The 72,089-nt window shown below is 37.6% G+C and overlaps 1 pseudogene; it reads left to right on the top strand.

The window, feature by feature from the left end:
• The first annotated feature begins 71,412 nt into the window (after positions 1 to 71,412).
• LOC149257904 (putative xyloglucan galactosyltransferase GT19 pseudogene) overlaps positions 71,413 to 72,089 on the top strand; it is a 1,755-nt pseudogene continuing 1,078 nt past the window's right edge.

Below are 72,089 nucleotides of genomic sequence, written 5' to 3'. Positions count from 1 at the left end.
CTTCTCCTATTGTGTCATATTTGTAAATCCTTCAATCCTATCCCAAGTTGTTCTTAAGGGGGGATGTTAGGATATTCCGACACATAGGAAATAGTTAAGTATAACTTGGTCTAGTATAGAGTTAGGTAAAGTGTGTTTATTTACTATGTACAGTTTGTAACTTACAATCCGACGGTCACGATATGTAGTGATCCGACGGTTCATTCTCTCCTCGGTATTATCGATGCTTGATCCATGGCTTAACACTCGATTGGTCCATGATCTCTATTTAAAGAGTATGGAGGGTCATTTGTAGGTTAACCATCCATGAGAGAAGCTTATGTAAATTTTAATTCTTTTATTAATAAATTGCTTGAAGTGGCCGAGTTCGCTCAGGCCATGGACTGTTTCCCTCTTTGAGGGTTTTAACCACGTCAAAAGTACTGGTGTATTGATCTATGATCTGTTTGTGAGCGGTGTCCTTTGGTGTTCTGTCTAAGGAACTTACCCTGTAAATTCCTACAAGATGTGATGTGGGATGTCAGAGCTAAAAGGTTGATGTGAGGAATGAGCTATGCAGTGTCCAGTTGATGAGTTTTGATAACATCGAGGTTGTGATGCACATGCCACGAATCTAGGGGAAGGGACACTTGGTGGAAGGTTTCAGAATGGCTCCTTGCATGTAACCTCCAACTGCTAAACATAGATCCCTGACACAAGGGATGCCTTTGCATGCTGCCTTGGGAGAAATAACCCATTCATGTAAGTATTTTTTTCTCAGTCTTGGAAGGAACTGGTCAACGCAACTGCACATGCAAGAGACTGCTTGACTGTTGGAGAAAAATGCACATTTTTGGCTGGGAGATGGGCTGGCTTCCTAGGAGATTTGTGCACTTTCTGGGTAGAGGAGCTGATTACTGCCCAAATTTGCGCAAATCCTGGGTTGAACAACCTACTATTGGGAAAATTTGTGCAAATCCTGTTGGGAGGGTTGGATGGCAGGATTACGCAATCATGGAGCCCAGCAAGACGTCAGAGAGGATTGTGCAATTTCTGGAGGGAAGGTTGGTTTCCCTCTAGAAATGCGTAATTTTCAAGGAGAACTTGCTCAACCTATAGTTGGACCAAGTCCGGGTGAGCAGCCTGTGAAGGGGAAATATCAAACTATGATTGATAGGCTGCCTTTAAGCAAGAAATACACTGAAGCTTGAGGAGTTGACGAAGCAAGGCAAGTTGCTGTGAAGGTTGGTAGGGAGGCTCCAAAATAGGATATGGAAAAGTTTTGGAGGGTGGTTGTAACCACTACAACACTTGGTGACACATTAGTAGAACTCCAACTCTCTGAATGGAACTTGTTCATGAAAAGAAAGTCTAACATCTTTGGAAGTATTGTTCAGCTCTCAACTCATTTTGTTTTCCCACTAGCTTGATTGTAAGATGTAGCATTTTCCAAACTCTTGGTCCATTGACACATATTCCAAACTAAGGCAACACATTTGTTTCGATTGGGTTGAGGGGTATGATGATGATGATGATGATGATGATGATGATGGTTAACATCCACTGAGACCAAATTGGTCTATCGGACCTACAATTTTCTTAATTTTTACTTGTCTGGCTCCTCGTCTTTCTTGGCGAGATTGGTGTTGTAGCTTTCTTTCTTTTCTCTACGGTCTTCCAACTTCCTTTGTCTTGCATCTCCTTCATCTCTTCTGGTTCTTGGGACATTGGTGTCTTAGCTTCGCGATCTATAGTCGGAGAAGTTTGGTTTAGGAGATCTGCTTTGCTGTTAAATGAAGATTTATTTTCTGCGGTATTCAAATCCTCATAGCTGTTGATTTGTTGGGGCGGGCTTTCTCCTTGCTTGCTTTGAGAGTTGTTTCCTTCTTCCTTGATTTCTTGTGACTCAGAGTTTTCTCTAGAATATTCTTCTTTGATGACAGTGTAGTGTTCTTTTTGTGCTCCTTCCCACCATGTAGATCTGTGATGGTTTTTTCTAGCAAAATTTTTCTCAGAGGCTTTTGGGCAATTTTTGGCTAGATGCCCCGTCTCAAAGCACGATCGACATCTGAAGAGGACACTTTCATAATCAAGCTTCTGGTTCCACACATAGTCTTTACTTGTTAGGTTTATTTCAGCTGGGAATCCGGCGCTGAAATCCATTTCCACACAGATGCGTGCATAGGTGGTTCTGGCATATTCCTCTGTTTCTGGGCACCTGCAGTAAAATTTCCCAATTGCATTTCCGATGGCTTTTAGCGAGGAGAGATTCCAGAGATGCAAGGGTAGGCTTGGCAATCTCACCCAAACTGGTGCTGAGGTTATCACTGCTGTAGAGGGATCGAATGATGGGTTCCATGGCTTCATGAATAGGCCTGATTTTTCCCAAAACCAAGGGCCGGAATCTAGAATACATTGTCTGCTTTCAGGATTTTCAAAATCTACTATAAAGAAACCTCTAGCACAGGGGTAGATATTAATTTCATCAGAAATGATAGGCTTCCATACCTCCGAGATCCAATTGTGGAGTGCTATCAGCCGCGGCCAAAAACCATTGAACCGGCAAATTAGGGCACTTTCGGAGAACTTCAAAGCTTCATCGAGTGAGTCCTGGACCACTTGGATAGTGGGAGCTGGGGCTTCACTTACGATATGGGCAGGAGATTGCCCTCCAGAGGCGGATGAGCCACCAGTTATTTTTGCGAAGATCAGAGCCATATTTTACGCAGATCTGCACCAGATCTATCACACCGCAGATCTATCACACCGCAGAGATCACACCGCAGATCTATACCGCAGAGACGGCAGATCTATCACACCGCAGAGACGACAGATCTATACCGTATATATAATCATCGTTCGTGATCATTCAAGAATTTGAATATTGATAAAAGACGCCTCCAAGAATAATCTTGACCCTTTGGCGCGGATAAGAATGGTCTCTCGACCATAAAACTATAAAATAGGTGCACAAGCAGTATATTCAACAGAGTCTTAGTTTCATCTTTGGTGTTGCTCCGCTGCCAGCAGGCCTGGATAGTACCCCGGCGGAGTGACATAGGAATACAAGCATGGCTCCACTACCAGCAAGCCTCGCCAGTACCCCAACAAAGTTACTTGCATCACCTCCCTACATAGGAATCCTTTCTCTTCTTTCACCTTATTCATTTTTCATTTGATTTTTTTTACTTTTCATTTTTTTCATTTTTCACTATGCACAACACTTATTCATTTCAGAGGCAGAAGAGGGATCCCGACTTATTGAGAGTAGAAGAGGTTGTTCTAGTAGAGAAGTAGTTTATTGTATCTCTGGCATGCTTGTTAAGGTTTCCCCCTCACCTTACTCTACTTGACTGAGCTAACAAGGGTTAACCCAAAAACAACCGACTAGAGAAGGTGACACTAGTTAGCATGCAAGCGTTGTGTTTTCGCCAAGGTTCTCTTCGAACAATACTATTTTCCTTTGACATATCATGAACTAAGAGTAACAAGTTCATCATACAGAGGTAAGATGACTGATAACCAAATAGTTTTAGCTATACAAGCCCTCTTACTTTACCCAGCTCACTTCAAGAGTTAGACATGGTTTCATACTACACTAACCTATGAACGAAACAAGCGAACGAACAAACAATCAACAAAGAAAATCAAGAGAAGAAGAAAAAATGAAAGCAAATCAAGTAAGCAAACAAGAAAGTGGGCAAACACATAACAAAGGAAGTAAGAAAACAACTCGAAAGAAAACACTACTCCTGCTCCTAAGCCAACAATGCATGGGTCATCTCACGTGAAGTGATACATCCAATGTAGCCACCGACGCATTGGTTGACCCATGTTGGTGAAGGCATGGTTCATGAACAAGATAGCTATGTGAACCAACAACCAAGAGACATATAACAATGAAGACAAACACACTCCGAGCTTACAAGCAACCATAGAACAAAGATGAGTGAAAGTGCATGACATGCATTTAGTGGTGCTGCCATGATGTTGTCCTTCACTGTGTGAAGATGTTGAGTGTATGCATTCTCTTGACTGTGACATGCAAGAAAACGTCGGAAAGGTAGACCACTTGTGATGTGCATGTGTGCTTGTTGTGTAAGATTCCTCCAATGCATGAGTGACGAGATCGTGTAGTTCGAGTGGAGGAAGCAAAATTTGGGTGTTTGGTTGATCTTCAATGCAAAGTAGAGAGTGATGAGGAGCCTTGAGTGTTTCAACAATTTCCTAACCGGAAGTGAAACCAACCTCAGGACAGCGAGGGCTTGACATAACCATTAGCTTGGGCTGAAGTGCCTCAACAGTCTGGGGGGTTTCGACCTCATGGACAGATAGATCATCATAGAACAGTGTATTATATAGATTAACAACAATTGAATCAACATCGTGATCGGATGTGGAAGTGAATAGATCACGAAAACCAAGATCAAAAAATTTGAGATGTTCGTCGGCATCCTCATGATTTGATGAATCGGGAAGAGGGGTAGATGAGAAGCAAATATGGCCACCCTCTATGTTTTCAAGAAAGATAGATGACATATTGGATGGATGTTCTAAGGAAGATGTGTCCTCTCCGCATTGTAACGAAAGACTGACATCCAACGTGTCCTATGAATGATTGGAAGTAGAAGCATCTGGAAATGAGTTTTCACATGGGAAATAAGCAGTGGCAGAATCACAAGGGATGTTAGGATGAAGCAGATGAGGTGCATCTGGAAGGGAGTCATCCTTCACTGCAGGCACTTCTTTAGATTCCCGCACAAACTCATCATGAGTTATGGCGCAGGTTGGATGCATAAAACCAATTCCGTCAATAACTTCATCCTTGTTCACAACAAGTGAGGAGTCCAGAAAGGGAGAACACAAGATAGTACAATCCGTAGGATCAACGGAACGTAAGGACGGAGGTTGAGGGGAAGAGTCCACATGACAACCAATAGGATTGCTAGCCAATTCTGCACAAATCTCAAGAGCAAGTGGTGTGGGAGAGTGTGACAGTTCAATAGAGGCATGTGCATGATATCCCACATCACTCCACGGTGGTGGAGCTGTTTGATGAGGTGAAGGCGGACAATCATTTGTGACAGCAATTGTGCCTGCCTGTGATTGAACAACTCCATGTCCGAAGTGTGTTGAGCGGGGTTTGGATATGTGAAGAATATACTCGAATCTTCCATCAAGAAATTCCCAATTGATATCATCTTCCAGGAATTGGTATGCAAGATTACAAAAGCATGTGTGAAATTGTTCAATGGATTCATCGGGTGCTTTTCATAATTTTAGAATTTCTTTGTTGAGTGCTTTACGGTCATTGTGATTGAAAGCACGATCTATCTCTGCGACCAGATGAGCAAGAGAATGAATAGATTTTTTGGGCAGCGTGGCACACCAGTGCATCGGGTGCCCTTGAAGCATGTAGATGAACAATGCGCAGCTCATGTATTCTCCAAAGAATCCATGTCTTTCGCATGAGCCTACAACATTGATCATGTACCTTACCAAGGCTACATAGCCTCCACCATCAAATGTTTTATGAGACAAGTTATTCGCGAGCTGTACCGAGATGACGAAATCATTTCCATAAGACATACATTCCGGAAGATCAGCTCGGTAGTGAACCATGATAGATGTGTAGATATTCAAAACAAATGTGAGGACTCAGCTTGTCATATGGCCCCCCTTCTAGCGCCAGAAATGTTGATGGTGCTGGACTTGCCAACATGTCAAGGGGATCTCCTCGGTAAGAATTCCAAATTAGACCTCAGACCGTTTGGTGTGGGAGTCGTAGCAGTGGGTTATAAGGTAATGCCTTGACTGCAATGTCGCAAGTAAGATAACTCTGTTAGTAGCAAGGGTGTGACTGATGTAGTGAGTCAAGGAAGGTGTATGAGAGATTCTAACACTTCAAAGGGAGAAGAAGGTGAAGGTGAGTTCCAGGTTGAAAAGGATCAGTCCCAACTTGGCTAGGCACACACAACACAAAAGGACATGCACAGCTTCTGGTGGAGCAGTCCACTTAGATGCAAAAGTCACATCATACAAGGTAAGATAACACGTACAAAACTCATGGATCAGTCCGAGATGAGTGCGACAATTATTACATCAAGGTTCATGTGAAAGGTTTGTATGATGTCCAAAGGTTTGTCTGATGTCCAACGGAGAAGTCGACACAGACAGTGACAATATTAAAAACAAGATTCATATAATTGCATGTGAATCAGTTCATACATAAGTACATAAGTTAAAAAACATATATCATTAAGGAAACTGGAACAATCCAACTACAATAATAACATATGCATGAAAATGTGTTGGATTTTATTATATAAAGAAGTATAAGTCTCAATCATACAGTACATCCATGTAAACCTACTAGCCCCAACAATGGAACATTACAACCACATCTTCTTGCTCCTCCAAAGAGATGTACTAGCTTCATGCGTGGAGAAGCCAAGGCACGTTACAATACTTTCCAAGCCTTCTTCAAGGTAGTCTTAGTAGAAGATTGGCTGCCCGAAAGCCTATACAATGAGTTATGAGGGACTATTTATAACAAAGGGTGGGGTAACCCTTGGCATTACCCTTTGTGACCATTCAACTACCCTCATGACTCTTCACCTACTCTATGAATGTTACATCCAACCATTAACACTTGACATGACTCAACATTACAATGCAAATGTACTCATGTGAGACATAATGGCTTGAGCAAGCCTTGCAAGACACCACTAACACTCGGTCCATTGTGATGAGACCAACTCTTTGACATGCTTGTGATGGTGAAGTTGGTGAGCTAATGCCAATCTTGGTCATCTGTGATGGTGTGCATGCACCTCATGGTGACATCTTGCTGAAGCAAACTCTTGCCTCCATTGCAATCGATGCATTGGTTTGGCCCCTTCATCCAACCCGTATGTTAACATGTGCATGGTCTTCTTAGGTATGGTTGAACTGGAAACACACTGATGCATAGTGTCCATGTTGATCTTCAAGTGTGTGTTGGTGGCCATGCGCATAAAATTGCCGAAGTACATGTTCAGCCCCAGTTCAACTTGATTCTTGTCTTCACCTTGGTGAGTGTGTTGAATGGGTTGGATTGCATGTGCATGTTCAACGACATGCATGCTGCCGAATCCCTTGCATGTGATCAACAACACTGCTCACCACGTCTGCTCTATGTCAGCTGCTAGGATGGATCCTTAACTTGTACGGATGTAGTTTCATCCGTGAGTGCATGTTGAACCCATTGTTGTTTCTGTTCCTACTGCAACTCATTCGTCTGTCTGTGCAGCTTCATGTTCTTCCTGAGTTGCTACTTCAACACATGCAACTCCTTCTTTGTTCCATATTATGCCTTCACACGACCTTCAGGTCGCGTCGTCACTTCATAGTTGGAGTCTCCAAATTTGCGTTCATCATCAATGGACCTGCTTGAGCTTGCAACCTTGTTCTGGCTCCGTGTTGTCAACAACCCTCCTCTTGCATTCGTTGCATTTGGTATGATGTCTTCAATTGCTGTTCGTGATGCTTCTTGTTGTGATGTTTCTGCTGTCATATCTTTATTTCCTTGTCTACGAACAACTTGATGTCTTCATGGTAGGCAAGTCCATGGACACTTGATCGACTGCATCCCCAGGCGTGCTCTGAACGGTGTCTTCGATTCTGCTCTCCTAGAAACCATTGTACCTACACTGCTAAGAGGAATATGAACACCTGAGATACCCGGAGACATGGCAACACTCATGGAAAGCAATCTATCAGCTGAAAACCAAAATGAACATGAGAACTGACTTGTAACATACCTCGGTGAATGATCATGAAGATTGCGCAATTTCAGCCAGGAGGTCAGGAGACTGACTGCCAAGACTTCATAAGGCACAGTCTGGGCTGCTGGGAGACTAACTAATTGTTGGAATTGTGCAATGCATAGTCTAGTCTGGCTACTGACTACTGGGATTATGCAATGCACAATTCTCGCTGGAAAGGACTGTTGGTCCAGGAACAAATTTGCCCAATTTCTTGGGCCAAGCAGCCACTGTCCTCCAGAAATGCGTAAAATAGTCTTGGAGGCCAGTGCTGGGTAGGAATGCATAAATCTATAGAGGAAGGTGAACCTTCCTTTCCTAGATTACACAATCCAGCCTTGGTGAAGGAGAGCCCAGGCCAAGGTTGGCCTAACTCGCCAATGGGCAACTGAAAGCAAGTAAGTTAGTGAATGCATGGTGACACTAAGTGATAGTAGAAGTGATCGAAAGTGGATGCAAAACATGAATGAAAGATTCAGCAAATAGATCAATATGCATGTGGGCGAGGCAATTCACCGGTTGGGTGAACATCCGTGCGAAATAGTTTCATGCAAGCGACATCAGTGAGGTAGAAATGAAAACTGAAACAGAGCTAGGAAAAGCTAGTATACATGTAAGCGACAACAAGCGTTCAAAGAAATCAAGTAAACAGTACTCCCACAAACGAAAACAAAAAAAGCGACAGAAATGTAGCACAAGGCATGGGAAGCGAGCTTACCCTAAAAAAACTGAGATGAATGTGTCAACTATGTCATAGCTACAAGGTTGATGTGAGGACTGAGCTCTGCAACATTCAGTTTATGAGTTTTGATAACATCGAGGTTGTGATGCGTATGCCACGAATCTAGAGGAAGCGATACATGGTGGAAGATTTCGGAATAGATCCGTGCATGTAACTCCAACTGCTAAACATAGATCCCTGACACAAGGGATGCCTTTGCATGCTATCTTAGGAGAAACAACCCATGCATGTAAGATTGTTTTTCTCAATCCCGGAGGGAATCGATTAACTCAACTGCACATGCAAGAGACTACTTGACTGTTGGAGAAAAATGTGCATTTCTGGCTATGAGTTGGGTTGGATGCCTAGGAGATTTGAGAAATTTTTGGGTAGAGCAGCTGACTGCTACCCATATTTTCACAAATCCTGGATTTAACAACCTACTACTGGGAAAATTTGTGCAAATCGTGCTTGGAGGGTTGGCTGGAAGGATTGCGCAATCCTGGAGCCTAGCAGGCTATCAGAGTGGATTGTGCAATTTCTGGAGGGAAGGCTAGTTGCCCTCCAAAAATGCACAATTTTCAAGGGGAAATTGCTCAGCCTACAGTTGCACCAATTTAGGGTGAGCAGCCTGTGAAGAGAAAAGATCAAACAGTGATCGTTAGACTGCCTTTGAGCAAGAAAGACATTGAAGCTTTAGGACTTGACGAAGCAAGGCAAGTAGCTATGAAGGTTGGTAGGGAGGCTCCAAAATAGGCTAAGGAAAAATTTTGGAGGGTGGTTGTAGCTACTACAACAGGCTTCAACCTGCCCATTGGTCTGAGGATAATACAGAGATGAATTCTCCTACTGGAAACCCAACTTAAGAGCCAATTTAGACATCATCTAATTTTGGAAATGGCTGCCATGGTCAATGACAATCTCTTTGGGAATACCAAATCGGGAAATAACTTGATTGAAGAGAAACAAGGTTGTTGTTTCACCATCATTCTTGAAAGTAGGCATAGCCTCGGCCCACTTAGTAAAGTAGTCTACAACTACGATGATATAATTGTGATTTCCTGCCAAATCCGGATTGAAAGTAGTAAAATCAAGACCCCACTGTTATAGACATATTTGGGCACTGCAACCCCAATCACATAAGTCCATAAACCAAGGGCTTCTGAACCCCTGAAAGTGTTGTTTCATACCCTAAAGGAACAAGGTCAACTGATTACATCATTTCCCAGAAGTTCTCCCTAAAAAACTGCTCAGAACTGGTCAAAACTGGACCATACAGACTGCTCCATGCTGAGGGTGCGACGCATCTCACCTGTTACACACAGGGGGTGCAATGCATATTGAAAATCCCTTCTGTAGGGTGCGATGAGAAAGAGAAGACAAATGGCAGAAGCAATTTTCTAGGTGGAAACTCAAAGAATTTTCTAGAAACTACGCATATGACACTTGCCTCACTGAATTCGCCCAGGGATGAGTAAGAGATCATGAAATCTCTAAGTGGAACCAAGAACTGTAAGTGAAATGACACTAATCAAAATCCCAGAAGCTGACTCACTCTCCTGCAAACATCTATATATGGATCCCTCATCCTAGAGATCTAGAGGCTAGAATTTTGTATTTTATAAGGAAGTGTTGTTGGTTTCTCTCTAAATACATTGTATTGTTGGGTGATCTTGCTTTGTATGAGGTGAAGAGGGCTTTCGTGCTGGGAGAGTGATGTTGGATTAGACAGCTTCGTTGTAATCCTCTCTTCTACTACTTCTATCAATAAAGCTATTTGAGTTTTCCTCCATATGCTTGTGTATCTCTGAATCTTGTATTTATATATGCATTTATATGGTTAATATACATCTGATCCTATATTGTTTATGGTTATAGATCTCTATGCTTTAATGGTATTTTGCTGCCTTGACTCTACAGGTGTTCTTCGAAGCATGACAAGTGAGAAAAGAGTGGCAAAATCTCTATCAAGGGAGAGAGGAAACAAGAAAGGAGACTAGCGAAAGACTGAGGTTGGTACTCTTTTCTTCTCTCTCATCTATCTCTCATAAAGGAAAACACAAGTAACTTTAGTTTGTTTGTTTCTAAGATAGCTACTCGTCTTAGTGGGACTAGTAGCTCTGAATGGACACTAGTTTTCCCAATAAAAAAATGGCGACCCCACTGGGGAGCGAATAGTTTGTTTGTTTTGTTACTGTTGTTTGCTTTATAAACCACAGACGGAGCATGAAGTTAAGCCAGATAGCCTTTGAACTTCTTTTTCTATGCAACTGCAAAGTAGATCAACGTTGCTTCAGTCAATCTCCGAGTTGGTTTATGAACTGAACATATGACTTGAAAACATCCTAAATGCCCTGGTGGTAGCTCAAATAACCTCATTAGATCAACCCCTATACTTTGTATTTACTAACAATCATTAGCTCAGCTTAAATCCATGAACTTAACAGCAAACTGTGAGTGAAAACCAAGTTTAGTCTCGACGCTAGACCATCGCATTGTCTCTCAATGGAAATCTGGATGCATCGCACCTCCCGTGTGTTGCAGGTGAGATGCATCCCTGTTTCCCTGTGTTACAGGTGCGATGATTGAGTAAGACTGTTTCTGCCTCCAGATTTTGGTTTTTCTTCATTGTCTTCAGCTTTATTTAGTAGTTTTGTTGTTTATGATCAGTATATCACTGTTGAAACCTTCTTCCTTTGCATTATTCAGCCTCCACTGATAAGGAATTGTGAATGTTTTTTATGTATTTTTTATCATTTACAGTTCTCCTTTACAAATATTAGCTTAATCAAACTGTCATCTTTTGATTTGAAAGTGTCGCAAGTTTCGTTTTCAGTCAAGAAAAAGAGTGTCGTAAAGTCTTCCTCTTTTAGATAGTTGATTACACTTTTGCCATTGTATTTGATTTGAATTAATAGTATTTCAAGTGTTGAAAGCAATTTTAAATTCAAAATCACAAAGTGTCATCTTAGTCTTCCTTTCATTTTTTGAATTCGAAATCACACAGTGTCATCTTAGTCTTCCTTTTTTTTTTTTAATTTTGAATCGCAAAGTGTCGTCTTAGCCTTCCTTTCATTTTTTGAAGAGAAAATTATTAGTACTGTTGCTTTGGAAGAAGATAGTTCAGATCTGTACTTAGTTTTCTTTTGTCATTCTCACATTAAGGAAACTGAAAAATAATACATGCATGTGCATTTGCATTTAGACTGCATGCTAAAATTGATTTAGGAAAAGTGCATCTAGTGTGTGCTCTCTTCTCTATGTTGAAAGAATTTCATTTCTCTTTCCTTAGTAGCTAGGATTTTCATTGCAAAAAGAAAGTAAAATGACTGTTTATCAACTTAGATTGCACATTTAGGAATTGTATATCTACATCGCGTGGTGAACCTTAAAGGCAAACTTCTTAAGAAAGATCAACTATAAAATAAACCTTAATGAACATAAAAATGCTTTGGAACCTAACGCACAACATCTAGAAGTCTAGGCTAGAGATGTATTCGAGCGTCGTAAAGCCTGGTAACTATCGATTTCATCGTAGATTGGGTGATTCCTCCTCTTTGAGACGACAAGTGCCAGTACGGATTTGTGCTCCCACATACCGTCAAGTATATATTGGGAGAGCACAATAGGCTACATCCTTTATCCTTACGAAGCCATGTCTGCTGCCCTATTGATCACAATGCACTGAACACAACATTCGAGAAGATTGACTGCCGTACCGTAAAAAGTATTCTACAGTTTTGCAATTGGTTTGGTAATCCCTCTGTCTAGATTTCCAGAGTAATCAATTTAGTTCCTTTTTAGACTCCTTAAAAGAAAAGGTCCATCTAAGCACTTGTCATTTCAGGCTCATTAAAAATCGAAAGCGACTAGAGTCATCCTTATCTTTTTCTCGACTCTTAAAAATTGAAAAATCAAGTTGTGTCAAAGTGTCATAAATTTATTTTAATCAGAATAATGTCACTGTTCCCTCGTTGGTCTTAGGTTGAGAAAATGGAGTCTACCAATCAAGGATTTCCCCTTTGGGGAAATCCTAGTCCCTTCTCCTCTTGGGGAGATGTTGGTACTCCACACATGGCTACATTTTCCCTTCTAGGACTCACAATTGCCCTGCCAGTATGGCTTTTCTCGACGTCTATCATTCAAAACACCGCAATTCCTCAGCAATCAAATCAGCAACTAGATGATACTGAAGTTTCTCCCCCACCTTCTACTTCGTTTGTTTCTTCCTCTCCTTCTTCCTCTTCGCTTGGTGAAGCTAGTAACACTAAAAACCAAGTAACTGAGAAGAAGAAGAAAGGGAAGGAGACGAAGAAGAAGAAGCCAACAGCGAAAGGGGGCAACCATGCATCGTCTAGCGAAAATCCACACACTGCACCATCCAAAACTAAATCTCCATGTGTCATTTTAGGGGGAGACCACTATCATCGAGATTGTCCCTGCATCCCATAGATCTTGAGGGACTGGTCTCCCCGCTTGCACAATCCAGTGTCTTCAACCTCTAACGACCATGTTGAGAGCACACCATCAACTAGTCAAAACGAAGCCAATGGAAAGAAAGGAAGATCTAAATTTCCTTGTAGACTGTGTGAAGGCGATCATGCCCTCTACTATTGTCCTTTCCTGGATGAAGCTAAAAGAGTCTTGGATAACCGTCCTACTTCACCGCAACAACTTCCTCCTGGATACAAGAAACTCTTGTCGAGTCCATTGCTAGTTGAAAATCCAACTGACACACCATTTTTGTCGATTGAAACACCTATCATTGAAGATAGACCCTCTGAGTCCACACCGGACCAAAGTCAATAAGTTGAGACGGAAGTTGACCCAGTCTTGTCTTCAGAAGGTCCACCTTCAGATGATACAGTCACCAAAGAGGATGAGAACGACACCGTTCAAATTCTTTTCATTAACACAGAATCCAATGAACATGGGGGCAATCTACCCGTTCCTTTACCGCAGAAGGAAGTTCGTCAGAGATTTACCCGGTCGTTTATTCGGTCCCTCCTCCAAGAAATCTAGTCGTTTCCTTCGATTAGAATCCACTAGGGAGACCCCGCCTACCATCTAATGTACCATTCTGAATCATAGTACTAGCTCATAGAATGATCATGGTTGGTACTATCATAGATGAAGGGGCTTCTGTGAGTATCCTTTCCTCAACTGCTTGGAAAGCACTTGGTTCGCCATCGCTTTTGCCTGAGATTTGAAATAAGATAGGATTCAACAAAGGAACTAGTCGACTATTAGGGATCATTCCAAATTTTCCTATAACTTTGAAAAGGAAAACCGTTCATCTAAACGTGATGGTAGTCCAAGGGCCTCTAGATTACAATCTACTCCTTGGGCGTGACTACATTTATAGCATGGGAGCTATTGTTTCCTCACTCTTTCGAGTGATGTGTTTTCCACATGAAGGCAGAGTGGTCCACCTAGTTGACCAACTTTCATTCCCTAGTTCAAACACAGCTATTAGTCAAATGTCATCCCTAACTAGTCTTTTTCACAAGGAATGTCTCATCAATCTCCAATCCGTCCACTTGATGAGTGTGAGTGATTCGGTGATTGTAACTGAAAACCAGGGGGCATGTGCCCTGGTCTACTTCAACAGGAAAACCCCAGATATAAGGTATGTTTCTATGTGGGATATATGACTAGTCTGATACCCCTGTCCATTTAGGAAAATGGATTTAGACTAGAAAAGGATTCCCTCGTCAAAGGTTATGTGACTAGCACTGACAACAGTCACCCTTGTCCATTTCGATGGACGAAACCAAGGAAGTGTTTTGTCTACTACATGGATGGAACAATATTGCTAATGCAAGAAATTCAGTATGGTAACCTGGAAACTCTACTTCGTTGTACCTGGGGGCATGCAAACCTTTTGCATGTAAGTGAAAAACGACCTTTTATTTTCTTAGTTTGTAGACTCTCAACCCTTTAACCTCATAGGTTGGTCGTTCCTAGATTGCATACGAAAGGCTCTGGAGAAAAGTTTCAAATGGGGCAAGCTCCCTAAAAATTGAACCTATCGATGAAAGACATCCTTATTATACGACTGGCATGAGCAGTTTTACGCGAAATTCAAGCTCGTTAAAAAATAAACTTAGCAATGAGCAAATGTTTCCCCAGAGTTCAAGCTCATTAAAAAATGAACCCACCTTCTGTAAATAACCATTGCAATCGCATAATTATCAACTTTTGAACCTTGGTCGTGTTCTTGCCATCACCTTCACTCTTTTTTAGCCAATCATACGCCTCCATTTGATTTTTTACCCTTTTGACGAACAGTTGTGACGAGTGATTCTATTAGCCACCTTCTTTACACTGCCATGATTGAAAAGTTCCAAACCTTACCTGGAACCATCTACTACCTGAAAACATCACTCGTTCCTCAAAAAACAAGTCTCCTTTAAGCTATTTTCATCTGACTTGTAAAATATGAAAAGATTGTCGAGCAATTGGCCTCTCCAGATCGTTAAAGCGATTGGAAGTGCCATCCCTCCTCTAGATTTTAATCTTTTTGGACCCGAGGGATCATTACACAAAAATATCAAGCATTTGTCTTGTTTGGCTCGTTAAAACTATCGAAAAGTCATCCCTTTCGTATTATTTTATACTTTTTCGAACTGAAGGGATTATATTACAAAAAAGGACTACTAGAGTTGCCTTTCCCTCTCTTTTTAGACTCTATAAAATTGAAAAGAACCGAGTTATCTTTGTCGTTAAACTCATTAAAACAATAGCGACAAATTTTTCCATGCAGACAAGTGCCAGTTTCATTGTTGCTAGGCTCGTTAAAACATAGTGACAGGTTTGCCCGAAGGGAAAATTATAGAACAAGCATATGTTATCCTCCTCAAGCTTGACAAAAATAAAGAGGTACTGGTCAACAATGACTAGGGAAAAAGGAAAGAAAACTTGAATAACTTCATTGGTAGCAGGTCGCTCTTGAACATGACACTTTCACTCCAGCACCATGATTGAGTCGGGTTGGGTTATTCCGTTCACCGGTCATATCACCATTGGTCTGTTGTACCATCCATTTTGGGGTTAACGCTACCAATCCATTTCAATGTCACTGATACGTTCAATAGAAGTCGCTCAGAGAATTCACCAACCTAGCTAACTCCTCATCTGCTGCAATACCTTAATGCTCCATTCTTTCATGACTACCACCTTGAACCTTGTATCATCAGATCGTTTTCACCTCCACAAAATCATTTTCTCCATTCTGTGTCGTAGATGTGGGATTCATTAAGGCCCTCCTATGATGGGTCACTTCTTGTCGACATCAGCTTATTATCTAAGAAGTTAACTTAGGAACAACCTTTTCAATACTTTGAAGCTTGCATGCCTCAATGGCAAGTTTCTCATTTCTGGTGATAGGTTTACATCAATGACCTTCGACCGAAATATTTTGCATGGTGTTCATCATCAACTCATGTATTCGCACCATGTGAATTGTACTATAGTACCTTGAGGGTCATTATCATTATCGGTGATTCCTCTTGCGCCTGTTAACAGCTTACATCATTAGCTGGTAATCAGGCGATGTCTTTCCATGTTCGACATCAGAACATCTTTTCACATGGATCGACTTGTACTTCGGGCGAAGATTGAATGAGTTTGAAGACCCTGGATCTAGTTTCATCCATCTGGGCTGTGATATATTCAGGAAAATAAAGACATCAAATGTACATCATTGCTGCACAGATAATCATCCAAGCTAAGGGGTGATGGCTCTACTAGAATCATCAGTTTGCCACACAAACGATTGTCTGTCCTATGTACATGAAAATGAATTTATAAAAGTTGAGCATGGGAATGCCCACCTTAGCTAGATCATGAAAATATTATGAAGATAATGTATTTTATTGTATCTTATTACAGGTCACCTTCCAGTTCGAAAAACCTCAGATCCTCATGATTAAGCATTTCACCCAACATCAGAAGATTTACGACCTCATGCTTTAGGGGGAAACTGTTATAGACATATCTGGGCACTACAAACCCAATTACATACGTCCATAAACCAAGGTATTCTAAACCCCTAAAACTGTTGTTTCATACCCTAAAGGAACGAGGTCAACTGATTACATCATTTCCTAGAATTTCTCCTTGAAAAACTGCTCAAAAATGGTCAAAACTAGACCATACAGACTGCTCCATGCTGAGGGTGCGACGCATCTCACTTGTTACACATGGGGGGTGCAATGCATACTGAAAATCCCTTCTGTAGGGTGTGATGAGCAAGAGCAGACAAATGGCAGAAGCAGTTTGCTAGGTGGAAACTCAAAGAATCTTCTAGAAACTGCTCATATGACACTTGCCTCTCTGAATTTGCCTAGGGATGAGTAAGAGATCATGAAATATCCAAGTGGAACCAAGAACTATCAGTGAAATGACACTAATCAAAATCCCAGAAGCTGAATCACTCTCCAGCAAACATCTATATATGGATCCCTCATCCTAGAGATCGAGAGGCTGGAATTTTGTATTTTGTAAGGAAGTGTTGTTGGTTTCTCTCTGAAGACATTGTATTGTTGGGTGATCTTGCTTTGTATGAGGCGAAGAGGGCTTTCATGCTAGGAGGGTGTTGCTGGATCAGACAGCTTGGTTGTAATCCTCTCTTCTACTACTTCTATCAATAAAGCTATTGAGTTTTCCTCCATATGCTTGTATATCTCTGAATCTTGTATTTGTATATGCATTTATATGGTTAATATACATCTAATCCTATATTGTTTATGGTTATAGATCTATATTCTTTGATGGTATTTTGTTGCCTTGACTCTATAGGTGTTCTTCGAAGCAGGACAAGTGAGAAAGGAGTGTCGAAATCTCTATCAAGGGAGAGAGGAAACAAGCAAGGAGACTAGTGAAAGACTGAGGTTGGTACTCTCTGCTTCTCTCTCATCTATCTCTCATAAAGGAAAACACAAGTAACTTTAGTTTGTTTTTTTCTAAGATAGCTACCCACCTTAGTGGGACTAGCAACTCTGAATGGACACTAGTTTTCCCAATAACACTCACTTCGTGAAAGGACCAATGGTGATCACAGGGAAAAGTGGAGTTGGATGCGCGCATTTTTTGAGTATAAACTTAACAAGGGTGGCATCTCTTGACTGCTTCAATACAATCCTTCAATATTGAAGGCCAAAATTAGCCTACACGCAAAAAAAATTGGGCTGTTGCAAGCCCAGATAGATGACCACCACAAGCTCCACTATGGCAATCATTAATCACAGACTCAACTTCTTTTAAGGTTAAACAACATCTAAGGATTGAATCAACCCCACGATGATATAAATTTTCACCTATAATAATATAGTTGTTAGCAAGGTGACGTAATTTTCTATGTTCATCCTTTGAAAAAGTGAGCAGAAACTTCAAAGTCTGGAGATATATAATAATATCTCCATACCAAGGATCTTGTGAGGAAATAAGAAAAATATGTTCATCAGGAAAAGATTCCTCATAAACTATTTCTTCCTCACAAGGAAACTCTGAGATCAATTATGTAAATATTAAGTATTTCTTAGATTTAGTCGACATGAATTCGAGATTGAATTCTTATAAAATGACAATCCATCAATTGTTTTTTCCCCCAATCACTCGCCTACTGAGAAAAAATTGAAATGGATTGACGGCTGCTAAGATGAAAGTTTTTCAAAATAGAATATAATGTCTAAGTTGTTGGAAAACATGGACAACTTCTAAAGCTAATTTCTCAATGGGAGAATAGTGTAGTTCAGGGCCCACTAAGCCTCAGCTTAGATAATAGATTACATGCTCATAGAAAGCATCATCCTCCTGAACCAAAACCATACCAATAGTTGATTCTACTACAACAAGATATAAAAGGAAGTCTCTGCTATAATCAGGTGGACTCAACAAAGGAGAAGAGGTTAATGCTTTTTTCAAAGCATCAAATGAGCATTGTGCAAAATCATCCCATAGAAATGAGACCCCTTTCTTAAGCAATCTCATAAATCCTTTAGTAATCTCAGCATAATTAGCTATAAATCTCCTTAAGAAATTGGCTTTTCCTTGAAGACTCTGAAGTTGACAAATGAGGACGGGGCGGAAACTGAAGTATTGAGGATGGGGGGCAACTGAAGCATTGCCTCAACCTTGAAGGGATCTACACAAATCCCTTTAGTTGACACGATGAATCCGAACAACTGACTGGATGTGATGGAGAAAACACACTTATTCAAATTTAACCAGATTTTATAAAATCAATCGAGAGGTTTAGGATGATCTATTCTCTTTTAAGAACAAGCAGCTAAATCGTCCAAATAAGCTTCAATAACATGCTTGATATCATGAAAAGCATACGACATGGCCCGTTGAAAGGTAGCTCCAGCATTTTTAGGGCCAAAAGGGATCTTTTTATATGCAAACGTACCCGAGGGGAAAACAAAAGATGTCTTATGTTCATCTTTTGGACGAACAGTGATTTGATTATAACCAGAAAATCCATCCATAAATGAGAAAATTTTATTACTCGCACATTCATTAATAATTTGATCAATAAAGGGTATGGGGACTGGATCATTCCTTGCTTCTTGTCTACGGGGACTGGATTTGAGCCCACTCAGTTAAAGGAACGGGGTATATTAAACCCACCCTGAGCAACTTTTCAACCTCATCTTTGATCGCTGCTAATTTTCTAGGGTTTACTGGTCGAAGATTCTGGCGAATAGGTTTTGCATTTCCATATGTATTGATCTCATGTTGGACTATAGATGGATCTATCCTAGGAATTTCCTCATAATACCAAGCGAACACATCTCGAAATTCTTTAAAGATATCGGTATAAGTTTGAATTTCTTAAGGGGAACAGTCAACTCCAATGAATACATTTTCAATAACGTTGGGATTCCTAGGGATGTTCACTGGAACAGTTTTTGAAATGAAAAACATGTTACCCTCGGTCGAAAATTGTGCTGGAGCCAAAGGATTTAAAAATGAATGAAATCACTTGTAGATGAAGAACTAGATAAGATTGATTCTACTTCTCGCAAATGAGGGAGGAAATATGACCAATGATGCAAATCATTGCACGGTCTTTCAAAACCCATCATTTCTTCTAGAATTACTTCTTTAAATGGCAAGACAATATCCAAGCAATCTAGAGCAGATGTCGAATCTAGAGTCCAGGCCGGAGCCACATCCCCATCAAACTCCTCTGGTGAAAAAGGAGTAGGATCAAAGTCTATAGTGTTAACAATAGACCAGTGTCTTATATAGATTAACGACAATTGAATCAACATCGTGATCGGATGTGGAAGTGAATAGATCACGACAACCAAGATCAAACAATTTGAGATGTTCGTCGACATCCTCATGATTTGATGAATTGGGTAGAGGGGTAGATGAGAAGCAAAGATGGTCACCCTCTGTGTTTTCAAGAAAGATAGATGACATATTGGATGGATGTTCCAAGGAAGATGTGTCCTATCTGCATTGTAACGACAGACTGACATCCAACTTGTCCTGTGAATGATCGGAAGTAGAAGCATCTGGAAATGAGTTTTTAGAAGGGAAATGAGCAGTGGCAGAATCAAAAGGGATGTCAGGATGAAGTGGATGAGGTGCGTATGGAAGGGAGTCATCCTTCACTGTGGGCACTTCTTTAGATTCCCACACAAACTCATCATGAGTGATGGCGTAGGTTGGATGCATAACACCAACTTCGTGGCATGTGCATGATATCCCACATCACTTCGCGGTGATGGAGCTGTTTGATGAGGTGAAGGCGGATAGTCACTTGTGACAGCAACTGTGCCTACCTGTGATTGTGCAACTCCATCACCAAAGTGTGTTGAGTGAGGTTCGGATATGTGAAGAATATACTCGAATCTTCCATCAAGAAATTCCAAATTTATATCACCTTCCGAGAATCGGTATGCAAGATTACAAAAGCGTGTGCGAAACTGTTCAATGGATTCATCAGGTTCTTTTCATAATTTCATAATTTCTTTGTTGAGTTCTTTATGGTCATAGTGATTGAAAGCACGGTCTATCTCTGTGACTAGATGAGCAAGAGAATGAATAGATTTTTTGGGCAGTGTGGCACACCAATGTGTCGGGTGTCCTTGAAGCATGTAGATGAACAATGCGCAGCTCATGTATTCTCCAAAGAATCCATGTCTTTCACATGAGCCTACAACACTGACCACGTGCCTTACCAAGGCTACGTAGCCTCCACCATCAAATGTTTTATGAGAAAAGTTATTTGCGAGCTGTATTGACATGATGAAATCATTTCCATATGACATACATTCTGGAAGAGCAGCTCGGTAGTGAACCATGATAAATGTGTAGATATTCAGAACAGATGTGAGGACTCAGCTTGTCATATGACCCTCCTTCTAGTGCCAAAAATGTTGATGATGCTAGACCTACCAACATGTCAAGGGGATCTCCTCGGTAATAAGTCCAAATTAGACCTCAAACCATTTAATGTGGGAGTCCCAGTAATGGGTCGTAAGGTGATGCCTTGACCACGATGTCGTAAGTAAGATAACTTTGTCAGTAGAAAGGGTGTGACTGATGCAGTGAGTCAAGGAAGGTGTATGAGAGATTCTAACACTTCAAAGGGAGAAGAAGGTGAAGGTGAGTTCCAGGTTGAAAAGGATTAGTCCCAACTCGCCTAAGAACACACAACACAAAAGGACATGTATAGCTTCAGGTGGAGCAGTCCACTCGGATACAAAAGTCACATCATACAAGGTAAGATAACACGTACAACACTCATGGATCAGTCTGAGACGAGTGCGATGATTGTTACATCAAGGTTTATGTGAAAGGTTTGTCTGATGTTTGACAGAGCAGTCGACACAGACGATGACAACATTAACAACATATACAACACATTAACAACAAGATTCATATAATTGCATGTGAATCAGTTCATACATAAGTACGTAAGTTAAACAACATATATCACTAAGGAAACTGGAATAGTCCAACTACAATAACAACATATGCATGAAAATGTGTTGGCTCTTATTATAAAAAGAAGTATAAGTCTCAATCATACAATACATCCATGTAAACCTGCTAGCCCCAACAATGGAACATTACAGCCACATCTGCTTGCTCCTCCAAAGAGATGTACTAGCTCCATTCATTGGAGAAGCCAAGGCACGTTGCAATACTATCCAAGCCTTCTTAAAGGTAGTCTTAGTAGAAGCATTGGTTGACCGAAAGCCTATACAATGAGTTATGGGGGAATATTTATAAAAAATGGTGCATTGACCCTTGACATTCCGCTTTGTGACCATTAAACTACCCTCATGACTCTTCACCTACTCTATGAATGTTACATCCAACCATTAACACTTGACATGACTCAACATTACATTGCAAATGTACTCATGTGAGACAACATGGCTTGAGCAAGCCTTGCAAGAAATCACTGACACTTGGCCCGTTGTGATGAGACCAACTCTTTGACATGCTTGTGATGGTGAAGTTGGTGAGCTAATGCCAAGCTTGGTCATCTGTGATGGTGTGCATGCACCTCATGGTGACGTCTTGTTGAAGCAAACTCTTGCCTCCATTGCAACCAGTGCATTGGTTTGGCCCCTTCATCCAACTCGTTTGTTAACATGTGCATGGTCTTCTTGGGTACGGTTGAACTGGAAACACACTGATGCATAATGTCCATGTTGATCTTGAAGTGTGTTGGTGGCCATGTGCATAAAATTTCCAAAGTACATGTTTAGCCCCAGTTGGACTTGATTCTTGTCTTCACCTTGGTGAGTGTGTTGAATGGGTTGGATTGCATGCGTGTGTTCAATGACATGCATGCTACCGAATACCTTGCATGTGATCAACAACACTGCTCACCACATCTACTCTATGTCAGCTGCTGGGATGGATCCTTAACTTGTATGGACACAGTTTCATCAGTGAGTGCATGTTGCACCCACTGTTGTTCCTATTCCTACTACAACTCATTCGTCTTTCTATGCAGCTCCATGTTCTTCCTGAGTTGCTGCTTCAGCACATGCAACTCCTTCTTTGTTCCATCTTATGCCTTCGTGCAATCTTCAGGTCACATTGTCACTTCATATCTGGAGTCTCCAAAGTTGCTTTCATCATCAATGGACCTACTTGATCTTGCAACCTTGTTCTGCCTTCGTATTGTCAACAACCCTCCTCTTGCATTCGTTGCATTTAGTATGCTTTCTTCAGTTGCTGTTCATGATGCTTCTTGTTGTGATGTTGTTGCTGTCATATCTTGATGTCCTTGTCTATGAACAACTTGGTGTCTTCGTGGTAGGCAAGTCCTTGGACACTTGATCGACTGCATCCCCAGGCGTGCTCTGAATGGTGTCTTCGACTCTACTCTCCTGGAAACCATTGTACCTACACTGCTGAGAGGCATATGAACGCTTGAGATACCCGAAGACATGGCAACACTCATGGAAAACAATCTATCAGTTGAAAACCAAAATGAACATGAGAACTGACTTGTAACATACCTTGAAGAATGATCATGAAGATTGCGCAATTTCGGTCGGGAGGTCGGGAGACTGACTGCCAAGACTGCATAAAGCACAGTCTGGGCTGCTGGGAGACTAACTAATTGTTGGAATTGTGTAATGCATAGTCTATTCTGGCTACTGACTACTGAGATTATGCAATGCACAATTCTCGCTGGAAAGGACTGCTAGTCCAGGGACAAATTTGCCCAATTTCTAGGGCCAAGCAGCCACTGTCCCCCAGAAATGCGTAAAATAGTCCTGGAGGCCAGTGCTGGGTAGGAATGTGTAAATATAGAGAGGAAGGTGAACCTTCCTTTCCCAGATTGCATAATCCAGCCTTGGTGAAGGAGAGCTCGGGCCAAGGTTGGCCTAACTCGCCAACGAGCAACTGAAAGCAAGTAAGTCAGTGAATGCATGGCGACACTAAGTGATAGTAGAAGTGTTCGACAGTGCATGAAAAAAATGAATGAAAGATTCAAAAAATAGATCAACATGCATGTGGGTGAGGCAGTTCACTAGTTGGGCGAACATCCGTGCAAAACAGTTTCATGCAAGCAACATCAGTGAGGTAGCAACGAAAACTGAAATAGAGCTAGGACAAGCTAGTATACATGTAAGCGACAACAAGCGTTCAAAGAAATCAAGAAAACAATACTCCCACAAACAAAAACAAAAAAAGCAACAGAAATGCAGCACAAGGCATGGGAAGCGAGCTTACCCTAAAACAACTGAGCTGAATGTGCCGACTTATCCTAGATGTGATGTGGGATGTCACACCTACAAGGTTGATGTGAAGAATGAGCTCTGCAACATTCGGTTTATGAGTTTTGATAACATCGAGGTTGTGAAACGTATGCCATGATTCTAGGGGATGTGATACTTGGTGGAAGGTTTCAGAATGGATCCGTGCATGTAACCTTCAACTGCTAAACATAGATCCCTGACACAAGGGATTCCTTTGCATGCTACCTTGGTAGAAACAACCCATGCATGTAAGATTTTTTTTCTCAGTCCCAGAGGGAACCAATTAACTCAACTGCACATGCAAGAGACTACTTGACTGTTGGAGAAAAATGTGCATTTTTGGCTAGGAGTTGGGTTGGCTGCCCAGGAGATTTGCGCAATTTCTGGGCAGAGCAGCTGACTGCTACCTAGATTTGCACAAATCCTGGGTTAAACAACCTATTGCTGGGAAAATTTGTGAAAATCGTGCTTGGAGGGTTGGCCGGAAGGATTGTGCAATCCTGGAGCCCAGCAGGTTGTCAGAGTGGATTGCGCAATTTCTGGAGGGAAGGTTGGTTTCCCTCTAGAAATGTGCAATTTTCAAGGGGAAGTTACTCAGCCTGCAGTTACACCAAGTTTGGGTGAGCAGCCTGTGAAGAGAAAAGATCAAACTATGATCTTCAGACTGCCTTTGAGCAAGAAAGACACTGAAGCTTGAGGACTTGACAAAGAAAGGCAAGCTGCTGTGAAGGTTGGTAGGAAGGCTCCAAAACAGGCTAAGGAAAAATTTTGGAGGGTGGTTGTAGCTGCTACAATAGGCTTCAACCTGCCCATTGGTTTGAGGATAATATAGAGATGAATTCTCCTACTAGAAACCAAACTTAAGAGCCAATTTATACATCATCTAATTTTGGAAATGGTTTCCATGGTTAGTGACAATCTCTTTGGGAATACCAAATTGAGAAATAACTTGATTGAATAGAAACAAGGTTGTTATTTCACCATCATTCTTGAAAGTAGGCATAGCCTTGGCCCACTTAGTAAAGTAGTCTACAACCACAATGATATATTTGTGATTTCCTGCCGAATGTAGATTGAAAGTACTAAAATCAAGACCCCACTTTGTGAAAGGACCGATGGTGATCATAGGGAAAAGCGGAGCTGGATGCGCACATTTTTTGAGTATAAACTTGACAAGGGTGGCATCTCTTGACTGCTTCAATACAATCCTTGAATATTAAAGGCCAAAAGTAGCCTGCACGCAAAAAAATTTGGGCTATTGCAAGCCCAGATAGATGACCACCACAAGCTCCACTATGGAAATCATTAAGCACAGACTCAACTTCTTCTAAGGTTAAACAACATCTAAGGATTAAATCAACCCCACGATGATATAAATTGTCACCTATAATAATATAGCTTTTAGCGAGGTTGTTAGTGTCGGTATCTTCATCCCTCCATGAGTGATCAAATTTCTCTTTTTGCATGCATATTAGGTGTCCAATCCAATCAGCTGCATTCCATTACATCATGGATCAAATAATGGTAGTGGTTCATTGTCAAATTTCCCTCATGGCATTTACCTGTTGGCCTATTTTCACATGTTTAAGTCATTTACTGTCATTTTATTTCATTCCATTTACCAAAATCATTTTTAGGGTTTTAGGTCTCATTAGGTCTAGGGTTTGCCACCATGGTCATCAAAAACCTAATAAAAGTTCATGCAGGCACATGAGGAGGTATTATAAGTTCACAAGATCAAAATTTTGATGATGATATACTCAATAAATGGTTTTTACCTCAAAACTCTATTTTGAGGTGAAAACAGAGTTTTTATTTCCATGTACAAATTTTTTATGTAATTTCAATATTTTCTATATGCAATTAATTTAAAGTTGCTACCCTTGGTCACCTTGCCAACTCCAGCCACTGCAGACAAAAACACAAGCATCAATGCATTAGTTTACCAAGTGACTAAGAAAAGTCAATTCAAATGAAAAACAGAGCTTATGACTAAAAGTGACTTTGACATTAGAAAAGTGGGTTTGGAATAAGAAAAAATTAAAGGTCATCCATATATAAAGTGAAAGAGGAGCCATTTATCATTTTATTGTGCAAAATACCCTTGGAGAGCAAAAAATCACGATTTGGAGTAAAGGAGATCAAAAACCCTGTTTTTCAAGAAAACTTGCCTGGCGCTGCATGTTAGAGGCAGTGCACTGGCATCAGTGGTTGTCTTGTAGTGTAAATTTGCACGGGCACTGTGCATCAGAAGGGCATTGCACATTGGGCCCAGTGCGCTGCGCATCAGTCCAGAACTTCCTAAATCATTCCAAATTGTCTAATAACCCTCAAAATTGCTACATTTCCATGCTACAAGTAAGTAATCATCATCCTAGAGCTGAATTTGAGGTCATACTTGTGTTCTTCATGAATCTTGCATGTTTAAAGTGAAACCCTAGCTTGCTTCATTATTTTCCATTTCATTGTCAATTTTCACTCCATAATCATAATTCATATCATTAAAACCCTTTTCCCTCTTCCATTACCCTAAATCACTCCATTTATCCCATTTTCCATATCCCACTCCCCTAAAACAAATAATTCCCTTCACCAAACTCTAAATCCCTCACTAAACCCTAGTTTCTCAAAACTAATCCCTTCATCCCCCAACTCCATTTCCAAAGAGTAAAATCTCTTCATACTCATCACCCTTGTCCTCCTTCATTACCATTTTCACCATATCATCATCACATCATTTTCCTAAGATAAAGCATCAAGCAAACATCGCAAGAAACAGTGACTCAAGTTATGAAGAAGAAACACAAAGTTACAGTTCAAGAGAAAGGAATGTACAGCCTAGGAGACCTCACAAGGGTGGGAAAATTATCAGAGAGGAACCTATTAGCATTGTTGAACTCCTTGCTTGCCCCCTTGCTACAATTTGCTTCAGATACCAATCTTGCTTCAATGAGTTTTGTGATATGATTTAGAGGGTTAAGTATCATCATGAATTGGCAAGGCAATTTGTCATCAACATGGAGGACAGTATGGTAAACCTTGCTGGCATCAATTTCACTCTTTCACTAGCCATTATTGTAGAAGCAACTAGAATTCCGGATGTAGGGGAAATGTGGAGCAAAAGGCAAAATATCAGCAAGCGGTACTATGAACCATACATTAAAGCCAAATATCATAATAAATTGGGCAGAGTGTTCCCTTTCAAATTCTTGGAGGACCGGTATGTTCCACTTATGAAACTCATCATTAAATACTTCACATGTGAGGGAAGGTTCTCCAGAATCTGTGCCTATCATATTAGATTGCTTATGCATTTCACCAAGTTAGAATGATCAGTATTCCATATTTCATTTGCAAAAACATAGAAAGGATGACTGTGATTGCAAAGAGAAAACCATACCCACAACAGCTCAACAACATTTATCACTTTGCTGTCATCAAGATTATTGTTGTGCATCAGCTCACTCAGTTGGGAGTGCCATGGGAAACCTTCATTGCCCATGAAATCTTCAAGGGGCCTCAAATTTTTGCAGATCTTCAAGAGGAAGGTGGACCTTCCGGGCAACAAACTGAGCATGAAAGAAAAACTGAAGAGGCTCACATTCCTGTGTTTATAACTTATGAAAAAGGTACAAGAAGACTTTTTGCAGCTGCCAAACGAGTATTATCTCCACCAGGGGTGGAAGGGGTCTTGTTATCTTCACCGGATCATAGGAAAATGCTATCTTCACCTGGGGTGAAAGGGGCTTTGCCTTCTTCTTCAGCAAAATAGGTACAGGACAAAGGAAAGCAACCATTGCATGATGAAGGCCCTTCTGAAGGGCAAGACAGGGATTTTGTTTTGATTGAGGAAGAGGACACTGATTTGGGCTCCCAAAGCTCAAGACTCAAGGATATGGTCATCAAAGAGAAAGAAGCTAAGATCCAAGCCTTATCACTTGACCTTGAGAGGGCTAAATGGATCATTAACTTCCTTGAGCAAGAAAACAAATAGTTGACTGATAAACAAGACCTCCTAGAGTTACAAATCATCAAAGAAAACCGGCAAAAGTCCAAGAGGGAAAAGGGAAAATTGACATCCATTGAAAAAGACAATGACCGGGAATATTTGTTGGAGAAGGTGAATATGCATTTGGAGAAGTTGCTTGATAAGGCACAAAGAGAAGAACATGATGCACCACATGGCTTATCACTACTTGGCCCAGAATAAAATTTGCAACACAAGGATAAGGTGCCTAAAAGCCAAGTTAAAGAGAGCCTTAAAAGCTAAAAAGGAGCAAGATAAACTTAAAATCTTGGCTGAAGCTTCCTTGGCTCAGAAAAGAAATTGATAAGCTTGTCTCTTGCCAATTTTGAAGCAATTTGGAGAAATTTTTGTCATTTCATAAATTTTAATTGCAAAACACAGGAATTTTCCTCTGATGTGCGCAGCGCATTGAGATGGCTTGGAATTTTAACAAATGGGTTACATTTTTAGATTCCTCATGGAAAAATACTGAAACCCAAAAATTTTCATGAAATTTGGAGGAGATCTAGGTCACCTAAAGGGCAAAAAACACCTAAAAAATGCCCTCTCTACCACTTTTTGGACCCACGGGAAGTAGTCTTGGGAGAAGTGATTTTTGAATGGGAAAATGGACTCCAAATCCAAAAATTCCAATTGTCCTAGAAAGTAGACAGGTAGATATTTCCAACGAGCCATCTTGGAGCTAATTTGGTGAAGGGGAAGGCATTCAAACTCAGCATTGAAGTGGCATTGTGCGTCAGGCAAAATTTTGCCAGTTTTGCTCAGAAACTCAAAATTTCGCCTAGTTTTCTACCAGTTTGACTTTTTCTTCTCTCATGCTTAAATTAATGATATAATATGATGTAACTTGATGTAATATGATGTAAAAATGATTAAAAATGACTTAAGGAGGTAGATACATCAATTATAGGTGGTTTTGAGCTGAATGAATTAGTTTCCATAGTTTTAGAGGCAAGTTGTTCCACTACCTATTTTTCAGTTCCTAGTTTAGATCTTGTTGAAACAGCTCCTTGACTCATGGATTCGACCCCTAATGGCTAGCATAGGTGGTTTGATGCCTATATCATGTACTTTCTTAGTCATTTGTCAATGTTGGAATCTTGTGGATGCATTGAGCACTATTGTATATCACTTCTGCAGTTTGGTAAGGAAATAAACCAGGGTTTTGTAGCATTTTGTGGGATTCTTGTGGTAATGTGAATTAGCATTGTTTTCTTCTCTATTATTCAGTTTATCTTATGTTTATATGTGCCATCATATCTCTCTTTCTGCATAACTAAATGAATCAAGTTTAAAAGGTGGAATCCATTGGTGTTTCAGTGCTCTGCCTTGGGGTTTATTTAGTTTTAAATGTTTTCTGCTGTTTGAAGAGGACTCATGACATTTGCATGCCCTCTCCAACTCCTCACCAGTCTTTAGACTCACCATTACACTCATTTCAAAGTGCTAAAACACTTGCCTACCTTGCCCCACAGAAACCTCTGCAAATCTGTGTTGATTTCCCAGACCCAAAGCTGCCTTCCTCATCTGATCCAGTAAACAACCATTAAAATCAATAAAATTCATCTGAACATATACCTAGCCTAAAATTAGTATTCATTTCAGTCATCTCAAGCATTACTTGCCATATTTTCTTTGAGATTAACAAGGAGAGAGCCCTCCCTCGACCTGGTAGGGCTAGCTACCAGGTTAAGCGTGGTTTGATGTTATGCTAGACCTGCCTTTCTCAGCCTGAGGTAGATTTAGGCCCTAACAGATGTGACATAATTTTCTATGTTCATCCTTTGAAAAAATGAGCAGAAACTTCAAATTCTAGAGATATATAATAATATCTCCATACCAAGAATCTTGCGAGGAAATAAGAAAAAGATGTTCATCAAGAAAAGATTCCTCATAAACTATTTCTTCCTCACAAGGCAACTCTGAGATCAATTATGCGAATACTAAGTATTTCTTAGATTTAGTCAACATGAATTCGAGATTGAATTCTTATAAAATGACAATCCATCAATATTTTTTGCCCCCAATCACTCAGCTACTGAGAAAAAATTGAAACGGATTAATGGCTGCTAAGATGAAAGTTTTTCAAAACAGAATATAATGTCTAAGTTGTTGGACAACATGGAAAACTTCTAGAGCTAATTTCCCAATGGGGTGTAGTTCAGGGCCCACTAAGCCTCAACTTAGATAATAGATTACGTGCTTATAGAAAGCATCATCCTCTTGAACCAGAACCATACCAATAGCTGATTCTACTACAATGAGATATAAAAGGAAGTCTCTGCTATAATTAGGTGGACTCAACAAAGGAGAAGAGGTTAATGCTTTTTTCAAAGCATCAAATGAGCATTGTGCGAAATCATCCCATAGAAACGAGACCCCTTTCTTAAGAAATCTCATAAATCCTTTAGTAGTTTCAGCATAATTAGATATAAATCTCCTTAAGAAATTGGCTTTTCCTTGAAGACTTTGAAGTTGGCGAATAGAGGATGGGGGGGAAACTGAAGTATTGAGGACTGGGTGCAACTGAAGTATTGCCTCAACCTTGAAGGGATCTACACGAATCCCTTCAGTCGACACGATGAATCTGAACAACTGACTGGATGTGATGGAGAAAAGACACTTATTCAGATTTAACCAGATTTTATAAAAATGACATCGTTCAAAAATCAATTGAAGATGCTTAGGATGATCTATTCTCTTTCAAGAACAAGAAGCTAAATCGTCCAAATAAACTTCAATAACATGCTTGATATTGTGAAAATCATACGACATGGCCCGCTGAAAGGTAGCTCCAACATTTTTAGGGCCAAAAGGGATCTTTTTATATGCAAACATACCCTAGGGGAAAATAAAAGATGTCTTATGTTGATCTTTTGGACGAATAATGATTTGATTATAACCAGAAAATCCATCCATAAATGAGCAAATTTCATTACCTGCACATTCATCAATAATTTGATCAATAAAGGGCATGGGGCAGTTATCCATAGAATAAGCCTTATTTATGTCCATAAAGTCAATGCATACACAGATCATTCCTTACTTCTTATCTATGGGGACTGGATTTAAGACCCACTCAGTTAAAGGAACGAGGTATAGTAAACTTTCCCTGAGCAACTTTTCAACCTCATATTTGATAGCTGCTGATTTTCTAGGGTTTATGGGTCGAAGATTCTGGCGAATAGGTTTCTCATTTTCATATGTATTGATCTCATGTTGGACTATAGATGGATCTATCCCAGGAATTTCCTCATAAGACCAAGTGAACACATCTCAAAATTCTTTAAAGATATCGGTATAAGTTTGAATTTCTTAAGGCGAACAGTAAGCTCCAACGAAGACATTTTCAATAACGTTGGGATTCCTAGAGATGTTCACTGGAACATTTTGCGAAATGAAAGACATGTTACCCTCGGCTGAAAATTGTGCTGGAGCCAAAGGATTTAAAAATGCATGAAATCACTAGTAATGAAGAACTAGACAAGCTTGATTCTAATTCTCGCAAATGAGGGAGGAAACATGACCAATGATGCAAATCATTGCATGGTCTTTCAAAACCCATCATTTCTTCTATAATTACTTCTTCAAGTGGCAAGACAATATCTAAGCAATCTAGATCAGAAGTCGAATCTAGAGTCCAGGTCGGAGCCACATCCCCATCCAACTCCTCTGGTGAAAAAGGAGTATGATCAAAGTTTGCAGTGTTAACAATATACTGATAAGTAATTTCAGCTGCATACATAGGAAATTCCATTCCACCTACATTCCCCTCATCTAATGTGGTGGTAGAAGAGGGTAAGGGCGAAGGATCTGAAAAATAATGAGTTCTAAAGAAATCTCCTTGAGAAGGTGCCTTGGAGGATGAAATAGCATTAATTATAGCAATAGGAGTAGGAAAATCAAAGGTACCCATTAAGGAAGAGTACATTCCAACTCCTAGATTCTCTATAGGTTGCTTCGGATTGTTCACTAATGGAACAATAGATTCAGAAGATGCATTGGACTCACCCAGAGAATAATCCATCTAATCAACTGTTACAATTCTCCCTTCATGAGGAAAACAAAGGATGCAAAATAACGATGATACTATAACATCAATCTCGTAAATCCAATTTCTTCCTAAAAGGAGATTGTAATCCAAATTTGCATCAACTATTTCTACTTCAATATTTACAACCTTACCCCCAACACAGATGGGAAAGGCTGGAATAATCCCATGCGGTCTATGAGAATGACCATCAAATGTTGTTAATAGAGTAGGTGAAGGAACAACCTGAGGTGATCCAATAGCCTTCCAACATGATATAGACATTACACATGTGGAAGATCCCTCATCAACTACGGTTCCAAAGATATTGGTTTTTCTATATGTAGAACTGATTTGAAAAGACATATGATGTGGGAGTATCTTCTTGATATTTGACATGTCGAATGTAAGAACAAGATAGTTTTTTGGATCAACTGCTCTCATCGTAGTGAGCAAAGCACTCCTTTGTGTTGGGCATGACTGGAGTACCTCTAACACTGACATAGCACAAGGAATCTGAGCCAAGTTTTCTACAATAGAGTAGTTCTGAGCTGACTTGGCATTGGGTTTAATTATCAAGTGTTTTGTGGAGCCTTTCGGAATCTGAGGTATAGACTCAACTACGGGCATCTCGATATGGAGTGGCTCTAAAAAATCAGGAGTAGTCTTAACCTTGAATGATTTTGATTCACCATAATCACGTGAACGTGTAGCAACGTCAATATGTAAACTCATCATATAAACATTTAATGTATTTTCCCCTTCCTGGTTGCCCCCTAGAGGGGCTACCAATACTAGAATTCACGTCAGAAATCAAATTCTGCCCTTGGGGAAAAGGGTTAGTTAACACATCTTGGGAGCTAGAATACCCTAGCGTTGAGCATATTGAATCTTAGGGAAAGGATGAGTCAAATGGTAACCATTGCATAACTTGCATGGAAACTTTACTTTCTTCTTAGACTCTTTTTTACCCCCTCCAACATCATTGTCGGGTTTGTTTGCATTACCCTTCCCATCCTGATTCTTTTTCCTATCCCGTCCTTTCTTCTTCCCATCAGATTTTTGGTTTCCTTTGGGGTTAGAAGTTTGAACGTCATTTATAGATGAAGGTTGAGAAGGGATAGGCACAAATGGCAATGCTAGAAGAAGTAGTTTGTAAAGACAACTGTTGCAATTGATTTAGCAGGTTGGCCGTGTTACTATCAATTGATCCGACTAGCCCATCGGCATGGGGACCTGGATTCAGCTTGGCTAAATCAACCTTGGATATAGGAGCATTAGGAAAAAAATTCTGAAGAACCCCATATTGAGAATATATAAGTTCTAGTTGCTGGGCTCTAAAAATATCCTGTTCTTTGGTGAATACACCAGAGAGTGATACATCCTTAGAAATATCAGGTTGCAAAGATTTGAGAAACCATTCAAGAAGGAATTCTTACAGAATATCAGCTTTAATGAGCCTCTTCCTTCTCCTCCATTCCTGGATATGATCCGAAATGTAGGTTTCCTAGTCCTCATGGAAATTAGCTAATAGCTCAATTCTAGCATCATAACGAATGGGAAACTAAAAATGGTTTTAAAATATTGTAGCCAAATCATCGAACGAAGTGAAGGTCACCCCTGGGAGTTCAATGTACCATTTAGCCACATTCCTAGTTAGGGTACATTGGAATAATCTCAACCTGATTGAATCATCTATGAGGGAGTTTGATGAACACCATAAGTGGAAAGTGGTTATATGGTCGCCCGATCTTCATCAGTCTTTCCTTCGAATTTGGGTATATCCAACAAAAGTTTGGTTGGAACCGAAGGCCAGGCCGGGTTATATTGGATCATATCATTAGTGAATTTGGATAGATATGCAAGTTTAATGTTGCCAAGAAAGGTATGCGCAGAGGACCTTGAGGATTCCACTCGGTCTAGGCAGAATTTCCAACATTCTAAAAAGAATACCCTGGATTTGTGAAGGCACCAGGTTTCCTGAAGTAATTTGTAGAAAAACTTGAACCATAAGGAGAACCTTGTGGCCCAGGAAAAAATAGAGTTTGTCCAAATCCTGCCAAAAAATTTCCATATCCAGTGAAATTGCCCCTTAGAGAGGTGTTGAATGGAGTAGAGAGCGTTGGCAAGGCTTCCATGTATGAGCATAGGGAGAAAAACTATGGAATGAACTCACAGAGGAATACAACATATTCCCTTGTTGGATGAAATAAAACTAATTCCCGACTCCAATTCTGCTAATAGCTAAGTTAGTCCATCCTTGGAAAGGATTATAACTTTGACCCGTGGAGGGAAAATGTACTGATCCTAAAGTTGGGTTAGAATGTGGTATATGACAACTCCCAAAAGGGAAACACTAAAAAGAAGTTGACCCACTTGCCATGGAAATCATAGACGTGGAGGCAACTGATGGAAAACTTAACGGAACCAAAGGAATTGTGCTAGTAGGCATTCCAAAGGGGAAATAACTAGTGCCGAAGGAAAAAGCTTGGGTGCCCCCACTCGAATATGGAATGGAGGTAAAGCCAAAAATTGCAATGCTAGGAGTGATTGAGGGTATGGAAATTGTACCTCCTCCTTGTACTAATAAAGGAGTTTGTACACTAGTACCACTCATAGTTGAAACCATGCTCCCAACAGTGGCCATTGAAGGAAAAGATTGAAATAGACCAGGGCTTCAAGGCTTGAGGGTCAGAGTATCGATGTATAATAAAACGTTCGGATAATTGGGAGGAAGAGGAGAAGTAGGAGTCAAAGGAGACTCAAGGAGTTCTTCAACCTCTATAACGTCTTCCAACTGGAAGAGGACTCTAGAAAGGACTGGAGTGTTCCTCTCCAAATCTCTACTTATACCAGGTCTATTCTGTGAATCAATAGCTTGAACCAGAGGATCAATCTTTGTTGCGTCTGTTGCCACTGATTGAAAATCACCAATAGAATTTCTCCTATGCCTTCTAGAAGAAGGATCAACACTTGCAAGTGAAAGACCACGAAGCCTCCTAGATCGACGAACTGGTCGATGAACCATTTTTAATTATTTTTAAGATAATTAATTAAAGACTCAAAAAATTTATAAAGCTAAGCAAACTAGGAGAAAAGAGCACTCTCTAACAAAGTCCCTAAAATATATAGTCAATCAAGCTACTTCCAAGTATTTCTACTCTAGGTGATGAGGACCAAACACCAAAATACAAGAAAGTGAAATCAAGGACCTTCTGAAAATAGTCTAGGATAATGACGACCCAAGCCTACTAGCAAAGGTAATAGAAACAATTACGCTGACCTCCAAACAAAATCCTTTGCTGGTTCAAGCACTCAAGATTCACAAGGGTACCCTCTAGAAGTACTAATGAATGTGATGCAACGTCTGTCTCAGGTGTCATGGGATTCCCCTCCACAACCACCTATGTGATCCATGGGAATGGAAAATATGGGCACCAATTCGTATCAAAAGTCAGGTGGAACAGTCTCAGGGGGGCATCCAACAAGTAGGAGAGGGGGTATCTCTCTTCCTTGCCTTCACTCTTCGCCATGCTTGACTCCCAGTCACGGAGCTTTCCCGGTATTTCTAACGACACTGGATTTCACTCATTATTCAACATCTATGTTTGATAGTTTGAGTGGCCTTGGAGAGTTAACTCTCCACTCACCTATTCCAAGGCCCTAAAGAGCTAGACTTGTTGGTGTAATTAATGACAAATTAAAAAAGTTCTAGTTCTTTTTATTTAAGCACTTGATTTTAGAGGGTTGTTCTTTAAGTCACAGGTATAATGAGAGTGAAACTTATGGTGTTTTTGACGCAAAAGAAATCAATAGAAACTTAACTATATGTAAATGAAACTATTTTCTTTGATGAAAAGATATTTCTACTTGGTTCTATGAAAAAATTATATAAGCAATTTTTTTTTCTTTTTCAGAAATACACTCCACACACTCAAAATCTAACAAAAAGACTAAAAATCCTTATAGTGCAAACTAACCTAATGCAAACTATAATGATGATGCAAGATCCTATGAATGCTCTTATAATAATCAAATGTGTTTCTCTACAAGATCAATAGGCCAACTTGACTACAAAGAGGGCATGCATTCGAAGAAAAGATTCCCTTGAAACCAAGCAAAATTGATCGAAAAAAGTTCACAATTGCTCAAAAACAACAAAGAAACAAAAAACAAAACTGAAAGAAAAAGAAAGGTAAGAACTTTGTTTCTGTCTTTTTCTTTTTAAAAGAACCCAAAGAATTTTTTGAGACCAGAAAAGACTACTAAACTTCAAAGACCAAAAACATGCATAAAAAGTCCCAAAATCTACAAGTTATGCACATCACCAATGTAATGATACTTGAAACGATAAAGGACCACATACTTGCATAAATTGATATGAAAAGTAGTACAAAGAACTTCACCAAACCAAAATAATCAATGAAGACTTTCAAGATTGCTGAAGAGACACTCAAAAACCATGAAAAACAAATAGGTCAACCAAAAAGGAAAGAAAAGTAAAGCAATCTGAAAATTGGGTTATAAACAAAACTGCAATCAGTTTGTTGTTCTGCGAAATCAGGATAGCCAAGAACATCCATAAGAAGCCTCGAACCCAAAGCCCAAAATGAAACCTTACTTAGAAAGAAAACCCTAGGTTAACTAGGTTTTTCAACAAGAGGAGGATTGAAGATTGAAGACTTGCAAGAAAGCAGAGCTTTACAGATTGTGAATGACCACAAAATATAAAAAACTACTAGGCAATAAAATTAACTGAGCCAAATATTTGAAAAATAAATTCAAAATAAGGTATACACGAATGTGTAAAGACACTGGAGCATGTATACACAAGTCTAATTAGATAAACTAGCGTGTATACCCTATTGTGTCCTTTGATAAAAGCATATATAAAACTCAATCAAGAAAAACAAAATTCAGGCCTGATCTAAAAGATCAAATTTAATGCCCAGGAAGAAAAAGAAGTCACAGACACTGAAAAGCAAGTAACCAGTCAAACAGGCCCTAATCAAGAAGAAACAACCCAATCAAAGCGGAGTCGCCAATTCTGTTATGGGTAAAGTCACCCTAGGGTCTTGGGTTGAGAACCTGAACAGAGCGAAGGGCTTACAACATAAAGAAGCATGCAAATAGGCAATCATAATACTTAAACTACTGAAGTAGGAAGAAGAGGCATTACCTAAAGGTCCTACATTTGGGGTCATTCCCGTAGGGTCCAAACCCTCTACTTCTTCCAATGCTTTAGAACCTGCAACTCATTTAAACAAAGCATATACAACAGTAGTAATAAAAAGCATGTTCATGATATAGGTGTTAGGTCATATAAGAATGTAAGAAAATAAGCATTAACATAAGATTCATAAACAAATCATAACATAGATTAATGCATTAAGATCTTAAATATTAGGAACAAAACAACACCTCTTTATTGATGTAAACTAAAACGTACAGAAGAAATACAACCTGAGTCGTCCACTGGCTCCAAGAAAAACCATCCTCCAGATCCGTCTTGCTCAAGCTTCAGTAATCCTCCTCCATCAATGTACACAAAGATGTCATAAGGGGATGAAGGACATCTCGAGAAGGAAATAGAGGTTTCCTATGACTTGGGAATGCAGAAGGCACATGGATTTCTTTAGACTTGATCAGGGATGTAATCAACTATAATATCAATATCCAATATTTTCTCTCCCCTTAGGCCTTCCTATGGAGGTCTATTTATACTTCTCCAAATTAGTTTTTATGTTGGGAAACAGTTGGGCCACAGGCTACAATGGGTGAGTAACAGGTAAAACCATGATGTCCACCCGAATTTAAGGAGATTATATATCTTTTAATGTTTTAACAAATATACGTGGGTTGGGTATAAACTAACCCACGTGAACATGCGATTTATACAGGGCAAAAAAACGTATGCGATTTAAAACAATTTTTTTAAAAATTTGGACCAAGTCTGGAAGGGAAGGGTTGCCCTAGGCTATAACACAGAGAATCAAATCTACTAAGGGTGGTAAATGCTGCTATAACACATGCTGATCAGTTAGAAAGGGTTGGAGGCATTGTCATAATGACTTACAAACCTGATATGAGCTTGATCTGATGGTGTATTCATTCTACTGGCTTGGGAGATGGTTGTAGGGATAGAGAGGAAGATTCTGGAAGTTTTGGAGCAGAGTTGACTAAGCTTTGGGGGAAATGAAGGGTTATGCAAGTTACCAGAGCATGTAGAGAATGCTAACTATTGTTGGCTTCATTAGACCAGCGTTACACCTATCATGAACACTCTTCCCAAATGTAGAAGGAGCGTTACCCTGTCTAGACTCTATTTTCCCAAATTCAATGTGCATCAAAGGATTTATAGAGGATGAAACGATGGTAATTTCCCATGGTATGAATTGGAATATTCTATTGAATTAATCGACAACTAAGATAAGTGGTTAGAGTGTGAATACATTGATGATTTGAGTAGTGGAGATTATGGAAAAATCAATTTAAATAGAGGAGTAGATCCATCATTCTAAGGTTAGATGTGAGTGCAGATAGAGGAGGTAGATATTCTACAACACATGTGCATACAAAGGCTAAGTTACTGATGCATGTTCTTACACAAAAGTAATGGTTGAGGTAGGCTAGTTTTATGCATGGAGAAGCCAACACAGTGGCATAATTTGATCTATTGTTTATGACAAAGTTGCAAAAGTTGTTGCATAAGATATTTAATATGCATTGAGTACTTCGATCAATTATTGATGTCAGAAAAGAAGAGCATAGTCCAGCTCCATGGTTATGTGATTGGTATTTGTATTTGTAGGAGTTTGAGTATGTTGTTGATTATATTATGCAATAATTGTTTTGAGTAGTGAGGGTTTGATGTTATGGTTGTGTGAGAGTTGTGTTTTGCTATTGGATAGTTTTTTTACTTGTATATTTTATGAACATATTGGAGCCACTATTTTACTTGTGTAAAGAGCATATGTTTGTGGTGTTTTTGTTGGATTTATTGATGGTGACTTGATGGTGAATTATGGATTGCATAGTTGAGTATTGTTGAACTAATGTATTGGATCCAGTGTGAAAATATATGAAACGAGATCCGCACAGTGTAGAGGAGTAGTGACTTCATGAGAGTGGAGCAGTGATTTCGTAGCATTGGGGAAATGAATAGTTTCCCCATCCAATGGTAGTTGGATAGTCCAATCGCAGTTGTGTGAGGATCATTGATTGTGGTGGCTTTCAACATATGGTTGTCTGTAGATCCGTGTGAGAACATAGTCTTCTAAGCTAATCCGTAGAATCAAGTCTCCTAGATGATGGGTGTTGGCCAATAGTATATGAGGTCGAGTCTCCTGGTTGATGGGCATCAACTATCTATGTAAATGACCAATTGCTTGACATAATATAGATTCAAAGCAGTGCAACAACAACAAGGGTGGTTTCTCTCCCAGAAGGGTTTCCACCAGATATCTTGTGTCCCATGTGTAATGATGGTTCTTGTGGCTTTGATTTGATGGTTTGTTTTAGTGCATGTTGCTTATATGTTTACATGTTTATCATTTACATGCTTATGATCTATGTTAGGTTGCTAATAATTGTGTGATTCAGTTAAGTAAATAAAAGGAAAAATTGAGAATAACTACTAATTCACCCCCCCGCCTCAGTAGTGCTCAAGTTTTCAAAAAACAATTCTTCAACACTTGATTGATAAGTTATATGTCTTCGAGGCATATCCCTCTTTTGATCGCAGGGGTGTAAAATGTGGCCCAAGAGATGAGGGCCCATTTTTTAGAGTTGTGGGAATCTTTACAGAGGAATTTTCCTTGAATGGTTATGATACTTTTAAAATTATTTTAGGGATCACCAATGCAAAGAATATGTACAGAGGGATGGTTTGTAAAATTAATTAAAGAAGGATAATATGAGTTGCAACATCCAAGGGGCAAAAAGTCTAGCTATCTAGTTTATAAATAAGATTTGAAAAAAATATTCCGATGTGGTATTACATGAATCATGTTCCAAAAGTGGGAGTCTTACATATTTCGTTAGAAAGGATCTCTAGGATAAGACAAGGATGTGAGTAAGATAGAATTGAACTAGCATGGGGGTTTGAAGAAGAATATTTCGAAATTAAGGAGATTCATAGAAGTGCTAGAGAAATCCATGAAGTATTATAAAACTTATTTTAAATCTTGTGCCTCCCACATAGTTGGGGCTCCTATGAGAAAGGTATGATCCACAAAATTGATTACGGGTAAGAGGGTTGGGATTTGAATGAAGTTTAAGACTAAAAATCCAATGATATCGAACAACTGATGCAAGAGATCAACCTAAGCCTTTTACCATGAGAATGAAAATAAAATGGGAAAGAGGATTAACTTAATGAATTCCACCAAAAGGAGAGAAATTTTTGAAGGGGAATTATTGATGAGGATGGAGAAGGAGGAGGATAAAGGGGGAGAACCCAATTGACCTATGAGGAATGAAAGCTAAAAGACAACATAATGGAATAATTATATTACCATATTTATCAAATGATTTTAACATATCAATTTTGATTAACATACCTAGAGTTCCAATGATTTTTAGCGAGTATACAACTTCATGTGCTAAAATGAAACTATCTAGGATATAGTACCCTTGCACATAACCTACTTACTTTGAAGAAACTAGGAGAGGCAATACAGGTTTTAAGAAATTAGAGATGAACTTCATAATAATATTACATATGATATTGCAAAGTGTGATAGGTATTGATTTGTTTGGATTGAGATCATTATGTTCTTTGGGGATGAGGTAATTAAAGTGGCATTTAGGGAAAGGAGGACTTTAGTTGCATGTCTTGAATTTTCAGCCAAATCCTAGATGTTCTATTTAAATTGAACCAACAATAGTGGTAGAAGTTAGAGGTAAAACCATCCAGACTCAGGGATTTACATAGTTCCATGCTCATAACTACAAATTCCACTTTAGAAAGGGTAATGGGTTGCATGGGACTTATATTATGTTCATTTTTTACTAACTTAGGAATGTGCTTAGTGATTTTTCCAATGGTGGTAGGGTATTCAGGTTGAGATTTAGTGAGAAGAGAGGAGAAAAAGTTATTCAACTCCTATTCAATATCTTGAAGTGAAATGAGATCCATACCTTGATCATTTTTGAGATGAGATATTTTATTAGAGTGTCTTCATTGTATCATAGATCTGCAAAAGAAGCTAGAATTATTTTATCCTTCTTTAAGCTATTGTATTCTTGATTTTTTCCACCATAGGATTTATTCTCGAAGGTCTCCATCTTCCAACTACTAGTGAAGTTGGCGTTCCTTGAAATTCAATGCTTTTGAGTTCCTTTTAATGATGATTTGTTGTTGAACTTTTTATGTATGAGATTCAAACTATTTTTGAGCTTAGAATATGTTTCCAAAAACATTTTTGTTCTAGGATTTGATATGTTGCTTTAATTTTTTGAGCCTTTTTTGAAAATTATAGATGAGTGAACCATGGTGTATGGATTCCTCTTTCCACCAGGTTTGAATTTTTTCTTGAAAGTACATGTGAGAAAGGAAAAAAATTTCAAACATGATGGACTTTGAATTTGGATTTTAGGATTTTATAGTAGAAGGAAAATTAGCTAATGCTCTGACCTTGCTGAAGGAAGGATGGAAGCTTCAAGACCCTATTGGGTTAGCACAAAAAATTTAGAGATTAAGAATCTATCCGATCGACTAGCTATCTAGTGGTCTCCCCCCTCTAGTTTTTATAGGTGAAAATACTATTAACTATTTGTATATCTTGTAAACCATATCATTGAATAAAGGAAGGGGATTTTTTATTGTCTCAACCCAAATTTCATATCCCTCCTTTTTTCTCTTGAAAAGAGGAAACAAGGTTAAAATATCCCATTATGTTCCATTTCCCATCTTCTATGTGTAAGTAGAGGCAACTTAGACTGTGAAGGAAGGCCTACTTATTTGTTGAGGAGGGAAGCCCATAAGCATTCATTATTGTACCTATGGAAGAGGATATTATGAGCTTGAATTGGGTATATAGAGTTCATTTAGTAACAATAAATACTTGGAGAGAAATTTTACTATGGTTCCATAGGATTTCCGGACCCTTGGAGGATCCATGCACATCTAAAGCTATGACTTGGGTATTTTTCCAAACTTCAGTGAAGAATTCTCATGACCTCTGAAGTTTATTTTGTTTCTTGAATAACTAAAATATCTAAAGATTCAAAACATACATTTTTCAATAAGGTCCTTTCTTTACTCTTACCATTATTCCTCTTACATTCTAGAGATGAATTTCATTGGAAACTTTGTCATTGGGATGGTTGGAAAACATTTGTGATCAAGGTGTTTAGATCAATTGTAGGTTGGATTTTCATCCTCTACATTGATCATCTTTAGTGTTTTTTTTGGTTGGCTTATATTTCCTAGAGGATATTTCGAGGCTTGGAATTGAGTTGAAGGTAGAGGCCCCTAAGGTTGAAACCTTCCTTCAGAATTGAAGAGCATTTTGAATGCATTGTATATGATATGGAGGAATGGATTGTACATCCTTTTGTTTACACGCTTCCTTGAATTTTTTGTAGGTTATTGTCATCCAATTCCATATATTCTCCCTCTTGATCCAGGTTTGTTTCTTCTTATATCTCCATTGTCACATCTAGAAATTTATCTAAGGGAGGGGGAGGGTTTGAGTTGGGTGGCTTAGATTTCCTACAAGATATTTTGAGGCCTGGAATTGAGATGAAGGTAGAGGCCCCCAAGGTTGAAACCTTCCTTTGAAATTGAAGAGCATTTTGAATGCATGGTAGATGATATGGAGGAATGGATTTTGTCTTTTTGTTTACATGCTTCCTTGAATTTTTTGTAGGTTGATGTCATCCAATTCCATATCTACTGCCTCTTGAGCCAAGGTTGTTTCTTATTCTATCTCCATTGTCACATCTGGAAATTTATCTAGGGGAGGGGGAGGGTTTGAGATTTTCATTCACTTGGAGTCATCAAGGTAAGAACATGGAGAAACACGAGGGTTTGAGAGAAAGGAGGCATTTCATGGATCATGGGGGTGACTTGAAGCAACGTCCTTAGGGAGGGATGACAAGGAATCAAATATGGCAAGAGTGGCCAAAATTATAGATATTATTATTAAATTAGTGTTTGGAAGCTATTTCAAACAAAGCCTATAATGTATTTATTGGGCTCAAAAGAAGAGTATTTTTGGAGTGCAAGCAAGGGGAAATCCTTGAAAAGATGTATGTGATCATGGAAGTGATGACATATAAAAGGGATGTATTCACAGTCCACCATATGAGTTAATTCTATGTCATGTTACATTGGGTGGACAATAGTTGAGATGGGGATATAGACATCCATATATGTATATATTCATGCATAAGCCATATATCTCTCTTGTTTGGTGGCTTTTGCTACTTTAACAAAGGATCATGAGTGAATTATAATTCTTTCAAAGGTTTCCATGTCCTAGTATTCTTGTGGGAGGGCATAAAGTTGAATCGAAATTGGGGCACTTGTAAAATTTTCCTTGACTAGGTTGAAGCATTCTATCTAGTATCATAGATGGAGTCTCATAGATTGAAAAATTTATGGGGTGTTATCAAAGATTGCATCATGATATGTCTAGTTATGGAAGATGGCGGTAACAAATATTTTGGATCCAAGGTTCATTTCAATGTGTCCCTTCTGTTTCTAGTGAGCATTAATCCAAGTTACCTGATCCTTCTCATTTCTCCATAGTCCCAAAAACACTTGATTATTGCATGATCTTTCATAAATTACACATGATCTCAAGTACAATTTGTTTTGGTCTTATAGGTAAGCATTCTCTACACTTGGGGGATGCATTGGCCTGGTTTCCATGTGTTGGTAGTTGCAAGAGATGCTTGCACATTATTTGGCTCTTGTTTGGTAGACTTGTCGCTTGAGTTGGGAAGGTTTAGAGTATTGGTAGTGTTAATGTGACTATTGGGAGGGACTATGATGCTAGACTGTGGGTTGGAGTTGTTATGGGATTTTTTAGCTAGGACGTATGAGGGTGGATTATCTCCCCCATGTGACAAAACCATGGCGTTGCATTAGGAAATTGAAAAGGAATACTAAATTGTTAAACCCTAGATGAAAAGCTCAACATATGTATCATTTTAACAAAAAATATAAAATTCAGTTGTTCTAATTAATATTTTAATTTTCTCTCTCTCTTTTTTATCATTTTAGTTTTATCTATGTAATTAAAAAATATTATGTATTTGTGTTATTCCATTTGATTCAATGTAGAAAGTAAATTACATATTATTACAACTAAAACAAAGAGAATATAGTGCTAGCCCACCTGAAGGAAAACATGCTAACATGTGTAGACAATAACATAGACTTAAGATCACTCTCTATGTAGATGATTCAAATAATAATAAAAATGCCACAACCTACTTAGAGGGATAATAACTCATTTTTGGGTGTGTATTATGTTCTTTTCATGACTTATATGCACCACGAACATAGGAGGGTTTGAGGGGTGCTTGACAACCCCCCTAGTTGAAGAATTTTTTTGGACAATTTTTCCCATGGTTTTGCGTATGGTTTTTTTATGCATTACAGCTTTGGTCATGGTTTTACACATGGTGGTTTTTCCCATGGTTTTGTAGATCTGATCAAAGGAACTATGGTTATGTTCTAATCCAGGGTTAATGGATTGGGGTTTTATGAATGCTTTGGCATGTATATAATGTATTATAATATTGAAAGGAATATAATGAAAAATCAATTTGGTTTTCTTGGTTTTGGGTTCCAGGAGAAAATCTATGTGTATATTTTTTCTGTTCTCACCATTGTATATTTTCTATTTTTTAAGAATTTGTTTGTAGGTAATTGTTGTATAGGGATAAAAACTACAATCATACTCGTATTTAAAATGGTAGAGAGTTAAGATATGTCCAAAAATGAAATTGTGTGGTCTCACCATGAAGAAAAATGAGCCCAACATAAAGTAATATGGTGAAAAATTAAGTCCAAACAACAAATGGAAAAATAAAATAGACAATCAAAAGGAGAACTCATGGCAAAAAGCAGACAATTGGGGTCAAATATGCCATTCAACGAAATTAGTGGTAGAATGAAGCATGATTAGGGAATCCCTAGAGGACCTCAGTTGTTCAACCAAGAGGAAGCCATTGTTCTTCTTCACAAGTGAGGAACAAAGAGTTATCAAAAGCGATTTTGTTTTTCCAACTTCTCCTACTTTTGTTGAACTTCTTCCTTGTTAATTTATTTGGATAGTAAAGTATGAGAAACAAAATTTCTAGTGTGATGGTAAATTTCTACCATCTCATCTAACTTAGTGCCACAAGAGCGATTGGAGTAAAGGTAAGGGATGAAATATTGTACCAAATGATCCACATTTGAATCTTCTCTATACACCCTCTCTATATTAACATCCTCTCTATGGCCTTAACACACTATTGAATGTTAGGTAGAGTAACTTGTTGAAAATTCAAAGCCATTGTAGAAATTTTTGTGTCTACTTTCATTTGATAGGCTATCACTTTACCATGAGAGGCTTGGGGATCTATATACATAACTAAAATACCTAGATCACTATACCCAAAAGATAACAAATTTTTCCAAAAGAAGAAGATAGAACTAGAAATATTAGACATTCTTAACATTTGAAAGGTATTTCTTACTTGAAACTTCTCATGTAGCATGAAGAACTAAAGGTGAATGACATAACATGGTAATAATTCCCCCTATTCTATTCATAATTGTTGCTAGCATCATCCTCATCATTCAACTTTTGCTCTATCAAAGGCCAACTTCCTATCTTATCAAGATTGATTTATTCTTTAACATCTGTTGTTGTGGGTATAGACATGAAGGCATCTTGGGAGCATTTTGGGGCAGACTATGTTGGATGAAGGTCATCTCTACATGCAAACTAGTAACCATTTCCTTTTTCTATATATTGGCTATTTATTTATTTATGCTATGATTTTTTTTGTAACCATGCCAATTTTCTTTAAACCAAGGTTTTAAAAATGTCATGATTAAGCCCAAAACAAAAAATAAATGTGTTTCTCTGTAACAACAGATTTAAAGTCGAAGGGCAGTTTTGAGTTTTCGATTCACAACTTTACTAGTTGTCGAAGTCACAATTTCAAACAAGTTGTAATTTTAATATTGGAAAAAAGAGGATGTTATTGCTAGCATGAGTTTTCATTTCAAAGGTCATTTTAAAGTTTTTGTTTGGCACAATTCTATTTTCCAAAACCATGATTCCAAACAAGTAGTGATTTTGGCATTAATAAAAAGGTGATGTTACGAGCACCACCTTTTGATTTGAGGTTCTATTATAAGATTTTGTAGGGATTTAAATCCATGGTGGAAATTTGTTTTATTCTAACCTTAAAAAAGGGTGTTACTAATGGCACATCAATTTGATTCAAAGGTTGACTTTGGTATTTCTTTTATGAAAACTCGAGTATTTTGAGAGCTAGAATTCTCATTTTGATATCACAATTCTCATTAAGTTGGTAACCATGTTTTCCTCGTCTTAATATCCTTATTTATGTTATTCTTCCTTTATTTCCACTATATTCTCCTTCCTCTTCCTTCTATGCCTTTACTTTATTTTTCTCCTAACCTGCTATTCTTCTTACTTCTTCCTATCCCCGTCCCTCTTCCTCTTCCTTCTTAATGTTTCTTTACTTCTCCCTTTTCCTCTCCTTCTCCTTCATCTTCCCCTTCCTTTATTCCCCCTCCTCTGTATATTCCTATCCCTCTCCCTCTCCCTCTTCCTCTCCTTTCTCTCCATCCCCATCTTCATATTCATCTCCTTCCTCTCCCCCCTTCTTTCATTCTTGCTTTTATTTCTCCCTCTCCTCCATATTCCTCTTTTTCTTCTCCCTATTCCTTTTCCTCATTCTTGTATTCCTCTCCTTTCACTCTTCTTGTATCCCACCCTCCTCTTCCTTTTACTATTCCCCTTCTTTTATTTTATTCCCCCACTCCTGCTTTTCTTCATTGTTTTCTCCTTCCCCCTTTTCTCCCTCTCCCTCTCCTTCTTTTGGTTTATTCCCCCACCCCCAAACCCAACCCTTTTTCTTCCTTATGTTATGTTTTCTCTTTTTCTTTTCATTCTCTCTTTTCCTCTTTATATTCTCATTAATTTTTTTTTCTCCTTTTTCTCTTTCTTTTATTTTGCGAAGGTAAGATTATCCAAATAATATTGTATTAATTATTTTTATAATCACTATAAAATTACTAATTTTCATCCCTTAAAATAAACCATAATTCACTAATTTTAAAGCTCATTTAGGTTGATATCAATAAATATTCCCATTACTTTTTATTAAAATAAATTAATGCAAACTAGGCCATGTAACCATTTTTTGTTCATTTTATTACACTCCCCATCCTACCCTCTACACATTCAAGTAGATACATTGGGATGAGAGGAAGTCATGATGGTGTTGATCATGGTGTGAGAGCTAGTGTATATTAATTATAACAACTATGAGACTTTATTCCATATGGAGCATGCTATTTTCATAGAACTATCCCTCTAATTATTGCATTCCATGACCAAAGCATCTCTACATATGTTGACATTATGTGTGTGTGTTTTCAATGTTTATAAAAATATACATACTTTATTCCATGCATTTTATGTACTTAAAAGCATATTGTTGTGAATAGATATACAAATCATATGTATTCCATCGAATATGGTTCAAATGATGATACTAGACATAGGGAAAGAGATGAGGAACATGAAAGAAGGAAGGGTGAAGGAAAAGCAGCTGATGAAGGTAGAAAATCACCCTTGAGCGAGTTGTAATTACATACTTTATGATTGTTGTATAATGTTAAAATATGTATATATTTATTTTATTTTTTAAAACTAGAACAAAGAGATATTATATTAAAAGGGTTGTAGCATATCTATCATCAAGCATACAAAGAGTCATTGTGATGGTTCAAACAAAACTTGCAACTTTAGATACTCCATATAAAATTTTGTAGTTATATATGCTTGATACAATACAACAATTACCACAATTATATTGATTGTAGAAGATACCCAAATATAAAAAAACTTTAAAAAACATATAGTCTAATTTAAATTCCTCCTTGTCCTCCTTGTCCATGTCATAATGTAAAAGACCCTGCTTGGGCTCTATAAATCAAGAAATAAATTTATTTTTATGTAAAATAGGTCATTTAGGGCTCCTCCACCAAGTCAACCTAATTAGAGAGGCATAAACCACTATAAAAGGGAAAAAACTCAACTCATTTGGAAGACATCCACAAGAAGTTCGATCTGCAGTTGTTGGAGGCGAAAAGTGGGTGGAAAAAGGTGAAAAATTCAAGGAAGAGGAAGGAAGCCCTGATGAAGGAGAAGGAATTCTTTGTCAAACATAAGAAGTCAAATTTTCTCTCTCCTTGTCTCACATGTGTGAAGTTGTTGGGTTGGTGGAAGACCGAAATTGTAGTCCTGAAGCTGGGCCAAAATTATGAAGTAATTGGGGGTTGAAATTCTGGATTATTGTTGGGTTGAATTTGTTGGACAAGAAGAGACTATTGGAGTTTTTTGAATCATCTTCAGAGGCTGACTTGGTGGAGGAGGAAGGTCTTTTAGGTCTAAGGTCTTGGTCTATCTCAATTTGATTTACTAGTGGAAGAGTTTTACTAGGTTTTCCCATATAGAGGGGTTTTCCCCTGACTTAGTGCCTACATCCTGTGTTCCCTATTGTGATGTTATTTATTTGGAATTTGTCTTGATGAATGGAACATAATAAATTAAAAGAAGAACTAATAAAAATAAAAGAGCAATCACAAGAAAATGTCAAAGTCTAAGAGAAATCTACCTAAAGAATATAATCCATATAATGCCCTAGATTCGTCAACAAAGGAGATTGGATTGGCACCAAGTCAACTCACAGTGGTTATTTATCTAGGACCAAGCTCCTAGAGGAAACATATCGTACTTCTGAGTATTTAATATAGCACTAGTTGTAGTAATAAAACCACATACATTTACAAAGAGAGCTAAGAAATTTGGAGGGAATACAAGCCCTGTTATAAGAGATCAAAGGTTTGAGCCAATAACCCACTATAGGCCAAACATGATGGTAGTTTAATTGAAGTTTTGGGCTCCCTTTATCAACCCTCTTCACTATGACTAAATTGTATACCTATACTAGAAGAGCGAATGCATAAAAGTATTATATTAAGGGGATTGAAAGTCTCATATAACACTTCAAAGTGGTATACACATCCTGATAATAAAAAAAGGGTCTAAAAAGGACCTTACAAGGCCTAAATCGGAAGGCCTCAGTCACCATAAATGAGAAATGCAACATTGCCTCCCAAAAGAAGCAAATTGAGGAATTGCGAGAAACACATTCTAAACATATTGAGCTAGTGTCTGAGTTTTTGGAAGAAAGATCGACATTCGAGGAAGATTATGAGAATATGCTTGCAAATTTGCACACCAAGGTCACAAAGAATAGAAAAAATATTGAATGGGTAAGAAACATTTTTCTAAGCACCTTATATAACAATCTTCTAAAATGAGGGCCGAAAAATATTTAAGTGGCAACAAAAGCATAAGATGGTGTATACCTTCCGTGATCACCATAACTCATTGACCCGTGGGATGGTATAAAAGAACATTACTTATGTTAAAGTATCAATAAGGTTGTGAAATTCCTGTGCTTGCACTATAACTAAATTCTGAGTATATATATACATTTAGTCTGAACGCAATCAGCATTAAGCCGACCTGTGGATCCTGCTCTCTTAAACAATAAAATAATCTTTGTCTTGAAGAAATAAATATTCAAACAATAAATGTATCATGCACCAACTAATGGAAGAATCCTTGAAGTTTTGACCAAGTTCAGGTAAGCAATTTTTTTATTCTTTTGTCTCATACTTCTAACATTGTGTCTACAATTTGCAATAGGAATAAGCTCAATGAAGTATCAAGCAAAGGTATGCTTGTCTTAAGGTATGTATAACCTACTCATTTTTTAAGTATGACATCTTAAGGTTATTTAATTGTATGATTAGAAAATATTATTAATGTCTAAGGTAAAAATCACTCTCATTCAATTGGTCTCCATCTAACAAATGTTTAGGATGTGTAAATAGTTTGAGATATTAATCAATCATTGAGGTAATGGAAATCCTATCACCATGCTAGTGTTCTTGTGTATTTTGATTATGTTTGTCAAGAAATATTAAGAATGGTAATGAAGACGCTACAATATTTAAGAGGATGCCATTCTTTAAGGAAAACTTACCAGGTTTGTAAAAGGAGTAACTCAAGATATGTATAAGGATTGATAATAAAATCTTTTTTATATTACAAGTAGTCATTTTAAAAAATTTTCTATATTAATAACCCTTTCATGTCTATGATTTTGAATCATAAATATTCTTTTTAGGGTGATTAATCACTAGATTGAAGCTACCCTCGTCATATTGTCTCTTTTCATTTCATCATTTTGTGAAACCCTAACCCTTAGCTCCACTATAAAACCCTAGCATCTTGATGTTAAAGGTATGTGGATTTTAATATTAAAACCCTAGTATACTTAAGAGTTATTGATAAAGTCTAGAATATACGATGAAATCCTATTCAATTGATGCTTAGGGTTTTGGTAATGTTGTGGTAAAAACTGTGGTCCTTTAGGGTTTGTTGTTAATTAAATATTTTGGGTTTGGTGAATCAAGGTTTATGACCGAAATCCTTGTAATAACTAATGTAAGATCCTAGGAATGACAACCTAGGTGTATATTCGTCTGTATGATCGAAACCCTAGCCTAGTCAAAATTGTTGTATATCTAACTTTTGTATCTTAGGTTTACCTAATAGATATTGATATGAGATGCGAGTGCATGATAACTAAATCCTAGATATGTATATGAAAGTATGCTAATTTTTTTGTTGATTAATGAAATCTAGGGGTTGTAACAAAACACTAGTAGAATATGTTATGATTTCTATGAAATAGCATTGAATCCCTAGATATGATTGAATTGATATCATGATTGAGTTGTTGATATCTAAGTCCTTATGTCACAAAGGTGGAGTCTAGGGTTATGACAAAACCCTAACAAGATGTTGAAGTCTCATATATATATATATATATATCAAAATAGACGTGACCCTTGTTGATCATGAACGTAACTAGGTTTAGGTATTTGATGTCTAAAGCTTAAATGTTTTGATGCTTCCATTGTAAATACATGATTTTGATATAGTTGACTTCATGCTTCTATATATTTGTATTTGGTGGTCATTTCTATTAACATTTTGCAGGTACATAATATTCAAGATTTTGAAGATGTTCGTAATTGAAGATGATATAAATGATGAGCATGATAATAATGATGATCATCAAGATGACCTTGATGGCTTGAAAGGTTGAAGTTTCTCTGATGTTATAAAAGAAGGTAGTTGTTGATCTCCCTAAGTTGAGAGGGAGCTTGGATAGAAGAAAATGATATATCTCCTCAGTTGAGAGGGAGGGCATAATATGATAGTCATAGTAAATAAATTGAAGAAAGAATGAATGAAAGTACTATAAAATGATATATCTCCTCAGTTGAGAGGGAGGGCATAATATGATAATCATAGTAAATAAATTGAAGAAAGAATGAATGAAAGTACTATAGATAGATTTACGAACAAAAGAATTGAAATTACGAAATCTGTATTTGGTGCTACCGAAGAAGTAAAAAAAGAAAGCTTCTGACAAGTTGTATTTGGAAAACTTGATGATGATATAAGTAGCATTAGAATGATTGAGATCCCCAAAGGTTTGTGTTTACTTATATTTGAAGGTATATTATCGATTGGGGTTGTAATTGTGTAGGATCTCTCCATAAAATTTTAAACGTTTGAAGCATGCCGGTAGACATATATCTGATTTAGTTGATAAGGAGAGATGAATAATCTTGTGGAAACAAGATACTTGGGAGGAAATATGGTTGGCCTATGTGTTTATTTCTATATCCTGAAGTAGGGAGGGTGGTGTTGGCCATGGAGCTATGACCTTGGATACACACCTAGATCCCTGGGTTGGCGTTAGAGCTTAAAAGCCTAATGGTACCTAGAGTGGCTAAATCTTGAGTACACCTTATTCCCACGCGATTAGAGTACCCTGGTCAGGTATTTAATCTGTAGCATTGCATGTGATGTGAAATCTTCATAGAGTATATCACTTTAGGATATTCCATGCACCTCTATATATATGTAATTATGAATACCTTCCTAGTTAAGAGGGAGTGTTGAAGAGTGTAACTAGTTTCAGCCTTCATAATTGTATTTGAGTCATGATGTAATGCACTTATAAAAAAAAAATTATTTTATTTTATTATAAAATAAGTTTATTTATTAAATAATTGGTTTCATGCTTGGGCCAATGTTTTTAGTTCAAAGCCTCCGTTGTAGGATTCTAGGGTTTTTTTCAAGTGTCCTTGTCCATGTCATAATGTAAAATACCTTTCTTGAGCTCTATCAATCAATAAACACAATTAATTTGATGTAAAATAGGCCATTTAGGCCTCCTCCACCAAGTCAACCTTAACCTAGAAAACTCGACCTAATTATAGAGGCATAAACCACTATAAAAGAGTAGCAAATCGACTCATTTGGAATACATCCACAACAAGTTTGATCTGCAGTGGTTGGAGGCATAAAAAGGGTGTGAAATTTAAGGAAGAGGAAGGAAACCATAGTGAAGGAGAAGGAGGTCTTTATCAAACATAAGAATTCAAATTTTCTATCTCCTTGTTTCACACGTGCGATGTTGTTGGGTTGTTGGAACAGTCAAAATTGTATTACTATAGCTAGGTCAAAGTTCTGAAGTAGCTGGGTATCAAAATCCTGGATTGTTGTTGGGCTGAAGCTATTGGATAAAAGAAGACTACTGGATTTTGCTAAATCATCTTGGAAGGCTAAATTGATGCAGGAGGAAGGTCTTTTAGGTCTAAGTTCTTGGTTTATATCAATTCAATTTACTAGTGGAAGAGTTTGACTGGGTTTTCCCCTATAGAGGGGTTTTTCCCTAACTGAGTGCCTACATTCTGTGTTCCTTGTTGTGATCTTATTTATTTGGAATTTGTCTTGATGAATGGAACATACTAAATTGTAAGAAGAAATAATAAGAAGAAAAGAGAAATAACAAGAAAATGTCAAAGTCTAAGAGAAATCTACGTAAATATTCTAATCCATATAATTCCCTAGATTTCTCAACACTTTTCATAGTTGATTTAGAAAGTAATACTGATAAGAGGAGATATGATATCTCGTAGAAAGGAAATGGAATACAATATTAGATAGATATATTAGTGAGGCATGGAGAGCATTCACTAAAATAAATTGAGCCAAATTTTTTTGGAATAAGAATTGGAAAGGTCGAAGGAACCTGAGCAATGAGACTAGACCAAGGGACATTTGATAAAATTTTCCAACCCTAGCCTTAAAAAACCAGCATTGAAAACCAAAAATTAAAAACATATATATGAAAACAGTGGTTAGAGAAACCTGATGATTACATTCCAAAAACTAAGCCACTAAAAAATCAACTAGAGTGGTTAGGTAAATCTTACTAGAGCTTGAAGTTTGCAAAGTTTCTAGAAACCTTTCTATTTGTTACTCACCCTCCTCCTTGGCCTAGTCTCCTACACCTATGGTCACCCCTCCTTCTTGTTCTTCCAACTCTATTCGCCAGGCTCCTCCTCCATGGTTCGCTAAGTTTGGGGATTCTTAGTGGCACTGGAGACATCCTAAGAATCCTACCGCCTTAACTTGTGCACTTGCGTTCTCCAGCGTTACCTCCTTTGTTAAACAACCCATCGCCATACAACGTACATTTCACCCAACATTTTGTCAAGGATTTTGGTGTATCAATCAACATGCCAAGGAAAAGAGTTCAAGCATGTCACAATGCTGCCTACTATAGATATATGGGGAGCTCTCAAGCTAAGTAGTGGGCCAAGACCTTGGCCAACCACTACATGGCCAACACACCATTGTAGGTGGGGGATGAAATTGATGCAACTTAAAAGGAAATCATATGAGAGAGACGTTTCCTCTTGGATAAAGAAGTAGCTAGTGAAATTGTTGATTGGGTCCCATATGTTGTCACACGAGAGGGAGGTTAAACAAATATATGTACACCATTGACATATATTGGCACCTCAAGATGTTGTTGGGACGTGTATTGGTGGATCAGAATGCAGTCAGGGATGTAATTCTGTTGATTCTTAATGACCTTCAGCTCATAGTGAACAATATGTATCACCAACTGTAATGAATTGAGACACATCTTGGTCATCCACTTGACTTAGGCTGCTCACCAGGTAGTAGAAAAGAGTTGATAGTTGTGGAACAATTTGACTCCTCAAAGACTAGATGATGGCATCAATACACTCTTTCAATGTTTTTCAACATTTATGATTTTTTGGTTTTCTAGTTATAGATGCATATGATGTTTTAGAAGGCCACAAGCCTCATACTAGTGGTTTTATAGTTCTATTATATATGAACATGCTTAATTTTTGGACACTGAAAGAACTTTGGTTTTGCAATGGTTTGATTTCCCCAGTGGACCAAAGGAGACCAGAGCATGTATTTTTTATTAAATTTAAGTAATGGATGTTTCCTTACAAAAAAAAAAATTAAAACAAAGTTATGATTTAGTTTATATATATATATATATATATATATATATATATATATACATATACATATACATATACATATACATATACATATACATATACATATACATATACATATATATATATATATATACACACATATATATATAGATATATACTATACATATATATATATCTATATATATATATATATATATATATATATATATGTATGTATGTATCTATACATACATACATATATATATATATATATATATATATATATATATATATATATATATATATATATATATATATATATATATATATATATATTAAATCTTGGAATGTGAGATGCATCACTAGGTAAGTGTTTTGACACATATCTACGTTTACTAGACATTTAATTTATATGGTTGCTCTAGTATATATTTGATTTTAATTTAATTTTAAAACATTTTTTGATTACCTTGAAAAGCAAAAAGGGCATAACTACCTTTAGATAAATCTCAACCCTCTAACTACTACTAAAATTATTTCATAGATATTCTATAAAGGCTTATTCCCTCAATCCACCTATTAATTATTGATAAATAAATTAAAATTCTAGAAGCCCCATTCCAACATAAAAACACATATTAATATAATTATCATTTTTGTTTAGTGTATGGATGGAAGAAGTACTAGGATTGTGTGATGCAGCCTAATTCCCCCAAAGTGGCTTCCATCCTCAACCCCTCCCCATGAGGTTTGAAATCGTAACTTGGTAGGGACCAAATTCCATGCAAACCAATTGAATAACACCTCATGGATTATATTTTTTGTAATTTTAAATTCACATCCTTTCAAATCAAAACCTTAATCTAGTGCTTAAACAAAACAGACCATGATTATAATTTTAAATGAAAATTACCTAAAATAATTTTTTAAAAATGATAAAATTTTCAAACCTCTTATATATAAATTTTCATTTTCATTTAAGATATTTATAAAGGAAAAATAAATGTGGCAATATTTCATCTTAAATCTACAACATATTTATTAAAAAAATGATTAATTAATTAATTTCAACAATAATATATTATATTGTTGAAATAACCTGATCCCCTTAAAGGAATGGGATGTCTATCTTTAGAACATCTATGACTCCCTCGACACCATGGGCAACATCAAAAACACTCCTATAGAGGAAGATACCTTTTCATTCGAAGATGTGGAGTCTGAGATTAAGAAACTCGCTAATGGGAAAGCTAATGATATTGAAGGATACCGAGATGGAACTCTGAAAATAGGAAGGTCCATCCTCACCCTGCACTTACCCAATCTTCTCAACCTGGCGCTTAAACACAAATTCCCTAAGTTGTGGACGCAAAACCTTATTGCGTCTATCTTTAAAATTGGGGCTAAAGACATTCCCTCTAACTATAGGACTATCATGATTAGCCACATTTTAGCCAAATTATATGAGCTCATTTTGGAAAAGAAGATTAACACCTGGCTTGAAACCCATGATAAAAGAGCCATGGGGCAAGTTGGTTTTAGAAGGCACTACTCTACGATCGACCACCTTGTCACTCTCAAGACCATTGTCGAGGATTGTCGTCACAATAAGACTAATCTCTTCTGTTGTTTTTTTTTATTAGAAAAGATTTCGACATTGGTCCTCGAGAGAAGTTATGGAAAAGGCTCGATGAGATAATGGTTCCTCCCGAGTTAAGGGTTGTTGTTATTAGATTATATGAGAATGTTATTTCCAAGCTTAAGACCACCGAGGGTTGGTCTACTGAAATTAAATGCAACATCGGTGTTAAGCAAGGTTGTCCCCTATCCCATACCCCTTTTGGAATTTACATTAACAAGCTTGAGGAATTCTTAGAAGCTACTGGCTGCGAAGGACCCAAGATCGTTGGTATAGTCATTACTCTTCTCCTTTATGCTAATGATATCATTCTTCTTTCCAGGAGTCCTGATGCACTCGACAAGCAGCATAAAACCCTCCACGATTACTGCTCCAAGATGAGTATGAATGTTAATATTGACAAGAATAAAGTCATGATTATTAAATCCAAAAAGATCACCTATGATAATTTCATTTATGATAACAATTACTTAGAGAATGTTTTTTCTTGCAAATATTTAGTTAATTCTCCATCACTCAACTAAAACTATAACATTGAGAAAAGGATTATAGGAGGTTGGAAGAATTACTATGATCTTGAAAACAATTGTAAGAAGATTGATCTTTGGGTTTGGAATAAAAAAAAGTTCCTCTTTGAGACTCTCGTCACCACAATTATTTTATATGGATGTGAGGTGTGGGGTTGCAATCGATCTAGAGATTCATGGAGAAAGATTGAAATGATCCAAAAGCAATTCATTACCTACAACCTCAAGATTAAAGGTAAAGTCCCTACCCCATTCTCTTGATTGAACCTAGCCTTCCCCCCATTGAGTCCATGATTATGTTTAGGTATTTGATGTATAAGAAGAAGTTGTACAACATGGAATCCAAGAGGCTCCCAAAAATTACCTCTAACTCTTGTCAAAACCACCTTTAGCTCAAGTGAGGGTGGCAGAGAGATGCCAAGTCCTGGCTCAACCATTGGGAATGAGGAGATCATCTTGGGGAATAAGGATAATATTAAAAACATCCTTACTTCCAAATTTAAGGGTAAGTTGTGGAGCGATAAGGAGTTAGAGGGGAGAAGGAAGTTAACTATAAAGAGGTAATCAACCCCATGCTTGCTAACCAAAATTACCTTTCTATCTTAACCAATGCTAAGAAGAGAATGAATATTACAAAGATTAGAACTAACTCTCATGAGCTCTGGAGTGAAACCCAATGTTGGTCTATTCCCAAGACACCTTTGGACGAAAGAATATGCCTCCTTTGTGGTACTGAGAGAGTCAAAGATGAAAAACACTTTCTCTTGAATTGTTTGGCCCTTACATCTGTTCTCATTTCCAAAACATTTGCCCCACCAACAACCTCCTTAACTTGTTCAGTCAACAAAATTACATTAACCTCAAAACGCTTCTTTCCCTCATTTTTTATCACATAAATAAAATTTTATATAATCTCAATTAATCATTTTTTTCTTAATGTCTAATAAACGATATTAATATTAATAATCATTAATCATCATTATCATTATATTAAAAAATATATTTTTTTTCCTCTAAAAAAATTAATAACTTTAAATATAATTCATAACTTAAACATTGTAATTCAATATTTTATGAATTAACCATGGCTTAAACTGTTATGGTATTTTACATTGGGTCCCATATGTTGTCACACGAGAGGGAGGTTAAACAAATATATATACACCATTGACATATATTTTCACCTCAAGATGTTGTTGGGATATGTATTGATGGATTAGAATGCAGTCAGGGATGTAATTCTATTGATTCTTAATGACCTTCAGCTCATAGTGAACAATATGTATCACCAACTGCAATGAATTGAGACACATCTTGGTCATCCACCTGAATTAGGCTGCTCACCAGATAGTAGAAAAGAGTTGATAGTGATGGAACAATTTGACTCATCAAAGACTAGATGATGGCATCAATACACTCTTTCAATGTTTTTCAACATTTATGATTTTTTAGTTTTCTAGTTATAGATGCATATGATGTTTTAGAAGGCAACATGTCTCAGACTAGTGGTTTTGTAGCTTTATTATATATGAACATGCTTAATTTTTGGACATCGAAAGAACTTTGGTTTTGCAAATGGTCTGATTTCCCCAGTGGACCAAAGGAGACTAGAGCATGTATTTTTGATTGAATTTAAGTAATGGAAGTTTGCTTACAAAAAAAAATTAAAATAAAGTTATGATTTAGTTTATATATATATATATATATATATATATATATATATATTGTTGGAAATAATACTGGGGGGGGTGGTGGGGGTGGTGAATTAGTATTAGCTATTTAACAATTTTTCACTTCCATAAACAAATTGATATACGCTACTTCTATTAATTAAACTTGCGTATATAAACAATTGTGTTTAGAGAAACCCGCGTATATATTGCAGACTTCTAATTTAGTTAGCTGATCTTAATCTATGTATTAGAACCATAAAAACAGTTATCAAGTGCAGTAAATAGTACAGGCAGTCACACACATGAACACAAAATATAAGGTGGAAACCCAATATGGGTGAAAACCACCTGCTGCAATTCGTCTCTATCTTCTTTTAATAAGAAACTTATTTTTACAATATTTCTATATTGGTGCAGTCTTATACTAGTACGCAAGCTTCTACCTGCAGAAGGCTACAACCTTCCCTCGTTCACCAACTTCCCTTGGAAGGGAGCTACAACCCCCTTAGCTTTTGTACTAGCTGATGTACTAGTACGTAGGTGCTAACCTACAGAAGGCTACAACCTTCTCTTTTCTTCTAGGGACCACGTTTCATAATTTTTCAGATTAGCTCCATCAATAACATCAATCAAACATCAAATATATCTACATCAAACAATCTCCTTTGCACCCACCAAAAACTGAATCAAACAATCGCTTCTCTAAATGCTGTAACCAGAATATAGTAACAGTAACTAGAAACCAATCCTGAACCCAGAACACTGCAACAATAAACAGAAGTAGCTAAAACATATTTTATGAGATGTACGCTACTTAAATATGTATAACCTATGTGCAGACACTGTTGTATTAAGGCAAACCTGCGTATATGCTGTTTTGATTTACCGAACCAACGTGTATACGTGAATTTGATATGCCGAACCTGCGTACAGATCTATACAAGATAATTTACCCTTTTCAATTATTCAAACATCAGTTATACCCAAATTATCAGATTTATAGATCAAGTCATGCGCCAAATATAACAGATCAAAATCACACAAAGATACTTCTATTCAAGCCTTAAGATCTTGACCCATCAATAGAACTTATCCTTCTTCTAGTGCTCAGGTTCCTCCTTGATTCAAATCCAGCTCTGCACCATAACCCAATGACCAGTATTCTAGATCTTTCTCTTCATCAGGTATTCAATCCTTGAGTGAGTGCCTTTGCCTAATGATCTCCTTCCCCTTTTATAGTCTTAGTCATTACTCAATACCATGGTCCAAAACCACTTAGAACCAATACTTGGGACCCAATACCTGGGTTCAATCACTTCGGATGAGATACCATGGTCCAAATACCAAGGGCTAAATACCATGGACTAAAAACAAGTTTTCCCGCATGTACGTGCTTTTCCTTGCATGAAAGTGCATGCATACGCATACACGCCTTTTGATTGGTGATATCGCGTGTATACGCGACTTGGTTAAGAGGAATCTGCGTATATCTCTTTTTCCTTCATTTTGAGAGCTTGTGAGCGTGAACTGTCATCTAAATGATTTTCCAAGTGAGTTGCCATCAAGGACAACACTTGTGCCATAGTTCCAAGCCTGTGTCATAATGCCAATAATCTCCCCCTTTGGACTTATGGCAACCCCAAGTCACTCTCCCCCTTTTTCATCAAGGGCAAAGGGTTATGCTCCCCCTGAGTACATGCTGAAATCTCTGCTCTGCTGTGTTGTCCATGCTCCCCCTGACTGTAGGTAAGGTTTGCAAAAAAAAAATGTTCTACAAGAAGAACGTGACTCTATACATCCTAAATGACCTCCCTATCAGCAAAGGCTCATACATATATCCATCTCCCAACCAAGTGGGGATATGCCAAAATTGACTCATCTACCCAACCAAGTGGGGATATACCAAAAGTTTATACATGATAACACAAGAACCTTACATCATCCATCCCAGGCATAGTGGGGAAAATAGGTCATTAAATGACCTTGATAATAAAAGATATACATGACATAGAGACGAAATATCTAAAACAAGACTATGATAGCCATCAACAACTATCATCAATAGCATCTGTTAATCACCATCCAGACCAGCAACCATGATCTAAATCTGCACCTGTTCCACCTGAATAAAAAACAACTGTGAAGTTGTACCCAGATCTTCTAAGATAATGCCAAAAATGCATTATTAGAAGTATATGCTCCCCCTGAACCTGTGCCATATGGTCTCTGTTAGATCCATATCAGACTCTTTTCATCTTGAGTCTAGCCCACTGTTTTTCTTCAAACCAACATATACGCGACTATATCCACAGAAACCAGCATATGTATGCGGATGAGCTTCATGAAACTGACATACACCCACTTTTCTCTGAAACAGATCAATGTCAATAGCAAGATGATGCATCAACTACTCCCAGCTTCTATCTGAGGTATTCAAATGTTTCCTTGGGCAGTGGTTTGGTGAATATATCAACAACCTGTTCTTTGGAGGGAACATACTCCAATTTGACCTTTTGTTCAAGCACTTGTTCCTAGAGAAAATGATATTTGATAGGTATGTGCTTGGTCTTTGAATGCATGACAGGATTCTTTGAAATACTAATTGCACTTGTATTATCACATAAAATGGAGATAGGTGGAGTACAAGTGATTTGAATTTCTTGCAATGTTTGCATCATCCAAAGGAGTTTTGTGCAGCAATATGTAGCAGCCACATATTCTACTTCAGCTGTAGATAATGCAAATGAACTTTATTTCTTGCTGAACCAAGATACTAATCTGGAACCCATAAAGAATGCACCACCACCAGTGCTTTTTCTGTCATCCACGCTTCCTGCCCAATCTGCATCTGTATATGCATGAAGTGTGAGATCTGTATCTCTAGGATACCATAAGCCATAGTTTTGTGTTCCTTGAAGATATTTGAATATCCTTTTAACTGCCTGAAGGTGTGCCTCTTTTGGATTGGCCTGGAATCTTCCAACTATTCCCACTGCATGCATGATGTCTGGTCGAGTACCTGTTAGATAGAGCAGACTTCCAATCATGGATCTATAGGTTGGTTGATGCACTGCTGTTGATTCATCATTTGCGTTGAGGCTGCATCCTGTTACAATAGGGGTACATACTAGTTTCGAATCTTCCATGCCATATTTCTTCAAGATCTACTTTAGGTACTTGGTTTGTGATAGAAAGATACCGTCTTTGTTTTGTTGGACTTGTAAACCAAGAAAATATGTGAGCTCAACAAGCAGGGACATTTCAAATTCTTTCTGCATCATCAAAGAAAAGTTTTGACTCATGACTTCTTCATTGCTACCAAAGATGATATCATCAACATACACAACAAGTATTAGCAATTTACCATTGTCAATTTTTATATATAGATTGTTGTCTGCTGATCCTTTTGAAAAACCTTGTTGATGGAGGTATTTGTCCAAACGGTAATACCATTCCCTTGGAGCCTGTTTAAGACCATAGAGAGCCTTTCTGAGTCTGCATACAAGTTTTGGATCATATCCAAGGATGAATCGATCTGGTTGCTCAATGTACACTTCTTCTTCTAAGTCTCCATTTAGAAAGGCAGATTTTACATCCATTTGATATACTTTAAACTTCTGAAAGCTAGAAAGAGCAAGGAACATTCTTATGGCTCAAGTCTGGAAACTGGTGCAAAAGTTTCTTCAAATTCTATACCTTCTTGTTGAGCATACCCTTTACAAACAAGTCTGGCCTTATTTCTAATAACATATCCATTTTCATTCAGCTTGTTTTGAATATCCATTTTGTACCTATGACATTCTTATCATTTGGTCTAGGAACCAACTCCTAAGTGTTATTCTTTTCAATCTGCTCAAGTTCTTCATTCATGGCCTTGACCCAGCATTCATCTTTGCATACTTCACTTACATTTTGTGGTTCAACGGGGAGAGCAATGCTAGATAGCTTGAAGCTTCTGTAATAGTTCTTCTTGTTTGTACACCTGCCTCTTTCTGCCCCAAAATTTGAGTCTCTGGATGGTTCTTTTGGACATACCTAGATGGAGTCTTTTCTTCTACCCTTATCTGTTCTTCTGGTGCCTCATAGGTTTCTTCTTCATTAGTAGTCTGTTTGATGTTGAAGGATAGTCATCATCATCTTCAAAATCTTCGGCTTTTACCTACTTTGAATTGTTTCCTACTTCATCAACCACCACATTAATACTTTCAACAATTTTTCCAAGTCTTTTATTGTAACACTTATATCCTTTACTTCGGGAAGAGTAACCAAGGAGAATGCCTTCATCTACTTTAGGTTCAAACTTGCCAAGCTTTTCATCAGTCCTTTTGATGTAACATTTGCTTCCAAAGACTTTGAAGTATTTTACAGTAGGCATCTTACCATACCAAAGTTCATGAGGAGTTTGAGTGTTGTTTACCCGGACGTTTGTTTTGTTGAGAATAGTAACGACAACAAATGCAGCTTCACCCCAAAAGGTTGTAGGAGTTCCAGATTCATCAAGCATAGCACGAGCCATTTGTTGACCCATTTTGTTCATCCTTTCTACCCCTCCATTTTGCTGAGGAGTCCTTGCAGTAGAGAATTCCCTTCTTATTCCATGTTCTTCACAAAAGTCGAAAAATTCATCTGAGGTAAATTCCCCTCCTTGATTAGACCCGAGGCATTTGATTTTGCAATCTGATTCATTTTCAACCAAGGCTTTGAAAGCTTTGAACTTTTCGAAAGCTTCATCTTTATGCTTCAGAAGTCCTATCCAACACATCCTAGAAAAATCATCAATGAACAATATAAAGTATTCTTCTCCACAAGGTGACTTTTTCCTTGATGGACCACATAAATCAGTATGGACAAGTTCAAGTGTCTTACTAGCTAATCCTTCCTTCTTAGGGAAATGGGTTTTGGTTTGCTTACTTGACATGATTTGCATATTGTATTGTCTGGAATTCTGATGTCAGGGAGATTCCAAACAGCCTTATATTTGCATGATTTTCTTATTTGATAGAAGCTTGGATGCCCCAATCTTCTGTGCCATAGCTAGTGTTCATCATTTTTTCTTAGATAGCATTGTTGCTGTCCTCCCTTGAGTATGTATAAATTATTTGGAGTTCTTATGCCTTTGATCATTGTTTCTCCTGTATCAAGCTCACGAACAATACATCCATTTGATCGAAATACTACCTCATTTCCTTGATCACACATTTGACTAACACTTAATAGATTATGCTTTAAGCCATCAACATACATAACATTTCCAGCTTTGACCTTTTCCTTTAAAAGAACAGAGCCTTTACCTTTTATGAGTGTAGGGGTGTCATTTCCAAATGAGACCTTCCTTTCCTTTTCTAAGGCACTATATGACTGAAGTTTTTCTTTATCACCTGTCATATGTTTCGAGCATCCACTGTCGATGTACCACTGATTTTCCTGTCCTTCCGCATATAAGGCTATACCACATCTTTCTGTTTGCGGTTCTTTCTTTCTCCATGTTTTGGGACCCAATGAAGCTTGCTCCTTTTGAGATGTTTGCTGAAACTTACTCCTACATTCAGAATCTTCATGACCGAAGTTGTTACAAATAGAGCATTCTATTTCATTTTCAAGAGCATAAAAGTTATTGTAGGTCCTCTTCATGATCCCAGTCACACTCCTTTGATTTCGTGCTTCTCTAGTCATGATGGTCTTGTAGGCAACACATTGAGTAGCTTTGTGTCCAAAGTTATGACATGAGAAACATTGGCCATTAAAGAAATTCCTGAGATTATCAAATCTATTGACTAGGTGATTGTAGTTTCCATTGGAATTCATTCTTGAGGCAAACTGAGAATGATTTACCTACAGTTGGTTGTAGCTTTTGTTCATCCTTGAAGTAGATTGACCCCGATTTCCCTGGTGATCTGCTTTATACCTTTGCTGGCGATTGTCAACCTGTTCACTTCTCCTTGCTACATCAAGATAACTTTTGGAGGTGGATGGCTTCTGTGCTTGAGATGCTTCTTTAGTATATCCAAGACCTGTTTTGAATAGAGGAGAAAGTTGCACTTTGATAATCTCATCTAAAGTTTCAGATCCTTTAGCAAATCTAAGATTGAGAGCTTTTGTTTTCTCAATATCTTTTCTAAGTCCCACAATTTCACATTCTAACTTTTCATTGTGTTTTTCTCTTTTAGCAAATTGGAATGTCAAAGTGTCTATAATCATACTCTTTTCTTCTAAACAGATTTTAAGTTTAGAAATTTCTTCATAGAGATCATCTTCATCTATAGCATCCAAGAAATCATCATCTTCAAAATCCATCAAAAGTCTATAATCATTACCATGTTCATCTTCATCACTATTTGAAAACCCATCGTTGTCTTCATGTGTATAATAGCTCTTTTTACTTACATTCTATTTTTTGTTCCATTTAACTGGTTCCTTACCTTTATCAAGCTTATCTTTATGAGGACATTTGGCTGCATAGTGACCGACTCTTCCACAAGCAAAGCATTTGAAAGGTAGCTTACCTCTGAATCTTTTAGAACCCATTTGAAGGTTTTTGACAAAGTTTGATTCTTCCTCTCCTTCTAATGTATGTCCTGACTCATTATATTCTCCTTTTCCTGAAGTTTTGAATGCGACTTCTCTCATGTCTGATGGACCCCCTTTTCTCATTTGGAAAGAAGTTAGGATTCCGTGCAGCTGTGACATGGTAATACTCTAAAGATTCTTCATTTCTTCTATGGCAGAAACCTTTGATTCAAAATTAGAGGACAAAGATCTTAGAACCTTTTCAACTAAAGTGACTTCTTTTATCTCTTCACCAAAGTTTTTCATGCAATTAACAATATCATCTATACGTAAGAAATAATTAGCCACACTTTCATCATTTTGCATTCTGAGAGTTTCATATTGAATTTTGAGAGATTGTAGTTTTTCACGTTTTACTTGATCATCTCCTTCATAGCTTAGAACGATCTTGTCCCATATTCATTTGGTTGTTTTGAGTTGCATAACCTTGACGAATTTTGATTGAGATAGACTCCCCAATAGAGTACTGACAGCATTTGCATTTGTTTCATACTATTTTTTACCAGCCGTATCTGTAGGAGTTGCAGATGGAAATGTGTATCCTCCTTCCACGATATCCCAAACTTTTGTACCAAGAGATTGAAGATAGGCTGCGATTCTTACCTTCCAATAGACGAAGTTGCTCCCATCAAAGATTGGTGGCCTGATAGATGCCTCTTTTTCACAGTTGCTCATGATGATAGATCTTCCTTCAATCGATCAAGATTCTTCTGAAGGACCTGCTCTGATTCCAATTGTTGGAAATAATACTGAGAGGGGGGGTGGGGGGGGGGGGGGGGGTGAATCAATATTAGCTATTTAACAATTTTTCATTTCCATAAACAAATTGATATACACTACTTCTGTTAATTAAACCTGCGTATATATGCAACTATGTTTAGAGAAACCCGCGTATATCTTGCAGACTTCTAATTTAGTTAGCTGATCTTAATCTGTGTATTAGAACCATAAAAACCGTTATCAAGTGCAGTAAACAGTACAGGCAATCACACACATGACCACAAAATATAGGGTGGAAACCGAATGTGGGTGAAAACCAACTGTTGCAATTCGTCTCTATCTTCTTTTAATAAGAAACTTCTTTTTACAATATTTCTGTACTGGTGCAGTCTTATACCAGTATGTAGGCTTCTACCTGCAGAAGGCTACAACCTTCTCTCGTTCTCCAACTTCTCCTAGAAGGGAGCTACAACCCCCTTAGCTCTTGTACTAGCTAATGTACTAGTATGTAGGTGCTGACCTACAGAAGGCTACAACCTTCTCTTTTCTTCCAGGGACCACGTTTCATAAATTTTTAGACTAGATCCATCAATAACATCAATCAAACATCAAATATATCTGCATCAAAAAATCTCCTTTTGCACCCACCAAAAACTGAATCAAACAATCACTTCTTTGAATGTTGTAACCAGAATATAGTAACAGTAACCAAAAACCAATCCTGAACCCAGAACACTGTAGCAATAAACAGAAGTAGCTAAAACATATTTTATGAGATGTACGCTACTTCAATATGTATAACCTGCGTGCATACGTTGTTGTATAAAGGCAAACCTGCGTATACGCTGTTTTGATTTACTGAACCAGCATGTATACGCGCATTTGATATGCCGAACTTGCGTACAGATCTATAAAAGATAATTTACCCTTTTCAATTATTTAGACATCAATTATACCCAGATTATTAGATTTATAGATCAAGTCATTCGCCAAATATAACAAATCAAAATCACACAAAGATACTTCTATTCAAGCCTTAAGATCTTGACCCATCAATAGAACTTATCCTTCTTCTAGCGCTCAGGTTCCTCCTTGATTCAGATCCAACTCTGCACCATAACCTAATGACCAATATTATAGATCTTCCTCTTCATCAGATATTCAATCCTTGAGTGAGTGCCTTTGCCTAATGATCTCCTTCCCCTTTTATAGTCTTAGGCCTTACTCAATACTATGGTCCAAAACCACTTAGAACCGATACTTGGGACCTAATACCTAGGTTCAATCACTTCGGACGAGATACCATGGTCCAAAACCATAGGTCCAAATACCAAGGGCTAAATACCATGGACTAAAAACAAGTTTTCCTACATGTACGCATTTTTCCTTGCATGAAAGTGCGTGCATACGCATACGCGCCTTTTGATTGGCGATCCCACGTGTATACGTGACTTGGTTAAGAGGAATCTACGTATATCTCTTTTTCCTTCATTTTGAGAGCCTGTGAGCCTGAACTGTCATCTGAATGATTTGCTGAGTGAGTTGCCATCAAGGAAAATACCTATGCCATAATGCCAAGCCTATGTCATAATGCCAACATATATATATATATATATATATATTAAATCTTGGAATGTGAGATGCATCACTAGGTAAGTGTTTTGACACATATCTACGTTTACTTGACATTTAATTTATATGGTTGCTCTAATATATATTTGATTTTAATTTAATTTTAAAACATTTTTTGATTAATTTGAAAAGCAAAAGGGGCATAACTACCTTTAGATAAATCTCAACCCTCTAACTACTACTAGAAATATTTCATAGATATTCTATAAAGGTTGATTCCCTCAATCCACCTATTAATTATTGATAAATAAATTAAAATTCTAGAAGCCCCATTCCAACATAAAAACACATAATAATATAATTATCATTTTTGTTTAGTGTATGGATGGAAGAAGTACTAGGATTGTGTGATGCAGCTTAATTCCCCCAAAGTGGCTTCCATGCTCAACCCCTCCCCATGAGGTTTGAAATTGTAACTTGGCAGGGACCAAGGGACCAAATTCCACGCAAACCAATTGAATAACACCTCATGGATTATATTTTTTGTAATTTTAAATTCACATCCTTTCAAATCAAAACCTTAATCTAGTGCTTAAACAAAATAGACCATGATTATAATTTTAAATGAAAATTACCTAAAATAAATTTTTAAAAATGATAAAATTTTCAAACCTCTTATATTTAATTTTTCATTTAAAATAATTATAAAGGAAAATAAATGTGGAAATATTTCATCTTAAATCTACAACATATTTATTAAAAAAATGATTAATTAATTAATTTCAACAATAATCTATTATATTGTTGAAATACCCTGATCCCCTTAAAGGAATGGGATGTCTATCTTAAGAACCTCTATGACTCCCTGGACACCATGGGCAACATAAAAAACACTCCTATAGAGGAAGATACCTTTTCTTTGGAAGACGTGGAGTCCGAGATTAAGAAACTTGCTAATGGGAAAGCTAAGGGTATTGAAGGATACCGAGAAGGAACTCTCAAAATGGGAAGGTCCATCCTCACCCTGCACTTACACAATCTTCTCAACTTGGCGCTTAAACACAAATTCCCTAAGTTGTGGACGCAAAGCCTTATTGCGTCTATCTTTAAAAGTGGGGATAAAAACATTCCCTCTAACTATAGGACTATCATGATTAGCCACATTTTAGCTAAATTGTATGAGCTTATTTTGGAAAAGAAGATTAACACCTGGCTTGAAACCCATGGTAAAAGAGCCATGGGGCAAGTTGGTTTTAGAAGGCACTATTCTACGATCGACCACCTTGTCACTCTCAAGACCATTGTCGAGGATTGTCGTAACAATAAGACTAATCTCTTCTGTTGTTTTATTGATTTTAGAAAAGCTTTTGATATTGGTCCTCGAGAGAAGTTATGGAAAAGGCTCGATGAGATAATGGTTCCTCCAGAGTTAAGGATTGCTATTATTAGATTATACGAGAATGTTATTGCCAAACTTAAGACCACCAAGGGTTGGTCTACTAAAATAAAATGCAACATCGGTGTTAAGCAAGGTTGTCCCCTATCCCATACCCTTTTTGGCATTTACAATGACAAGCTTGAGGAGTTCTTAGAAGCTACTAGCTGCGAAGGACCCAAGATCGTTGGTATAGCCATTACTCTTCTCCTTTATGCTAATGATATCATTCTTCTTCTCCTTTATGCTAATGATATCGTTCTTCTTGCCAGGAGTCCTAATGCACTCAACAAGCAACATAAATCCCTCCACGATCACTGCTCCAAGATGAGTATGAATGTTAATACTGACAAGACTAAAGTCATGATTATTAAATCCAAAAAGATCACCTATGATAATTTCATTTATGATAACAATTACTTAGAGAATGTTTTTTCTTACAAATATTTAGTTAATTCTCCATCAGCTCAACTAAAACTATAAAATTGAGAAAAGGACTATAGGAGGTTGGAAGACTTACTATGAGCTTGAAAACAATTGTAAGAAGATTGATCTTTGGGTTTGGAGTAAAAAAAAGTTCCTCTTTGAGACTCTCGTCACCACAGTTATTTATATGGATGTGAGGTGTGGGGTTGCAATCGATCTAGAGATTCATGGAGAAAGATTGAAATGATCCAAAAACAATTCATAACCTACAACCTCAAGATTAAAGGTAATAGTCCCTACCCCATTCTCTTGATTGAAGCTAGTCTTTCCCCCATTGAATCCATGACTATGTTTAGGTATTTGATGTATAAGAAGAAGTTGTACAACATGGAAGCCAAGAGGCTCCCAAAAATTACCTCTAACTCTTGTCAAAACCACCTTCGGCTCAAGTGAGGGTGGCATAGAGATGCCAAGTCCTGGCTCAACCATTGGGAGATAAATGAAGAGATCATCTTGGGGAATAAGGATAATATTAAAAGCATCCTTACTTCCAAATTTAAGGGTAAGTTGTGGAGCGATAAGGAGTTAGAGGGGAGAAGGAAGTTAACTATAAAGAGGCAATCAACCCCACGCTTGCTAACCAAAATTACCTTTTTATCTTAACCAATGCTAAGAAGAGAATGAATATTACAAAGATTAGAACTAACTCTCATGAGCTCTGGAGTGAAACCCAATGTTGGTCTATTCCCAAAACACCTTGGGAGGAAAGAATATGCCTCCTTTGTGGTACTGAGAGAGTCAAAGATGAAAAACACTTTCTCTTGGATTGTTTGGCCCTTACATCTGTTCTCATTTCCAGAACATTTGCCCCACCAACAACCTCCTTAACCTGTTCAATCAACAAAATTACATTAACCTCAAAACACTTCTTTCCCTCATTTTTTATCACACAAATAAAATTTTAAATAATCTCGATTAATCACTTTTTTCTTATGTCTAATAAACGATATTAATCTTAATAAACATTAATCATCATTATCATCATATTAAAAAATAATTTATTTTTGCCCTCTCCAAAAAAATTAATAACTTTAAATAAAATTCATAACTTAAACATTGTAATTCGATATTTTATGAGTTAACCATGGCTTAAACGGTTATGGTATTTTACATTTTCAAAAAAATTAACATTGCAATAAAACTTTGCACCGTGGATATAATTCCAACAAAAATTTACACCCGAACTCTCCGAAGTGTTGACTCAAAATCCAGCTAAGCCCGAAGACGCTGAAAAGTCAATGAGTGACTAAAGATTTTTGGTTTCGCATTACGAATTGCCACGCCAGATACATAATTAAATTAAAATATATCATATTTGATTTGTTATCCCCGAATTTTCTCCCGCCATGGGTGCAAATGGGCGATCTCCCTCCTTGCTCGTCGACAACCGGGGCATAATTCATTTTAATGCTATTTTATTGTTTACTTTAATGAGCTGTAAATCTTGGTGGAAATTTTTGGAAACTTTAATTATAATCGTGTAGTTTTAAGGTTTTTTTTTGTTTGGTGGTATTATTATCAAAAACTTTAGTAAAAAAATATCAGTATCTAACTGTTATTAGCGAAGTCAACTGTGATTTGTAATTTATGTTTGATGGATGTATGGTTTTTGAATATAGAAAATATAAAAACATTTGGTTTATTAATATTTTTTTATAGAATGAAAATTTATCATAATTTAGTGATCAAAATTAGTGAGGATAGTCATTTCTAGTTGCTAACGGTCAACGCAGGCTGATTCATCACCATTATTCAAGGACACCACCCTTATTCAAGGAAAACCACGCCACCTGGAATAACCCGCTAATGGTCCTTAAGACGCCAGGCTTTCACTCCTACCAAATACCTTTAGATCTTAAGCCATTAATCTATTCAAGCTTTTACTCCTACCAATACCTCTAGATCTTAAACCATTAATCTATTCCCTTACATCTGAGAAATACGAACTCTTAGTCAAACAAATATAATTTTAAATATATTCAAACCCTCACAGTCCTACTTCATTAACATGTCCATAAGTTTTACTTTTAAATATATTCAACCCCTCATAGTCCTAGTTCATTAACATGTCCATAAGTTTTTGGGAATTTATGTAATTCCCTTATTTCTTTTTATTTTATTATTATTATAAATAGTTTTGAACTTAAGTTGTAGGTCATACGTGAAATTGTACTGATTTACTTGTGTTTATAAAATTTCTAAAATATCCCACAATCTATTTTTAAAATATTCCAGAATCTGCCATAAATATGAGGATGTACTGTTAATGGGCTGTAAATATTCCGCATTCCTATAAGAATATATTGTTCTCTATGTTCCTCAGTGTTCATCGGGGGAGCCTCTGCTTCGAAATATAAGCTTGTCGATCAAATCAGATTGTGTCAGCATCTGTAAGATGAATGACTGAATAATATGATTGTGATGAAGATCGCTTGGGCTTACTGGAAATACTGGTCTGTAATCTCCTGCTCCACGCTCCTGGTCTTCTTTCTCCTGAGTCACATGAATTTTCAGTTCTTGTTTCTTGCAGATCCGCCCATAACTTCTTCCCAACTGACCCAGAATGCCAAGAGATCTTATGACATCAGAATATCAAAAAGCAGCAATGTCCCCGAGCCCATACAGTCATGCGAAGGGAGGAAGATTCTCATGTACGATTTGCCTGCGAAATTCAATTCTCAGTTGCTGCGCAACTGCAGCGGTAAGTTGGTCTCGTGGCTCGATTTCTGCCAGCACATTGAAAATCAAGGGTTTGGGGCTTCGATTCGCAACAGTACGGGATGGTATGCCACGGATCTGACAATGCTGGAGGTCGTCTTCCATAGCCGGATGAAGAAATACCGGTGCCTCGTCTCAGATCCCGAGGAGGCAGATGCCTTTTATATACCCTATTACATCGGCCTGGATGCCCTGCGTTATCTTTACGGGAACGAACGGGACCGGGCCTCGGATCACGGGGCAGAG

Source organism: Pinus tabuliformis, chromosome 6 (assembly GCF_031772625.1).
Source record: "Pinus tabuliformis cultivar Carrire ecotype Pingquan chromosome 6, CPIR1, whole genome shotgun sequence".
Taxonomy (NCBI): Eukaryota; Viridiplantae; Streptophyta; class Pinopsida; order Pinales; family Pinaceae; genus Pinus; species Pinus tabuliformis.
Note: the sequence above shows the minus strand (reverse complement) of the source record. Positions and strands in the feature narration are given on the sequence as shown.